This window comes from Gopherus evgoodei, chromosome 8, assembly GCF_007399415.2.
Source record: "Gopherus evgoodei ecotype Sinaloan lineage chromosome 8, rGopEvg1_v1.p, whole genome shotgun sequence".
Lineage (NCBI taxonomy): Eukaryota > Metazoa > Chordata > Testudines > Testudinidae > Gopherus > Gopherus evgoodei.
Window position 1 is genome coordinate 55,437,939 of NC_044329.1, and position 64,355 is coordinate 55,502,293.

At 47.9% G+C, this 64,355-nt stretch overlaps 1 protein-coding gene across 1 annotated transcript; it reads left to right on the plus strand.

Moving 5' to 3' along the window:
• The first annotated feature begins 21,560 nt into the window (after positions 1 to 21,560).
• Positions 21,561 to 60,703, plus strand: LHX4 (LIM homeobox 4). The gene is made up of 5 exons (XM_030573908.1): positions 21,561 to 21,796; positions 41,362 to 41,564; positions 56,719 to 56,873; positions 57,576 to 57,747; positions 59,914 to 60,703. The coding sequence occupies exons 1-5, from the start codon at positions 21,561 to 21,563 to the stop codon at positions 60,306 to 60,308; spliced, it is 1,161 nt and encodes a 386-aa protein (XP_030429768.1). The 3' UTR covers positions 60,309 to 60,703.
• The last annotated feature ends 3,652 nt before the right edge of the window (positions 60,704 to 64,355 follow it).

Below are 64,355 nucleotides of genomic sequence, written 5' to 3' on the forward strand. Positions count from 1 at the left end.
CTACTGAGTTTTAAAATCCGCCTCCAACCCAATCTCCCGAATTGAGAGAGAGAATTAATTGGACCCGGCCATTTATCCGGAGACAGACCTGACTGTCAGAAGCAGGGTCCAATTTATAGCTCGGGTCAGATAATCTGTATTTATAATGAAAAGTCAGTTGGTTTAGATCAAATACGGCTAGGTTGTATGTCACAAATCCTTAAAATCCCATTGTGTCTATCTGTCCAAATATTGATACCTAGATCTAGACCGCTATTGAATGATGTATGGATACAGATCTCTCTCGTATACATATATAAATACACACCCCGTTATTTCGGTATAGACACACCATTATCTGTATATTTATAGAGAGATCTGTATCCATGCATAATATAATACCTGTCTAGCTACATACCATTATGTATAGAGTATATAAATTGTTATCTCCATTTCTTCTCTCTGTGCTGTATGTAGATAGATACTATAAATACAGAGATACAGATGTACGTGTAGCTACATATCTTGGGCTGTTTATCTTTTTTCTCTACAAATCTCTGGCTGTAAAAGTATCTGTGTATTTAGAGACAGATCCTTCTTGTCGAATACCTTATACACGCGTCTAGTATATTCATTCCATTGATCAACTCATTCCTTTTCAGTCACGTTCCGGCGCTTTGTGTTCTGGTTGCTCACATTTCGATACCTAGGTGGTCACTGGCTGGCAGAGCTGAAATTCCTGATCCCGACAGGCAAAAGATGCTGTTTCCTTACCCGCCGCCTTCCCAGCGCTTGTGCTTGGGCACGGTGTTTGCTCCCGACTTGTAGATCGGGAAGGGCTCTGTGCTGTCTCTGCTTGGTCAGCGGCCGGTCTTTAGGCAGCTCCTGGAACCCCTCTCTCATGCTCCCGCTCGGCACTGGGGCTCAGGTGAAAGACTAGGCTGCAAAGGCTCTTGGGGGGTCATTTAGTCCAGATCCTGGTGGATTCTTTCCTGCAGGGATCTCCTCCATTTAGTCTGGAGCGCTCCATCCCTTGGGTTTCCTGAGCAGCAGCCCCCGGATTCTCCCGATTTGCAACAATACTCTTCCCCCTCTCCCCCACCCCTAAAAAACAACCCTGCCGTTGGAAACGTGCCCAGAGCAGCCCTGCCATAGCGGCTGAATGGCGAGTCTGAGTCAAACATCTCCAGAGAGAGGGGCAGGAGCGATCCGGGCAGCCGCGTTTCACCTCCGGCTCTTTTATCTCCTTCTCTCACCCTTTCCTCTGTTGGGGTGGCGGGTGTTTGTATTTTGTTTGATTAAATACTTGCAAAAGCCGCGCAGAAAGCCCCCTGTGCGGGATGAAAGATCTTTGCTTTCCCGTGACCCCTGGTTCAGAGCCCTCTCCATACCAATGGGGAGGCATGAGAAGGGGGTTGTCAGTTTCACTAGCCCCCTGTCTTTGTGTTTGCTGTGGACTTTCATCTCCCACCTTTGCTATTCTAGGTACTAGCCACGGGGGGTTGTTTTGAATTGCTCTGGGTTAGCAGTATTGTAAGAAACTGAGTCCGAGTCCGACACCACACTCCTTTTCTTTCCTTCTCTGTAGTGTGCACCCCCCCGCCTTCCGTTTATCCCAGACAACGAAATAATGATGGTTCTAGGCAACTGTCCCCGTTAACAATTGTTTTAAATTCGACTAAACAAGTAGCCGATAACGAATAGGGTGTGAGGAATGTGTGCCCCCCCCAGCCCTTACAATATCGCTTTCAGCAGGCGTGAGAGAAGGTCTAACAATTCCCTTCGATTCGGATTCGAGGAACCACCTGGCTTGAGAAGGAAACTCGCTTCTAGATCGAAAAGGGCGTTAGGAGACACTGGGGGTGAGAACAGCGGAGACCTCCGTGTGGGGTCTGATTTCCCCTTTATACTGGGAGTCCTTGACCCCCTACGTCCCAGGCAAGAGGGAAAATCACCCTGTGCTATTTTTGCCCACTTTGTCCTGGCCCATGGCCAAATCCCAGGGCTCCCGATATCCTTTCCAGGCCTGGAGCCTGAAACTCCGACCCCTCTCTAGCTACCTGGGGCCCTTTCACACTAATCCGGCGGGAAAAGCAGCAGCTCAGGGATGTCTGGAAACGCCGTGTACAGGGCTGGGATGCTGGACTCCAGAGCTGGTTGGTTGGTTGATTGACCCTTGAGGTGCCCCATATGCAGCCCAGCCAGGGCCACTCAGTGCTGGCCTGGGGTCAAGATCAGAGGAAGGGGCATTTCCCTACCTGCTTCGCAGCAGAAGTAAACTCCGCCGACCCCACCGCCGCCCGGTGCGCTTCCCTGGGGCATAATTTCCCTTCCTTCTGTTTGCGCGGAAGAACATCCCGTCCCAGCGGCAGGTGGATGGTGAGCGAGGAAGGGGAATTGGTTTGGGTGAGAAGAAAATTCAGGCATTGAGATCCCTGTTAGCTGATCGCGATGCAATAGCGACAGGAGACAGTCCTCAGCAATGCAAAGAGTCTCTATCTCCCCACATACAGATCGCTATAGAGAGAGATCGAATTCGAATTGTCTATGGATAGAACGTGGTTATCTTCTCACGCATATATAAATGTAATTGTTTTTACACCTGGATCCATGGAGATAGATTATTGGAATTAGAGATGCATGGATACATTTTGTATCTATATTCCTCTATTTGTCTGTCGATGCATCGTTTATTGGGCAAAATTAATCGATGGATATAGAATTTGTTGTCGGCATACACACCCACAGGCTATGTGTATCGGTTTATGCGAAACAAATTCTACGTCAAGAAGAAATCTACATAGGTGAAATGTGTAATTTGCAAGATGCGCGACGGAGAAAGCGTTGTTATGTGTGTCGGTTTCTAGCTTTATATTTGTGGATTAGTGTTGAAAAGGCTATACTGCTTGGGTTGGTTCGTAAAGTCTCATTTACTGTCTGTGAAAATGACCTGCCCTGGTCAAAGCTTCATCCCAAACCGAACTGGGCAATGTACAGCCCTTCTCTAGGATTAGCTTGCCCGAGGGTGAATTGTCTCTTTCCCAGCCGTCTCTTTGCACTTCGGAAATGTTCCCCTGTGTTTTGGGAAGGGGCAATTTCCACCCGCCTACCTCCTGTGTCGCCTCTTGTTAATTTCGCGATTATCCGGCATATTCCCGCCGGTTCAAACCTTTCCCCCCTTTCTAGCAAGCCATCGGCCCGGTAGGTCATCAGCGTCAAAAGCCCCTTTCCAAGTTGGAAGAAATAAACGAAATCTATAGGATTTGGGAGGGGGGAAATTATTCCGATCCGGGAATCTCTCGCCTGTTTTTTATTTTTTCTCTCTCCTCATAGCCCATATTCCTAGAGATGTGTCCGGTAGGAATTAGCTCCCTGGACTAGTGCAGGATTAAGCCGGGAAGGCGATGGGGAAGACCAACGCCGAAGCGCTTTTCTGGGGTTGTGTGTAGTTTTGCCTGGTAATTTCCTTCCTAGCCCTCCGATCTCCCACAGTCCTGGCTCTTTCGGGCTGAGAAAAGAAACCTGGTTTTATTTCCTCACCAATGGCAGGAATTGCCCCCTCCTGCCCCAGACGCGGGGATTTCCCCCCCATGTGGGCGCTGCATCACTTTCTCAGCGCGGTTCCGGATAGCTCCTGGCGTCTATCAAATTAAAGACGCAATAGATTTACGGCGCCAAACCGAACCCACCTGCCGCAGAGACACACGGGCCCAGCCTTTGTTCAGCTGCTCAGCGCCAGTGTTTGGCGCCAGCTTTTTCTATTCGAGTCCATTGCTAAGGGCTTGATCCCGTGCGCCCTGCTTCCCCGCTAACTTCACAGGGAGTTTATGGGGCTCAAGGGGTCAGGGTCCCGGCTGGGCAAGGTCTGTTCTGGGTTGCTCGCGGGGCACAACTGTGTTGTTGTCGCACACTCTGGTCCCGATTCTGTTATGCACCGCGGGGGGTGCTCGCGGGGGCGACGCGTTAATGGTGCAAACGTTTTGTAGCAGCAGGGGCTATCCTGCTCCTACGTGACTTCCCCTGGAGTAGGATGGGCCGGGACTTATCACCAGCCCTTGTGTAGCGCAGCCGCTGCAGCCGCTCTGCTTCGGTTAGGCTCCATTGAAATGTCGCTTCTGCAGCAGGGCGAGGAAACACAACTCAGGAGGCTGATCCTGAGAGAGCAGAAACTCCACAGTGCAGAAGCGAAACCTTGTGTGCGCTACCTAAGGGCTGGGATCAGACTCCCCAGTCCCCTCCACCTCACCCAGGAAAATTGCCCCTCGATTTTTCTTGCTATCTTCCCTAACTTGTTGGTCAGGGAAGGCCCAAGCGCCCGTAAAAGGGATGCCAAGCCAAAGGGCTGAGAATTAACTTCCCAGCATCAGGCCATGAGGAGAAAGCCCGGGAGTGCCTAAGGGTGTGTGTAGGAGGGGAGACAGCGGTGGAAAGCTGCGGATTTCTGCAGTGTTCCGGGTACCTCCTGGCAGCAGCAACCCCCAGAATCAGGAGCCCTCTGAGTGAAATATGTGTGGAAAGAGTGACTCTTTGAACGGAATGTCAGATCAGGCATTTTGCTGATTTCGATTAGCAGGTATTAAATAATGTTACTCCGCCTTCTCTCCTCGGGCTAAGAGAAACGTATCCATCTATCCCCATACACCACATCTATCTATCTATCTATCTGGATATTAGCTCCAAGCCAGCGAATAATCATTCCCCTCCCTGTCTGCTACCCAGACATTGTAGCGCTGTGATTCAGAAACTGAAATTGGACTAGATACTAAAGGAAAAGTGTCTTCGCTGGGTTCCATTGTCCCAATCGAATGAAGTTATACGAGCGAGCAGAAATAGTGAAAATCAGTGGGGTTTTGAGAAGTTTTTCAGTCGGTTTTTCCAGGCGGAGAAGAGTAGCTTCCGTGCGTTTGTTCTGTACAGAAGTTGGTTCACAACCTAGCACATTTGAAGTGGCGACGCGTGCCCCGCTGAGGGTGTGATCCGAACCTGAGCAAAGCTGAAGCGTTCACTGAGATCTGACAACGTCTCCTTGTCTCACCTGGTTGTACCAAGGCACAATGCAAGCGTTATGTTGTAAAATACCCACTGTGACTGTCCTGAGAGCCCGTGGTCTCAATGCACAGCAGGATGGGCTAAAAGGCGTGTCAGCCTTCACTCGGGGTTGCCTGGCTGTTGCCAGTCTGTCTCATTTACCTTTTTGTTATACAGTAGATTTTTGTTTGTTTGTTTGTTTTTGTTTTAACACTAGTGATGAGGCTGATTTTCCCGGTGTGGTGGCTACAGGGGGCTGAGTTATTGGTCAGATCCAGGGGCTAGGGATCAGGAGACGTGAATATTCCTGACTTTAAAAAGAACAGGAGTCCTGTGGCACCTCAGAGACTAACACATTTATTTGAACATAAGCTTCTGTGGGCTACAGCCCACTTCATCGGATGCCTCCATTCTATGTATCCGATGAAGTGGGCTGTAGCCCACGAGATCTTATGCTGAAATAAATGTGCTAGTCTCTAAGGTGCCACAAGTACTCCTGTTCTTTTTGCGGATACCGACTAACAGGGCTGCTACTCTGATTCCTGACTTTGCCACTCACTCCAAGGCACTGGGAAAATCACGTAAAGCCGGATTATGTCCCCTTCCTTCGGGCTGAATACCACTTTACTCTCCATTTCAACGGTCTGCCCCAGCGTGAGAGGAGCAAAATGTTGCCTTAGCCTGGGTCCTTGTTTTCTCGCTGGTAAAACAGAGCTAACACCTGCCCAGCTTTGTGAAGCCCGCCGGAATCCTTGTTGCTATTATAAATGCAAATCGCTGTTGTATTTCTCTGTCCGTGCCCCCCCCAGGCTGTGGGGAGGGTCCAGCTGCGCTGGGACTCAATGAAACTCATGCATATGACGAAGTAGGTATTCACCTACCAAAGCTCATGCTCCAAAACCTCTGTTAGTCTATAAGGTGCCACAGGATTCCTTGCTGATGAAACTCTTTGCACGTGGGAAGGGTTCACGCGGCTCTTGCCCCTGGATTGGGGCAGAGTGGTTAGCAGGCGTATCACCAGCGTGCTCTGCCACCCTGGCCTCCCCAGGTGCTGGGGCAAAGGCAAGACAAAACTAGGCAATAGGAAGAGTGTGCTGGGTGACTCACAGCACTGGGAATAAACAGGAACCAGCGAGATTTTGTGTACGGTCATTTCAATGTGAAATGCCGCATGCTTTAAAAACACGCCGTAGCAATACTGTGAGCTTGTGGCGTCCAATCCTCCAACCCCTCCTCACTCAAACAAATAATCCTCGCTCCTGCGTGTAGAGGCATTAGCTTCAGTTGGACCTACTGATGTGGGGAAGAATTTGAAGCCAGAGACAGTAACAATTTAACCTGTGTTAAAACGCTGCTGTTTCCATTCTTGTTACGTGATCAGGCTGTGAAGTGAGCGGCTTGCACAATGCTAGTCTTGAAAGGGGGTTAGGGTGGCTAGTTCCTGTACTTTTTTAAACTGCAAACGAAACCAAATATGAACTAAGCAAGCCACCATTTTCTTTTACTCTCTGTAAACTAAAATAATAATCCTGCCCAAGCTGATTTAAGCCCAATGCTTTTTTAATTGCTTTCAGCCTGTGAACTTCGAGCCTGAGATGACATTTTTAGGGTTGAATTATGAACTTCTCAGTAATGGAAATACTGACACGAGCTTAACTAGAGTGGCACCAGTGATACTGTGATGATAAATGAACGACACCACTGGGCTATCGCCTGCCGTCACTCCACAGGCAGATCTCCAGGGGGAGCTTTGCAGTCAAAGTGATGGCAGAACAGGGTCCATTCTAGCTGAGGAACCCACTGACATTGCCTCTGCTTATACCAGATCTGAATTTGTCCCTGTGTCTTCCCCCTCACACCAGTTTTTCATTCTATTTGTGTTTTAGTCTTGGGGACGATTTCTTTGGGGTCTGATCCTGGGAAGTGCTGGGTGCCCTCAACTCCCATTAGCTCTCAGGAAAGGGACTCAGAACCTTGGAAGCTGGGGCATTTTTTGGATTGATCCAAACCTCATTGAAGTCAATGGAAAAAGTCCCAGTGACTGCACTGGGGTCAGATCGGGGCCTTTACAAGGAATAATTGAATTAACTGGATATTGTTGCATGATGCAAAATATATGAAGAAGGCAAATAATAAGGAGTTAAAAATATGTTTAGGTTGGTGCCAAGGATATAGCCTGGGGTAATAGGATGACACTAACAAAGGGAAAATATGGGGTGAATATCAAGAGAAAAATCCTACGTGTAAGATCTGAAAGGCTGTGGAATAGCCTCCCCTGGGAGGTGCTAGAAGCCCCATTATTTGAAACATAGGCTAAGTAACTGCAGGCCACAGTCCTGCACTGGTTCCCAGGGAATAGATGAGGTGGTCTATTAGGGCTTTTTTAAACCCTGTTTTCTATTATTCTGTTTAAAAACTCAGCTTCCCCCAGATAACAAGAGAGTGAAAGTGAGCATGTTTGGGCAGCATGCGATCTCAAATAGTTACAGACAAAATACAATTCTTGGCTTTATTAGAATAATACAAAATTGAGAGAGAGGCCTTAAAAGCTGGAAGCATGAATTCCTATTCCAGCAGTAGGAGTGCTGAGGGATGGCAGAGAGAAGTCAATGGAAAGAAGATTCACTGTTAATTGACAGATGTTGTTGTCTACCTCTGGCACTGAGGATACCTCTCTGGGGGAGGGAACTCCAGTTATTAAGAAGAGACAGGTATTAGTAATGGGCAATTCGATCACTAGAAACAGAGATAGCTGGGTTTGCAATGACCGGGAGAACCTCATGGTGACTTGTCTGCCTAGTGCAAAGGTTGTGGATCTCTCGAGACATCTAGATAGACTTACGTGTAGTGCTGGGGAGGAGCCAGTGGTAGTGGTACATGTAGGTACCAGTAACATAGGGAGGGATAGGAGAGAGGTCCTAGAGGCCAAATTTAGGCTGCTAGGTAAGAGATTGAAGTCCAGGACCTTCATGGTAGCATTCTCTGAGATGCTCCCAGTTCCACGTGCAGGGCCAGTTAGACAGGCAGAACTGCAGGGTCTCAATGTGTGGATAAGACAATGGTGTAGAGAGGAGGGGTTTAGATTTATTGAGAACGGGAAACTTTTGGGAAAGGAGGAACCTATACAGGAAGGATGGGCTCCACCTAAACCAATATGGAACCAGACTGCTGGCACTTAAAATTAAAAAGGTCGTAGAGCAGTTTTTAAATTAAGGGTTGGAGGAAAGCCGACAGGTGCAGAGGAGCACATGGTTCGGACAAAGACATCCCTTAGGAGAGGATCTAGTAATGGAGATTATCTATGTCCTACTAAGAAGGAGAGGATGGAATATAATAAAATACAGGTAGGATCTGATGAGAAACAGTCAAATGATGAAAAGTCTCATTCAATTACATCATGCAATGGGAGACAACTAAAAAGTGACAAGCATTTAAAGTGCTTATATATCAATGTTAGAAGTCTAAATAATATGATGGGTGAACTAGAATGCCTTGTATTGAATGAGGATATTGATATAATAGTCATCACAGAAACTTGGTGGAATGAGGATCAGTAATACCAGGGTACAAAATATATGGCAAGGACAGAACAGGTCATGCTGGTGGCAGAGTGGCACTATGTATGAAAGAAGGCGTGGAATCAAATGAAGTAAAAATTTTAAATAAGCAAACTGTACCAAAGAATCTCTATGGATAGTAATTCCATGCTCTAATAATAATATAGCAGTAGGGATATATTACCGACCACCTGACCAAGATGGTGATAGTGACTGTGAAATGCTCAGGGAGATTAGAGAGGCTATCAAAACAAAAAACTCAATAATAATGGGGGATTTCAACTATCCCCATGTTGACTGGGTACATGTTACCTCAGGACGGGATGCAGAGATAAAGTTTCTTGACACCTTAAATGACTGCTTCTTGGAGAAGCTAGTCCTGGAACTCACAAGAGAAGAGGCAATTCTTGATTTAATCCTAAGTGGAGCACAGGATCGGTCCAAGAGGTGACTATACCTGGACTGTTCGGTAATAGTGACCATAATATAATTAAATTTAAATCCCTGTAGTGGGGAAAATACCACAGCAGCCCAACACTGTAGCATTTAATTTCAGAAAGGAGAACTACACAAAAATGAGGAGGTTAGTAAAACAGAAATTAAAAGGTACAGCACCAAAAGTAAAATTCCTGCACCACCATAATAGAGGCTCAACGTAAATGTATACCCCCAAATTAAAAAACATAGTAAGAGAACCCAAAAAGAATCACCATAGCTAAACAACAAAGTAAAAGAAGCAGTGGGAGGCAAAAAGGCATCCTTGGAAAAGTGGAAGTTAAATCCTAGTGAGGAAAATAGAAAGGAGCATAAACTCTGGCAAAAGAAGTGCAAAAATATAATTAGGAAGGCCAAAAAAGAATTTGAAGAACAGCTAACCAAAGACTCAAAAAGTAATAGCAAATTTTTTTTTAAGTACCATCAGAAGCAGGAAGCCTGCTAAACAACCAGTGGGGCCAATGGACTATCAAGATGCTAAAGGAGCACTCAAGGACGATAAGGCCATTGCAGAGACACTAAATGAATTCTTTGCATTGGTCTTCACAGCTGAGGATGTTAGGGAGATTCCCAAACCTGAGCCATTCTTTTTAGGTGACAAATCTGAGGAACTGTCGCAGACTGAGGTGTCATTAGAGGAGGTTTTGGAACAAATTGATAAACTAAACAGTAACAAGTCACCAGGACCAGATGGTATTCACCCAGGAGTTCTGAAGGAACTCAAATGTGAAATTACAGGACTACTAACTGTAGTCTGTAACCTATCATTTAAATCAGCTTCTGTACCAAATGACTGAAGGATTGCTAATGTGATGCCAATTTTTAAAAAGGGCTCCAGAGATGACCCCAGCAATTACAGGCCAGTAGGCCTGACTTCAGTACTGGGCAAACTGGTTGAAACTATAGTAAAGAACAAAATTGTCAGACACAAAGATGAACATAATTTGTTGGGGAATAGTCAACGTGGTTTTTGTGAAGGGAAATCATGCCTCACCAATCTACTAGAATTATCTGAGGGGGGTCAACAAGCATGTGGACAAGGGGGACCAGTGGATATAGTGTATTTAGATTTTCAGAAAGCCTTCAACAAGATTCCTCACCAAAGGCTCTTAAGCAAAGTAAGCTGTCATAGGATAAGAGGGAAGGTTCTCTCTTGCACTGGTAACTGGTTAAAAGATAGGAAACAAAGGGTAGGAATAAATGGTCAGTTTTCAGAATGGAGAGAGGTAAATAGTGGTGTCCTCCAGAGGGTCTGTGCTGGGCCCAGTCCTATTCAACATATTCATAAATGATCTGGAAAAAAGAGTAAACCGTGAGTGGCAAAATTTGCAGATGATACAAAACTACTTATGATAGTTAAGTCCCACGCAGACTGCGAAGAGCTACAAAAGGATCTCTCAAAAGTGGGTGACTGGGCAACAAAATGGCAGATGAAATTCAGAATTGATAAATGCAAAGTAATGCACATTGGAAAACATAACCCCAACTATATATATAAAATCATGGGGTCTAAATTAGCTCTTATCACTCAAGAAAGAGATTTTGGAGTCATCATGGCTAGTTCTCTGAAAACATCCACCAATGTGCAGCAGCAGTCACAAAAGCTAACAGAATGATGGGAATCATTGAGAAAAGGATAGATAATAAGGCATAAAATATCATAATGCCTCTATACAAATCCAAGGTACGCTCACATCTTGAATACTGCATGCAAATGTGGTTGTCCCATCTCAAAAAAAGATCTATTGGAATTGGAAAAGGTTCAGAAAAGGGCAACAAAAATAATTAGGGGTATGGAGCGTCTGCCATATGAGAAGAAATTAATAAGACTGGGACTTTTCAGCTTGGAAAAAAGATGACTTATGGGGGATATAATAGAGGTCTATAAAATCATGACTGGTGTGGAGAAAGTAAATAATGACATGGTATTTACTCCTCATAACACAAGAACTAGAGGTCACCAAATGAAATTAATAGACAGCAGGTTTAAAACAAACAAAAGGAAGTATTTTTTCACACAATGCATAGTCAGCCTGTGGAACTCCTTGCCAGAGGATGTTGTGAAGACCAAGACCTAAACTTTAACAAAAAAGAACTAGATTCATTTATGGAGAATAGGTCCATCAGTGTCTATTAGCCAGGATGGAGCAGAAATGGTGTCCCTAGTCTCTGTTTGCCAGAAGCTGGGAATGGGCAACAGGGGATGGATCACTTGATTACCTGTCATGTTCATTCCCTCTGAAGCACCTGGCATCGGCCATTGTCGGCAGACAGGATACTGAGCTAGATGGACCTTTGGTCTGATCCAGGGCAGTCAGTGAACTGGAGTCTGGTTGTATGGGATTCCTTCTCTTTCTCTGGGTGTAGTTTTCTCTGAATAAGATTTTCCTTTCTGTTCTCCAGTTGAAATAATGAATCTGGGACTATCTGAAGACGTGTTGCTGCAATACAGCACCTGAAAGGTTTTTACAAAAATAAAATCAGGCCAGATCCAAATCCAGATCAAGCCAAATCAGGTTTGTCTACACTTTTCGGATGATTGACGCCGCAGCGATCGATGCATTGGCGGTTGATTTAGTGGGTCTAGTGAAGACCCACTAAATCGACCGCCAATTGCTCTCCCATCGACTCCTGTACTCCATCTGATTAAGAAGAGTAAGAACAGGTCTTCACTACCTGCCAGATCGGCGGGTAGTGATCGATCTATCTGGGATCAATTTATCGTGTCTTGTGTAGACGCAGATAAATCGATCCCGAACACATTCCCCATCGACTCCGGAACTCCAGCTCGCGAGAGGTGGAAGCGAAGTTGACGGGGGGGAGTGGCAGCGGTCGACTCGCCACCGTCCTCAAGCCAGGTAAGTCGACCAAAGATACACCGACTTCAGCTACGCTGTTCACGTAGCTGAAGTTGTGTCTCTTAGGTTGACCCCACCCCAGTGTAGACCAGGGTTAAGAGGAGTTGACGGGAAAGCGGCTCCTGTAGATATCAAGTAGTGTGGACCCTGCGGTAAGTAGATCTAAGCTACATTGATTTGAGTTACGCAATTCATGTTACTCAAATTGTGTAGACAAGTGTAGTGTAAATGGGCATAGCTCCACTGAAGTTGATGGAACTACTGCTGTGGAGACAAGCTGGGGATCCAGCTCATGAGCGCTGGTTCTGACCTGATCTCATGTTATCTTGTGTAACAATATAGAGCCTAATCTTGCAGCTCTCCCATAGGCTTCATTCAGTAGTTCTGGATGTCACTAAGCGCTGCCCATACAAATGACATCACTGTTTCCATAGTAACTAATGCACTTCAAGGAGGAAATAGCAGAGCAGAATTTTATTTTTGAAGGACAAAAATTAGTGGCATAAACAAAATATGTGATGGTGGGGAATGCTATAAAGTTTTCATTGCTGCTAATCTGGAAAAAGCTACTTAATTCACTTGTAGCTCAGGCACCTGTGAGTAATGTGGTCATTGCAAACTCCTGGCAATAAGTCCTTTATTCTGCCCCCACATTATGGGCCCAATTCTCCAGTAATTACATACACAAAGTTCCCAATGACATGAGTGAGTTTGGGGTGTGCAAAGAATGCAGCATCAGATCTATCTGTCTATAGCTAGCTAAAATTTAGTTCCATGTAGTGTGTGGGGGGATGAATCTTTCCAATGAGAGATTAAAAACTGAACTTCTGGCTGCTGCACTTGGACCTTAAGGATCCTACAATGGGGTCATTGGTCAGCAAATGTCTTCTCCTCTATTGCTGTGCAGTGTGCTATGCAACAGTCAGCCAGGGCTCTCCATCCCCAGAGGTGGCTGCATGTCATTGGTACTGCACGTACATAGTCTGTGGAACTCTTTGAGCTGAAATGCCTATGTGAGTGTAATATCTTGTATATCAAACCTCTCCTTTAGACCCACCTCTGCTGTGGTGCATATATGAAACAGAGCAATTAATGAGGGTGAGACTGAGGGGCAGATGGGATTAGTTGGCTTTTACTTTATAATAATTTTAAAGCAGCAACTTTGTATGAGTGTCAAAACAGTGTATATATTGATTGCAGCTCTCTCTCCAGGGCAGGGACCTTGCTTTCATATGTGTTTGTATGGCTTCCTGCAAAACAGGGCCATGATCCTCACCCATGCTTTGGGGTGATACTGCCATACATGTGTTAAATATCCCCGCCCCATGCACTCCATAGGTTCTGATTGACAGCTCTTTGAAGTCCAGAGAAAGTCTTCAAGGGGCTCTGGATTAGATGCAGAGTGATGTCATTTATTTTTTTCCTTTAAAGCCTGATTTTGCAATTCCCACTCAAGCAGAACTTCCACTGGAGCCTACAGGGAGTGCACCTGAGCTAAGACCACAGGATCAGGTCCTCCATATAAACACTGATCGCTCCCTAGAACGGAAAAAGCAATTCTGACATTGTGCTGCAATGAAAAAATGTGGAGCTTTGTCTGCTTCAAATGGAGTTAGTTATCATGTTATAACCTCATAGAGGCATTTTATTTATTTTTAAAAGAAGTAGCTCCATTAGCTGGTACTGACATTACATCTGTATGCAGTAAAAGCAGGTTCCTCTGCGCATGTACTATGAAGTGTAGGGGCTGGATTTGGAATGCCCCAGATTTCAGGAGCATTCATAGCAGAAGGGTTTGGTTCAGCCTGTTAAAAAAAAATAGGGACCATTTGTAAAATTCCGAGTTGAATGACCTAACGCTTGGGGGCTCTGCTGTGAGGTTTGCTTTGAGACCCTGCCCATTCAGGATTCTCTTGGGTTATCACTGCATTTGATTTCTGTGGCTCCCGTCAGTGACAAATTGATTGAAGAATTTCATAGAGTATTTCACAATCCATTTTGGTACAATAATTAGCTATTTTTTCCCCTGACGGGGATAGATAATGCCATAAAGATGAAGCCAGTGTTATAAATCATTCCAACCACTGCCCTGATCTAAAACGTGCTGCTGGTGAATGGCACCCAAACAGACCACACCATGTCTGTCAATTTATCACTCCGAAACTGAGCAAGGAATAGTACCAGAATCTGAGAACTATCTACATTTATTTTAATGCTGATAATGGGGTAGTGCCAAGTTCTGCCCTGGCTGGTGCTTATAGGGAGAGCTGAGTGTATGTTCAATACATGGACCTCTACGCCTCCTAAAAGCTGCCAGCCTGGGTGGGATTCCATTGGGCAGGAAGAGCTGGGAAATGCCTGGAGCTAAGGGTAATTTATCTTTGGAACAATTTACCCAGGGTTGTGGTTGCTTCTCCATCACTGGAAATGTTAAAATCAAGATGGGATGTTTCTCTAAAAGATCTGCTCCAGATCTGCTCCAGGAATTATTTTGGAAGAATTCTCTGGTGTGTGTTATCAAGGTGATGATGATCACTATTGGTGCCTTCTGACCTTGGAATCTATGAAAAGCCACAGCATTTACCTCTGGCTCTCTCATGCTGTGCAGCACAGCTTACATGATATCTAGCTAAGGCAGCATTTCTCAAATGTGGCCACTGTGGCCTTATGCGGCCACCAGGGGCTTTTCTTGTGGCCACAGCCTCCTGGGCTGTTATTGGTGGTGGGGGAGTAGAGGCCCCACCCTGTTGCTCCTGGATGCACCGCCTTGGTGTTGGTTTCTGGGGCTGCCAGAAGTAGTTGGGCCCTACTCCTCCTGTGGAGACACCTGGGGCACAATGCTGGAGGACCAGGCAGCTGGTGAGTTCCCCACCTTCCCAGGGGTGATGGGGTTCAAGCTTTAGGCTTCAGTTCTGGGGTGGTGGGGCAGAGGGGCAGCAAGCTCTGGCCACAGGACTTTGGGCTCTAGTCCCCCACACTGCCTCCCCCTACCTGCCCCATTGCCCCTGACCCCCGCTGCCTCCCTCGACCCCCCATCCAGGGCTTAATTTGTCCCCAGGCTTGACAGGGCTGAGGTAGTCTATTGTGAAAAGCGATACTTGTATGCTTGTTAATATTACTTTTCACAACAGACTTACTAGCTAGCAATAAATACATTGCAAGATTTGGACATATATATGTGCATATTTATTTGTTTTTCCTAAAGCTAATTAAGTATTTTAGGAAAAAGTGTGAGAGTGGTCACCAGCAAGAGTCGGTGGCCGCACTCTGAAGCCACCAAAAAAATTGTCCTGAGAACCCCTGAGCTAGGGGCTCATCATACAGTACCTAGCCAGAGCTCCAAGCCTCTTTGGAGTCATGGTGCATGGGCCAGATCAGGAATCAGATGTTGCTGGATAGCCCTGGTTTGAGAGCTAGGGAAGGATCTTTTTCTGCTGTGTGTCCTGGGGGATGTCTCTCTGTGATCTCTTTCCCCTCCAATGAAGCCATATAGCAGAAGGACAGGTCCTAGCCTAGAGCATTCAGTTTTCCAACATCACTGTGATTTGGGTGGTTTGATTTGTAGTCTGGGTCACTTTAGAGCAGTCTTGTTATCAGAGGGAGGGTGCTCAGCCCTTTCTTGCTATCAGGCCCCTAGCTATCTCAGAAATGAGGCATTTTGCTTTAGAAAATCCTGGCCAGAAATCAATCAGTAACTCATTTCTGGAGTTCACCATTAAACTGTGCTATTTCCTTTTTCCCCCTTAACATCGGTTGAAGAGCATATTAAACAATTCAAGGCACAGATGAATTTTCAGATTATTTTCAATAAAATCTTGGGGGGCAGGGCCTTCCTCCCAAAGTAAATGCTCACAATTTTTTTTCTTAAAAAGCAAAATCAGTAACCAACATCTGCCTGTTGATTATAATGTTATTGCAGTATAATAAAGCCTGCTTGGGTTGCTAGTGAGGAGGTTTGAACCAAGGACTTCTAGCAATAAAAATGTGGGCTTTTTTCACTTGAGCTAAAAGAGGATTTGTCCTAGCTGCCAGAAGTAGTAGACTCTTATCCTCTTATGTTGTCCAACTACTAAAGGAAGTCAGAGGCTTGCAGTGTGCTGGTATGGGTTACAAGTGCTATTGCAGAGCGCCAGGGGCTGGCAGAATTTGGCCTGACTAGGTGTGTAGTGATGCACACAAATCAGGCAGTACAATTGTATTATATAACTCAACCTTGTCACCTGCTACTGTTTATCATTGTACTGTAAGGCTGATTTTTTTCCTCATATGATATCGGAACCATCCTGGGCAGGTTGACTCCATGCTGAAGTTTCTTTCCTGTAGGTCTCAGGTTCATGTGACCCTGTCACAGCCAATAGCTAGAGCCAGTAATGTTTGCTTCTAATAACAATTGATCATTTTCTGTGGGAGAGCTACAGTGCCAGGCTATTCTAGGTCACATAATTCTGTCTCCTCTTATTGGACAGTGTTATCTGCAGTCCACAATTATCATAAATAGCTGGTTGGGTGGACAGGTAGGTAGATACATAAGGACAAGCGGAATGAATTTGTACAGATGGATACGCAGTCAATTAAGCAGCGCCATTAATATAATTGTGTGTGGTGTGGATAACTGTCTGCCACTAAAAGACAAATGCAGAGGTAAAGTATTTATCAAAAATACTCTAAGCGCAGAGGTGAAGCTGAGACATTTGTTATTAAAGAGCTGGACAGTAATCTGGTCACAGTGTATAATTCCATTAACATTATTCTTATTATACCAAATAATTTAGTTAAAATAAATGAAATAAATGAAAGCCATTCTGCAGACATATGATGGCAATGGGAGAGCTGACCCCAAGGAAGGCAATTCCATTTAAAAAGACAAAGCAGGCACTTTGATTCTATTTAATATCTTTTTTTCTTTATTTTTTTAAATCTTTTGACTGGAAGGGAATTTTTCCCTCTCTGAGCCTCGCTGCCATGCGTCACATGGACCGTCCAGAAGGCATGGATAGGCACCCTTTGGAACCCATCAAGGCCTCTCTGGGTTTAGCCACATGGATCAGTCAAGAAGCAAGAACCTGGGATCAAGAATTAAAAAATAAGATTGTTTAATTCATATGAGAAAGGGGCCTCGAGGCCACTACCCAGATTGTGCTAGGCACTGTACATGCACATGGTAAGAGACAGTCTCTGCCGTGAATAGCTTGTAATCTCAATACATAAAACAGTATTATTAGCCTGCTATCCATGTGGGGACTGAGATTAAGAGACTTGCCCGAGTTACACCCACAGGCTGTGGCAGAGTTGGGAACTGAAGGCAGATCTTTTGAACCTATCTCAGTGCCTCATGTCTACACTGCAAGGAGAAACCCACAACACCGAGTCTCAGAGCCCTGTTGACTTAGACTCACAGTGCAGATATTCAGGCTTGGACTGTAGCCGGGGCTCTGAAACCCCCAGAGGGGACAGTCTCCACACCCATGCTCCAGCCTTAGCGAGAATGTCTGCTCCGCTATTTTCAGCCTGCAGCTTGAGTCATGCAAGCTGCAGTCAATTGACCCAGGCTCTTAAGACTTGGTGCACAGGTATTTCTTTGCAGTGTAGACAGCCTCAGCACTCCAAAGCAGCCATGAAAACAACTGAGAAAGCCCCTCGCTTCCTCCCCATGATGTGGCTGAGAAGCTGCATTTTGATTGGCTGACAAGCTGAGTGTCTACCTGTTTCCGCCAATCAACAAAGAGCTTTATCAGAAGTAGAATTCACTTTTTTTTTAATGTAATCGATTTCTCAGAGTAAACTGGCTTCAGGCTGGCCAATGTGTGTGAGCTTTAAAAAGCGTATCAATAAATAAGCCAATCAGCTTGTCTGTTTCATTTTGGTAGAATCGGGTAAGTCTTTCCTGACCCTTCTATAGATTTGTGGCAGCATACAAATGCTCAAATAGTTAGTGCTAGTCAGTCGTCCTGAAACCACAGACCTGCCCAATAGACAAGTGAAAGAAAGAGCTGATGCACAAACATCTCCTGTGATATTACACTCCTGCTACAGGGCATATTTCTTTAAAATCAATAATCTTTTATGCATGCATGGCAGCATTATGTGCATTGCTTTTACATGGCAATCTTCTCTTGAAGATTTTTACAGCACTCTCTGCTTATTCTGAACTATAGGCAGACAGAAATGGAGATAAATATCTAGCTATCCAGATCTATATAAGCTGTCTGTCTCTAGACAGACATCTTATATGAGTCTAGATAGCTAGATATATATCTTGCTTTTATACTGAGCCTCTCACCCAAAAGCATTTCAAAAGCTCTTTAGAAATCATAAATGCACAGTGGCACCATTTCAGTCAACAGTGAAATGCAGCCACCTTTGGTTTGGAATGGGGTAGCCATTTAACAGAGCCCAGGAACACCATGCAACAATTTAGGTCAGAAAGTGAAGGAGCTACACCATAGCCCATTGACACTGCAGTGAATGTGAGAATGTACAAACTACATGCAGCATGTATGCTCTGATTTGGTGTCTGCTTTTGGATTGCCAGGCAGATCTGTGTAGCACAGGAGAATTTTTGCATAGCTATAGACAATGTGTCCCTTCAAGCCAAATTAGGGTTGCCAGTTTTGGTTGGATGTATCCCTGGATGTTTCATCACACAACATCATCTTTAAAGATTAATCTTTAATTCCTGGACCTTCAGCAACCCTAAGCCAAATACCTGGACCTACCATCCAATCTTGCTTTTACTGGCAGTAATGAACCCCATGATCTTGGTGTGTTAGCTCTGTACTGGTGTCGCTCTTCTATGCTGTCACTTTTTTCTCTCTCTCTCTCTCTCTCTCTCTCTGTTTGCATACTCCATTAGATACCTTCCTGATGGGCTTGGAATCACCATCTGTTAGTGTACTCCATCCTACAAAACTGCATGTCTTTGTTACCTTCCAGTAGCTGGTCCATATAAGAGGATAAGAACCTTACATAGCTGCCAACTAGAGGAGTTACCCCTTTAATTTAAGCTATAGAGGCTCATGATTTTAGTCATGCTAAACACCAAAACCCATGTCTGAGTGGTACTAAAGTTGTTTGACATCTCCCATTAAAAAGACTCAGTTTTCAGTTGTTTTATAAATTTGCCAGACTTTGACTGGTTTTTAGGCTGAAATGTTCCATGCTGGGTGTCTGCCTCAGGCTGAATTGTTTTGGAAAATCTGAGCCAAAATGGCTCAACGGTTTCAAAGAACAAGGCTACGGGAAATAAAATACGTTGTTTTGCTCATGTTAAAAAATCCTGATGACCATTCTTGTTTGCGAAGCTCTAGTGCTCCCGTGCTTTGGATCAGGGACTTGCAGTTTGGAGGGGAGGGCAGCAATTTGTCATCTTTCTGAAAAGCCATCTAAATTTGGCCACCCAAGTTTCCAGCCTCTGAAAAATTGCAGTTTGCACATGTTCAGTAGAGACTTGTTAGAACTTCTCAGCTTAATGCCTCAAAGACTTTGTCCACAGTGGGACTTTGCCTGCAATTGCAGCTCATGGGTGCTTCAGGCCAAGCGGTGCTGGGTCTGGGCACCTGAACTGAGAGCAGGAAGCCTGTCCCTTCATGTGCTGTCCCTCCTGGGCTCAGCCATGGTGGGGAAGGAAGCTGCTTGAACTGAATGCAGAGGGGACAAGAACCAGACCTGGCAGGGGAAGTACTGTAGACTGGGAGAAGAAGCCTGATGGGGAAGACTGGGACTGGAGTCTGATGGTGGTGTGGGAGAGGGAAAGTAGGACTGGGAGTTGCTGGGGGTGATGGGGACTGGGAGTCTGAGGGGGGACCAGAGCATATTGGGACTGGTTGAGCATTGAGCCTGGAAGTCAGGTGTGTGGGGACTGGGATCCAGGGGGTGGGAGAAAGAGGTGGCAGGAGCGGGACAGAGCAGATGAGAAGCCAGAGTGTGAAGAGAGAACTGCGACTGGCTGAGCAAAGAGACTGGGAGGAGGGACACTGGAATTGGAGGAGGAGTCTGGTAGAGACACTAGAAGAGGGAGCTAGTGGGGATAGGGAACGTGGGTGTGTGGGTGACTGGAGGCCAGTGGGGGCGAGGAAGAGACAGGGGCAGGGAGACTGTGTGGGGGGCTTTACAACCTCAGTAATGTTCTCCTCAGGTAGAGTTTGTGTGTGCGCTAAGTACGTGTCACCTGACCTAGGCTTTTATGTCAAATTCAATACAGAGTGATTCACACAGAGCCCATAACTGCTAGGGAATGTAGGCGGTTGGGTGTTCTTCACCAGGCTGGAATGCAGGTGACTGCTCCTCTTGCACAACGTGCTGGGGAATTGCTAGTGGGAGTGGATGGTCGGGAGCTCGGCTTTGAGCCCCATCCAGGAGCTGGCATCTCCACAACCACTTTTTAGTAAGACCTTCTTTAGTGGAAAGAATATTTTAACGTGTCGTCCCCTCCCCCTACAGCTGAAGGTCTATGCCTGCCTACTTCTGTGAGTGGAGGGGGCTCATGCTTCACAGCCATCGTCAGAGCCTCTCCCACTCACTGCTGTGGGAGAGCTAGGTCGGGATGTCAATATGGGGGGGTGGGGGTTGGACTCTCACAATAACTGTGCCTCACGAAAAGGAGCTTGTTCCTGAGGACAGGGTTTGCAATGTCTGCCTCCACACAGCTGAGTAGACCCCCACCCCTAGGAGCAGGAACGCATTGGGGAGCCCCTGGCTCCTGCTATGGCTGTGATGCCAATGGGTGGCAGAGAGCGGCAAAGTGCCTCTGCAGAGCAGTTCTGTGCCCTGGAAAGCCATGGGATTACAGCCCAGACTCTTCCATTGGGATAGGCCTGGGAGGGGGACCCCTGATGGGACCTCTGGGAGGGGAAACTTGCAGCATGCCCACTCCCCACTGGGGAAAAGACATGTAGGGGAGCACCAGAGTGGGCGGCCTGGTTCATCTCGTGCCACAGATGTCCAAGGCACCGGGAAAAGCAATAGAGGCCCAGTCCCAAAGAAGTGAGAGCCTAGCAGTGCCTGTTCAATACGAAGCAAGCCCTGTGGTGGCTGTGCTGTCTCTGAGGGCAGCAGGGGGACGTGGTCAGTGAGGGTGATCCAGGAGGGCTGAAGGCAGGGAGTTTTAAGGGGGCCTTTGAGGAAGGGAAGGGGCTGTTGGTGCGCAGGAGGCAAGAAGCTGCCCTAAGGATGGGGGGCAGCGTGAAAGAAGGCTGGAAGCCAAGAGTGGGGGGAGGAGGTGAGGGGAGATGCTAGGGAGTGGGAGCAGGAAGACATGGGAGCTGAGGCGAGCCAGGGTGAAGCTGCTCAGAGCCTCAAGGATGGATGAGGGGGATGGCCTGGATGAGGAAGGAGAGCAGAAGCCACTGAAGGGATGTCTCCCGCTATATCTGTGCAGCGTCTAGCACAGTGGGGCCCCTGTCTCGCCGGGGTCTCCAGGCACTCCTGAGGTGTAATGCTGTTCAGCACCGGCGTGGGGTGTAGGTGGAGTGACGGGAGAGCAGGGGGCTGGTTGAGCACGCTGTGTTCTCATCCAGAAAGGAGTGGGACACCAGGTGGGCTAAGTTCCCTGAATGCTAATCTCTAGGTGACCGTCTCCCTCCGTTCCCACAGAGCAGGGAGATATAGGCCTCTGAGGCCCTCTTACGCCTTTTCCCTTCCCCAAATGCGGCCATCCTCACTGACCCTGCTCTTCTCTCTCCCTCCTCCCCCAACTGCTGCCTTGTCAGAGATTCCCCAGTGCGCCGGCTGCAACCAGCACATCTTGGATAAATTCATCCTGAAGGTCCTCGACAGGCACTGGCACAGCTCCTGCCTCAAGTGCGCAGACTGCCAGATGCAGCTGGTGGACAGGTGCTTCTCCAGAGCCGGGAGTGTCTACTGTAAGGACGACTTCTTCAAGTAAGTGCAACCATCTCCTTTGAGTTGGGAGGGCCGAGTGGCAGTGGCCTGGGTGTTTTCTAACAGCTCACACCGGGCTGTGGAGAAAGCTCCCCCTTGCACAGGAGACCTTGCTCCGGAAACTCCCTGCCAGTGCTTGCCAAGAGGTTTAGAACTAAGAGCCCCGCTCTCAGGAGCACACCAGGGTCCTAACAATCCTCCCAAGCTGTTTTTCATTAGAAATAAATCCCTTTCTAACTTAATATTTCTCCTAATCGAATCCCAACCTGCCCCTGCAGCTGCTTTGGCACAGTTTAGGGTTAGCAAAAACCAGGACATGGCTGCTTTGGCCTCCCCTCCTGGGATCAACTCTGAGTAACTCAATTGCCCAAATCACAGGAGATGCCGGCTTGAGGAGCCCTCGGTTACCACCCTCATGCCTCTCATTCTGGGTTTCATCAGAAGGGGAACCATTTGGCCTCCCAGACAGGCTGGCTGCAAGGGGGTACAGTCCATGTTGAGGCTGGTGGAAATGGAGAGAAAAAGGAAAACAGAAGGCGATCATGGAAAGACAGGCGTGATGTCCCTTAAGCAGGCACTGGTACAGAGAGACATGGAAACAACTGGACAAATTTTAAGCATAATTTCTCCAAAATCTTCTTATATATACATTTTTTTTAAGCCCAAGTGTTTAAATAAAGGGAATTTTGCTGCTTTAGAACTGCCACAGGCTGAATGCTATTTGTGGGGATTTAACCTTCTTAGAGACCCAAATCTCTCTAATACTCTTCTCTCCCCCACACCCTCCCTGCCTATTACATTTTAAAGCCCAAATTGGACTAAGGATTCGGCTTGTTAATCACCCTTCCTGCATCAAGCACATCTGTTCAGATGAGAGCTAGAGGGCAGGAGAAACCCACACAAACACAAAGACTCCAGAGCCCTGCTGCTTTTCAAGATCTCCTCTCTTTGTGGGTTGTTTTTGTTTTTTGTTTTTTGCTGCCTTCATTTCCCTGTATCCATATTTTTTCCTAGTAGGGTAAAAGCCTTATTTAATTCACACTTGGGCCATTTGCAATCTGAGTACCTGCCTCTAAACCAGTGGCTCTTAATCTTTCCAGACTACTGTACCCCTTTCAGGAGTCTGATTTGTCTTGCGTACCCCCAGGTTTCACCTCACTGAAAAACTTCTTGCTTACAAAATCTGACATAAAAATACCAACGTGTCACAGCCCAGTATTACTGAAAAATTGCTGAGTTTCTCATTTTTACCATAGAATTATAAAATAAATCAATTAGAATATAAATTTTGTACTTACATTTCAGTGTATAGAGTAATATAAACAAGTTATTGTTGCTATGAAATGTTAGTTTGTACAGACTTCGCTAGTGCTTTTTCTGTAGCCTGTTGTAAAACTAGGCAAATATCTAGATGAGTTGATGTACCCTCCAGAAGACCTCTGCATACCCTCAGGGGTACATATACCCCTGGTTGAGAACCACTGCTCTAAACTATCTGATGTACAAACCCTGGACTGTCCATGGCTCCTCTGTGAAAGAGCATTATTTTTGCAATGAAAATTGGACTTTTTGCAGTACATTTTATCCCCGATTGCAAAATGCAGTCATTTTATAAAGGACAGTTAATATCTGTATCTATAGTGGGCCAGATCCTCCGCTGATAAACTTGGTGTAACTCTAGTGATGTCAATAGTGCGATGCTGATTTACATCAGCTGAAGATCTGGCAAGATACATATGGGCCAGATCCTTGGTTAGTGGAAATTGGTGTAGCTCACTGAAGACAATGAAGTGATGCTGATTTACACCAGAAGGAGATCTGGCCCAAGATGTCTTTTGGTGGCTGAGAGGGCAAGGAATGAACAAGGTGTATTTGGAGTATGTTGGATATGATAGCAGAGCCATCAGACCTAAGAAACATGGCATGTTTATGCAAGGAGGCACAAAGACAGCGTAATGCAAATGGCTTCCTCTCAGAGAGCTCTGTGGTAATTGCTGCACATTACTGTGCTCCGTTCTACCTGGGCTCCTGATCTGAGTGTTCCCTGGCATCTGACATCAGTGGTTATTTTGATATAAATACCCTGGGCATGATGTTCATGCCCAGGGTATTTATAAAGATCCCCCTTCTAAAGTAATCCTGCATCAGATGCACACAAGGTATTGGTGAGATATCTATCCTGTACTAAAGGAGTCTTGGGAGAGAAAACAGGACACAAAGGAGACAGGAAGATTTGATTTGAAAAATGTTACAAAATTCAAGCATGGTCCCGCGCATTCCTCGCCCAACTATGTCAGGTGGGAGAATAATGAAGCCAATACTTGTCTAGCAACTCATCTCCCAAATATGGTGACATTTCTCTGATGAATTGTGAAGTTAATAGTATCCCTCCAGCTGTAATCCCAGGTCAGGATTTCCCCTGTCCCCCAACCTCTGGTAAATGGGGTGCAGAGTCGACTGTCTCGCTTTCTTTCTGGATTTCTTTCAAGATGGATTTGAGCCCATTCCCAGAGTCACCTGGCCATCACTAGACACAGGCATTCAGACACCCCAGTGATGAAGGCAATGTGAAGACCCCACTAGGTTAGACTGGGTAGTTCCTCTATCTTTGTGCACAGTTTTGCCGGTGTTGCTAGTTCCATGCCAGGCACCCCTGGCTGCTCTTCGCAGGAGGATGGCACAACAAGGGCACCTAGAAGGCTCAGTCCAGTAGGCATTGGTGGTTCTTGGCCTGGGAGGAGTCAGTCCCAAAAAGCTGGAGAGAGCAGGATGAGGCAGGCAGAGAGCTCCCTCTGCTGCACCCAGGGCTGGCTCTGGCTTTTTTGGCACCCCAAGCCGGAGCAGCAAAGCAAAAAAAAACCATGCAGGGCGTCCGGAGCCAGAGTGCAGGGGGACTCCCTGTGCTGCAGATGTGCCCCGGGCAGCAGAGTGTGCTCCCCGGCTAGCAGGGGGAGGGAGCAGGGGAGAGAGAGAAGAAGGGGTGGCCAGGGCTTCCTTCAGCCGGGGGGCTTGCCACACAGCCCCTCCCGCTGTGCCGCCTGCGGACAGAGTGTGCAGCCTGCTCCCAGCAGGGCGCGCCCCTCCTCCGCACCGCCGCCAACCTCTACAGGGCAGTCAGAGCGGCAAACCAAAAAAAAATACACTGTGCGGGGTGGCTGAAGCGGCGAAGCAAAAAAAAAAAAAAGAGAAAAAAAAGGATTGGAGGGAATGCAGTCCCTTAGAATCTGCTGCCCCAAGCACAAGCTTGCTCGGCTGGTGCCTGGAGCCGGCCCTGGCTGCACCCCTTGAGGAGATGCAGCTCATGTTCCCTTGTGCCATCTGCCCCAGTGGCTACAGTAGATCTAGCTGAGCTTGGAAGGCGGCCATTTGTAATGGCTGTTGTCATGGCGCTGGCCATTATGAAGGGATGCAGGGTGGGGACAGGATGTGGCCAGGGGACGAAAATAGGAGCAAGAGGGGAAATTGATTCAAAAGGCGATCTTGGCCCCGCAGACAGACAGACAGACCAGCATGTGCAGGGACTGGGTGGGGGTTGGCTAGGAGCTCCCCACTATTTACCAGGATGGAGACTCAATGAAAGAGGGTGAAAGTGATGCAGTTTCCTGAGTTTTAGAAGAAGTTCAGCCATCCCCATGGAGATTTAATGCAAGCTGTCAGAGGGGAGGGGGCATTAGCGACAGGGCCTCAGGGTGGCCTCTTTCTTCCCCTCCCTCCTGCAGGAGGAGTGGGAGTGGGAGTGGGAGTGGGCACAAATCTCCCTGTAGAGGAGAGGCAGGGAACAGGAGAGGAAGACTGGCTCCCTCCCCCCAACACAGCGTAGCAAGAGATGTCATCCTATTTGTATTGTGAGTTGATAGTGTAACAAGCTCAGAGCAGCTCATGGTGGCCTTGACTATTAATTAGGCTGCTCACTCTAGATCTCTCATCTTGTGGGACTAGCATGCCGGTGTCAATATGCAGGAAAGTGTGAAAGCAAACAAAGGCCGGGGTATCAGATGTCCTGAGTTCCAGTCCTGACTGTGCCCATGTGGGCAATTCACATAACTTCTCTGGATCTGCATTTACCCTACCTGTAGAATGGGGATAAAAAAACCTGCTTGTATCTTAAGGTTGAATTAAGATTACTTAGCTCTTGTAGCTTGGTGCTCTTGAATCTGTACATTTTGAGGTGGTTCACTAGCTGTATGGTATTTATTGTCACCACAGCCCTGTGCGGCAGGGCAGTGCTAATATCCCCATTGTACTGCTGGGGAGCTGAGACATAAAGAGGTTAAGTGATCTGCCCAAGGTCACTCAGGAAATCTGTGGCAGAATAGGGAATTTCTCCCCAGTCCTGGGTCAGACCCTTACCACTGGACCATCCTTCCTGTCAAGTGGTTAATATCTACAATGCACTTGGCTTTCCTTGGAAGGAAGATGCCATAGAGATGCTAAGTATAAGTAATAGTACCTTTCAGCCGGGCTCCTAAAGCACCATTGTGCTAGGATAACACAAGGACCAGATCCTCCCGGCGAGTGGTTCAGTTGTGTTCAGCGCTATCATTGTATCTGGGTGGCAGGGCTGTTTCACAGTGGCTGTCTGTTTCATACATGGGTGTGTAAACATAGCCTGTTGGACAGCTGGATTTGCTATCAGTGATCAGTCGCCATCATCATGGTTGTCTGTTTCAGTGGCAGGAACTGGAGGGACTCTGGTTTGCTACAGGTGTTGCCTGCCCCAAAGAGCTCACGCTAGAACACCCCAGGTGGACAAAACGGGTGAGGGAGGAGAAGACATGAAGGACAAGATGGCAGTAAACATACTCAGTGTGTGTGTTAGTCGTGGCTCACCACATGCCCACTGTTAGCAATGTCCTAATCTACCTTCTGCTTGTGCCTGATAACTGTCTCCTAACTTCTGATAACCCTTTGGCCAGGGGTAATAATAGCAGGCCACTGGCACTTGAGATCAGTGTCTTGGTTCTCTTACCCATCACTTTTGTACTGTTAGGCCCTGTATTTCATCCCTTGTCACATTTCTGTAGGGCAACTGGGCCAATGTGGATCTTTTGTCCTTTTCAGTCAGTTTCTCACTCCCTGCAAACACCTCTCTGCTAATCCACTGGACTGCAGATAGTGCATACTGGTTTGAGTGTGCATTAGTTATGTGTATTACAATAGTACCTGGAGGCCCCAACTAAGTTCAGGCCCCCCATTGTGCTAGGTGCTGTACAGACACATAGTGAGAGACAGTCCCTGCCCCCAAGAGTTCACATGCTAAATAGACAAGACAGACAAAGGGAGGGAGGAGAAAGAGTGATGACTTGCCCCCGATCGCTCAGCAGGTCAGTGGCAGAGGTGGGAACAGAAATCAGCTCTCCTGAATTCCAGTTCTGGGCTCTCTCCATCTTTGCCTTGGTAAGCTAATCCTTCTGCACTTTTATTCCTAGCTTTGCAACAAACTGACTGCATGCTTTGTTCCAGTCTCATAACTATTCTATGCCTCGGTTTCCCCAGGTTCATAATACCTACCTACCTTGCAGGCATGTTCGGAGAGTTAGTTCACGAACATTTTAGAGACATAGGGATGGAGTGTGATGTAGACGTATTATTATGGACAAAATTCATCGGGGATTCTGTGATGGTCAAATTGTGATTATGTACATTTCACTTCTGGCATTTTGACCAAGATTTTAAAAAGTGACTCACTATTTTCAGTCTTTATTTTTGACATGCCCAGTTTGCAACATCTTAAAAGGTGGCCTCAGTTCAGAAAACACTGAGCCCTCTGAGGTGCCTCAAGCTGGACCCCCAAAAGAGACCCTGAATGTCGTGAGTCACTTTTGAAGACCTTGGCCTTTATCAGTTTTCTTCAGACTTAGCAAACAAATTTCAATCCAATTTAAGAGCAAGTCTGCCAATTTACAGCCCCAAAGGAAGGTTCTTGCTGCAGTTATGAGGGTGGATGGGAGGTTGAGGGACAGCTGTGGATGCAGGGCCTTTGACTGGAGCTGTGGTTGCAGCCGTATCTGTGGACTAGCTACCTGGGCTAGCCAGAGCTCTTAGGTATTACTTGTTCAGGGATCAGGGCAGAGTTTTATGGATGTTTGTGTTGATTTGGTAGCTCCAGTCTGAGAGTTTAAAAGATAAGTCACAGTCATGGATTCCTTTGAACCCCTGCCCACCCCACAAATGAGCACTGTTTCCATCAGCTAAACCGCTGTCACATGCCTCATGCCCCTCACTACTTGAGTCTGCATTGTGCAGTTGGCATTGAGATGGGGGAGACAACAGAAAGATTCAGGAGGGTCCATTTTCCTGCAGAATTTTCTGTGTCCAAGCTCCCTCTGGAAATCGTGAGTAGCCGTGTGGAGAAGTGCACCGGAGCACAGGTGCCAGGGTGCAGTCAGACAAGAGCCAGCGTGGGCAGGTTTGATTTTTTTGGCATGTTCTGCTAAAGTGCTCTCTCTCAGTGCAATGGTGTCAGGGCCTAATCTTGCTGTATATGAGTGCTTGGGTTTTGTTTACTTACAATCCCTTTAGCAGTGGTCCATCAGGCTGTTTTTAGTGTCGCGTTTGGGAGAGCGGGGGCTGTTAATGAATGCATTGCTCTGGGGACTCAGCCTTCGGCACGGAGCCCGATCTATCTTCCATCCAGCCCACTCTCCCGACCAGGATATCTGACCACCTTACAAATCTCCCTGACTGCTAGGCTAGACAGAGCCTTAAAATCTCTCTTGCTGCTCCCTTAACATACAAGAAAAAGCCATATTCCCCCCCTCTTCTTTCTGCTCTTCCATCCCGCCCCATCAGGCTGATATTTAAATTGGGCACTTTGTGGTCCAGGTTAGAGACTGGCACCTTTTATCTAGTTCAGCGGTTCTCGAACTGTGGGTCGGGATCCCAAAGTGGGTCGTGACCCCTGCGATCACCAGAGCTGGCGTTAGACTTGCTGTGGCCTGGGGCCAAAGCCCGAGCCCCACCGACCGAGGCTGAGGGCTTCAGCCCTTGGTGGCAGAGCTCAGGTTACAGGCCCCCCCATCTGGGGCTGAAGCCCTTGGGCTTTGGCTTTGGCCCCTTCACCCGGGGCAGCGGGGCTCGGGCGATCTCAGGCTTCGGTCCCCTCTCTTGGGGTCATGTAGTTATTGTTGTCAGAAGGAGGTTGCAGTGCAATAAAGTTTAAGAACCCCTGGTCTAGTTGTATGAAGATTAGTGGCACTTCTGCTTGTGCATAAACTGTATGGGAGGCTGGAAAAGGCAGTGTAGGTCAGTGCTGCCTCCTACAGGTGAGAAATGCATTCTTGTACCTTACTGCAACTCCCCCACTTAACCCCCCTCCCGCCCCCCAGGTTTATGGTGTGTTGTACTGAAATGTTCTGGTCTTCAAATACTACTGGCCACACGCGAGTTGATTTAGGCTATAAAACATTGCAACAATCCAGCAACGTTTGCATTGAAATAGCAACTTCCTGTGCAAGGCTTTGGAAGAGCACAAACATTAAGAGCCTGATCCATGGCCCACTGGCCAGACTCCCGTTGATTTCAGTGTGGGGCAGGCCCAAAGTTTGAGAGCCTCTCTCCCAGCAGCATCACTGTAAGGTTGGTAAAGACTCTTAGTCCCAGATGAGGAAACAGAGAATTGAAAGGTCCTCTCACACTCCGACTACAGCCCTGATTTTGTAACTGGTTATGGGTACCACCAGCTAATTCCAAGTCACCTGGTTTGGTGTGTGTCACCTTCACAACCATGCTGTCACATCCACCTCTGGTTCTGTGCTCAGTGGTGGTGTCTAAGGCCAGGTCCACACTACAGCGTTAAATCGATTTAAACAGTGTTAAATCGATTTAACGCTGTAACCGTCCACACTACAAGGCACTTAAAATCGATTTTAAGGGGTCTTAAAATCGATTTCTGTACTCCAGCTAAACGAAAGGAGTAACCCTGAAATCGATATTACTAAATCGATTTAGGGTTAGTGTGGACGGATATCAAAGTTATTGGTCCTATTCTTTTACTGAGCTACCCAGAGTGCACCGCTCCGGAAATCGATGGTACCCTGGGACCATGGACGCACACCACCGAAGTAATGTGCCCTAGTGTGGACGCGTAAAATCGATTTTATAAAACTTGTTTTATAAAATCGATTTTACTAATATCGATTTAAAGCTGTAGTGTGGACATAGGCTATGAGTATGTGTGGGGCATTCTATGCCATAATGCCCCAGCAGCTGCCTCTGACAAGGTCTGGGGGTAGGGGGTTACTGACGAGCCCTACCTGTCACCTAGGATTATAGGCTCTCTTAAATCTTAAATCCCCTCACAGCAGTGGCATATTATCGCCTAGGCCAACAAGGGGGCAAATTTGCAGGGGCGGCAAATTTGCTCGTGACCCCTTCCCAACTCCGCCCCTTCCCCAAATCCCCGGTCTGGCTCCTCCCCCAGGTGTGCCATGCTTCCCTCCTTCCACCTCCCTCCCAGGCTTGCTGCACTGGGAGGGAGGGAAAAGCAAGTAGCAGTGCGCTTGGAGGAAGCAGAGCAGAGGTGAGCGGGGGCCCGCGGGCGCGGGAAGTGACTCTCGGGGGGGCAGAGAACCGCTCCCTGCCCCAGCTCACCTCCGCTCCACCGCTGCCATCCCCCAAGCACGCCACAACTCCCCTTTTCCCCCCTCCCTCCCAGGCTTACTGTGGGGGAGCAGAGGTGACCTGGCGGGGGGTGGGAGGCAATTTTTTGAGGGCCTAGGGGCACCAAATTTGTTAATCCGCCAGTGCCTCACAGTGGCTATTTGGTGTCATGGAGACATTCCTGCCTTTCCATGTTGCCGCACTCTCCAGCTTCTCTGTTACGCCCCCGACACAGAGCAGGGGAGACATGGCACCAGCCCGCAGAGCTCTCTCGGGCATTACCTGGAAAGGAAACCGAGGCAAAGCGCTCAATCTGTTCAGCTTAACAAAGATACTTCACAGCCTAGAAGTATGAACATGGGGAACAAATCATTAATAAAAGGCTCTTCCATGTAGCAGAAAAAGGCCTAATACGATCCAGTGGCTGGAAGCTGAAGCTAGACAAATTCGGACTGGAATAAGGTGTAAATTTTTAACGGTGAGTAATTAACCATTGGAACAATTTCCCCAGGGTTGTGGTGGACTCTTCATCACTGACCATTTTTAAACCAAGATTGGGTATTGTTCTAAAAGATCTGCTCTAGGGATTGTTTGGGGGCATTCTGGCTGGTGCTGTGCAGGAGGCCAGACTAGATGATCACAATGGTCCCTTCTGGCCTTGGACTCTGTGACTGTCTGGAGTGAAGAGGTTTGTGCCTGTCTTCCTTGCTATACTAGATGGTGAAAAGGGCAGTTGTTGAGCCAGGCTGAGCTCTGCCACTGGTGGAACAATGCTGTGGCTGTCTAGACTGGTGGCGACCAATGAGGCTGACCCAGCCAGTTGTTTTGACACAGCCTTTCTGTGTGCAGTGCTGACAGTTGTCATGGAACAGAAATCCACCCATACAGGAGGTAATGCCCCCCGTGCACAAGAGGCTTGCTATAGTACTCTAGAGACTGGCTATCAACCCAGCTGTTGCTCCCTGGCAGAGTTCTGTGGCATTGGGAAGTCCTCAGGGGCAGAAGCTGAGCTGGATAAGAAGCAAATGCTGACCCACATGGTCAAGGTTGCCTTTGCTCCTGAAACAATGAAGGACTTTGAATGATTTTGGGGGTTTCCAACTGGTGCTGGGGACGGGTGGAACTTGCTTCTCAGCCTCTCTTTTCCCAATCGGGCCCAGGAGTTCTACACCCATAAGCCATGCAGGTTTTGTTAGTCACAGAGGGGGCTTCAAGGACTGGTAAATCTGCCAAGGGTCACAATGCAACGACAAACATAGTTTGCACAGAGAGGCATCGGCAGGGATACTCTTAGACAGCAGGGACATGACTGATGATCACATCAACTGGGACTCACTTGGACCCTGCCAACCTTTGCTAGCCCGGCTGGTGGAGCCATGCCCCAGTTATGAGGATGCTGACAAATGAATAGCAGTTGAGGGTGCAGTGCCTCTGGGAGACTAGAGGGGCAGGCCAGAGGCCTGCAGAGGTGGAGTGACACTGAACTGAGATGCAAATTGTTGCTGCTGGTCAGGGCCATCCCTAGCTATACTGGGGCCCTATGCAGCCTCCCGTGTGGAGAGTGTGTGTGGGGCCCCAGGCATCCGGGGGGTGGGGCTGGCTTGGGGGGCAGGGGTAAACGCCCCCCAGCACTCACTGGTGGCGTGGCAGGGGCTGGGCCACTGCACTTTCCACCGCTGGTGAGTGCAGGCCCAGCCCTGCTGCAGTCCTCCAGGGCGGGAAGGGGCGAGGCTAGGGCAGAGCAGGGCGGGAGCTTTAGGGAAGGGGTGGAGTGGGGGCAGGGCTGGGGCAGAGCAGGGGCTGGAAGAGGTGGGGCTGGGGTGGGGCAGGGGCAGGGGGAAGAGGTAGAGCAGGGTCTGGAACAGCACACAGCTGCGCAGGGCACCTGTACAGCTGCGTACTTTGCATATGGGTAGGGATGGCCCTGTTGCTGGTTGTGTGCTCCAGAACCTCTGGGAACAGACAGGATAGAACTACAGGGGCTGCTGATGGCCTTATGGCTAAGGTGGCCCTAGTACTCAGGGTTCAGTCCCCAGCTCTGCCCAACACTTACTGTCATCTCAGCAGTCTGTGGTTCAGTTCCCCTTTTGCCCAGTGAGGGTGGTTATTAAAGCTGGGCAGGTTTTCCTGGCTTGTGAGAGTTTTCAAAATGTTTTCCTATCCTGAAGCGGAACAAAAAGTAGAAATCTTGAAAACGTTCATAACCCAAGAAGCCACAAACCATTTGGACTGTGCCTGATGAAATGCTTCCTTCTGATCATTTCAAAACATATCATTTCAGTTCTGACCTTTGAAATGTTGTAGTCTTTTTTTTTTTTTCCAACTGTAAATTGACTCCCCAACCAGCTCTATACTTAGCCTTCCTTCCTTCCATCTTAGATTGTCAGCTCATTAGGCCAGGGCTTGATTTGCTCCTGGTCTGTCCCTGTGTGCACAGCATGTAGCATAAAGGGGCCCCTGACCTTGGCTGTGGCATGTCAGTATTCAGTCTCAGCCTGTCTGGAGTTCTGCGCCCACCGCTGCTATGAGAACAAGGCCAGCAAGCCAGATAGCAGATGCTTAGTGCTGGTACTTTGCTCACACTTCTGCCTTGGGGAAGGCAGGGGAAGTGGAGTGAAAACGCCATGCTGATGTGCTTGTGTCACAGGCCCTTAATTAATTTGCCTTTTAAAAACTGATTGATCTGATGTCAGGCAATCATTGCTGTATGTAATCACAAATGAAGTATTTACTTAGCAGTGTTTCCTGGCCTTTGATATACTCTGACACAGGCTATTAAAGAACATGACTTTTTATTTGAATAGAAAAAGTGCAGAACATTTTTCATACTGTCCAAAGGGGGCAAAAAGATACATTGAAGTGCAGGTCTGCTTCGTGCTTTCGGGAGGTAGGTGGCAGCTGATGGAAGGTTTGTGTCTTTGCAATGCCCACAGGAACCAGTTCTGAGCACTGGTGCGGGGCAGCAGTGTGAGAAGAAAGGAACCAGATATTGTTGCCATTGTACATGGGCAGGCTGCAGATGCGAGCTGGGGCTTGAGACTAGAGCTTGGGAGGAGAGGTGCTAGAAACTTCAGCATCATTTGTGGCAGTGTCTCAAACTGCTGACTCCAACCTGTTTCCTGGGCCTCCATCTCCTCCTGCCTGCCTTCCTCCTTCCCCTACTCCCACCTGTATTTGGCCTCCTCTTCTGCCCTTCCCTCTGGTCCAGTGAGGCCTCCTACTGGTCTGAAAAGGTGAGCATGCAGTCATCTCCCGGCCCCATCAGGGACCACATGGAGTTAGGGATGAGTTCCACAGTGTTCTTTTCTGTCTTATGTCTCAGGGTTGTTGGTGCCTCTGAAATTTTGGTAGGTCTTTTCCTTGAGCCAACCCCTGCAGTGGATGCTCCCTGTGCCCTGCTTGGCATGGTGCCATCATCAGGTTGCCATGAATGTTGGCTTTCTGTGGGCAAAGCCCCACTGAGAGTTATTCACTGTGGATGGGATTCAGTCCTATTCAAAGGGGCAGCACAAGTCTAAGCACCACTGAGGTCGCACCGAAGTTCTTTGGGTCCTCTGCACAAGGGTGAAGTTCCACCTGGGCAGCCCTGTCTATGGGATGTTGTTCCCCTGGTCAGAGGGTCAGAGCTGCGACCTTGACTCTCTTTATGTATTTGTTTTCTATAAAGACACGTCTCTCGACTGCTGGCCATTCACTTGCTTCCCACGAAAGCCACTCATCAGAGCTATTCATGACTTCCAAGGAAGTAACCTGGGGTTAGTGCTGGGGAAGGGGTGCTTGTTTTAAGGTGCTGAAGCCTACGGCCGCCCTGACATTACCAAATGTTCCTCCAGATGCCTGTGGCCTAATCTACCATAAAGCTGCCAGATAACCAGACCACAGTGTGGTTGGACTGCTCAGGGTTATGATAACTAATGAGATAAGCAGAAAGCCTGGGTGTCCTATTCAGGTTCAGCAGGGAAACATTCACTGCCTGTGACCCTGGTACATCAGCTTGAAGAGTGGGTATCTGAAAAGTTCTGTGTGAACCCTGTTAAAGATCAGAGGCTACAAACTAAGGTCAACCTGTACATGGACTAGATCAGTGAGACTCGGGGCATCTGCACTGCAACCAGAGGTGTGACTGTAGCATGTGTAGACAGGCCCAGCTAGCTTTGATCGACATAATGCAAATAACAGTAGCAGCAACACCACAGCAGCACAAGCAGCTTGACATCTGCAGAGAGCGTGTAAGCATGCCCTGCAGCAGCTTCATTGCTATTGTTATTTGAGCTAGCTAGATCCAAACTAGCTTGGGAGTGTCTACAGGTGCTGCAATTACACTGCTGCTTGCAGTGTAGACACACCCATAGAAAGGAACAGGGCCACAAAGCAGCAATTGGTGCCCCAAGCCAGTTTTTCAGCTCAGTTGATTCCTGCTTTGTTTGTTTTTTAAAATGTGTGGCTTGAATTTCCTGGTATGGGGAACTGGAGCCAGTCGGCTTTGTAGGGCTCGATTTCTTTCTGGTCACTGGACCCTCTGCAAAGTGACCGTAAACACTGCTGAACGGGAATAGTGTAAACAGGGGCAGCTCTAGACATTTTGCTGCCCCAAGCATGGCGGCATGCCGCGGAGGGCACGCTGCCGGTCGCCGGTCCTACGGCTCCGATGGACGTCCTGCAGGCGCAGGATCAGCGGACCCTCCGCAGGCATGCTGCCGAAGGCGGCCTGCCTGCCGCCCTCCCAGCGACCGGCAGAGTGCCCCCCGCGGCATGCTGCCCCAAGCATGCACTTGGCGTGCTGGGGTCTGGAGCTGCCCCTGAGTGTAAATGAGTAAGCAAGGCGGGGAGAAGCCAGGCGGCAACATTTAAGACACTAGGATGGAATGTAGGCTTGTCTCATATGCTGCTTTTGCCACCACGAGCACTGGGGACTACAGCTGGTGTAGAGGCAATTTTCTCATTTTGTGAGCTTTGGTGATGGGCGAAGGAGCATGACACTGCACCTTAAAATGACTAGGAGTCTGGTGGCACCTTAAAGACTAACAGATTTATTTGGGCATAAGCTTTCGTGGGTAAAAAAGCTTATGCCCAAATAAATCTGTTAGTCTTTAAAGTGCCACTGGACTCCTTGTTGTTTTTGTGGATACAGACTAACACACTTACCCCTGGATACTTAAAATGACTGCTCCTTGCTTGGCTATATGGAGGTGGAAGGGCTTTCTGTGCTGCACAGATTGTAGGGTGGGGATAGTAGAGGATAGTTACTTCCAACCCCAAAAGAGGACAGGTCCACCAATAGTGTGCGTACACCAAGAGCCATGGCTATGTTACTGCTGCCCACACAGCACTGTCCATACCCTCCTGTCCCAGCCCCTCTCCCCCACCGCCCTATACACAGACTAATAAAGACCTGGTGGCACTATAACTGAGTCAGGAAGAGCCTTATTTTGTTGCCAGACCACTTCCTCCACCACCCCACTGAGTTTGACTTCCTGTTGTCCACAAGGTTAATGGCTCTGGTGGTCTGGCACCAAGTCCAGCTCACCAGAATAGGGACAACCTGTCAGCTGGTGGCAGAAGACCTTGACTGAATCCTTCAGCCAAATGTATTGCACCTTTATGGATTTTATTTTCACATAGTCTGCTGGATCCTACTGGCAGCTAGGTGATCAGAGACCTGCTGAGGCACCTTCTGATTGTATCTGGCTGGTTTCCAGATAGCCAGCAGGGTCTTAATCTCCCTCTTGGACCAGGCTTTTCCACAGTGGAAGGGTTGCTCTGCAGCTCATGGCATTGGGATGTTGGAACAATGGTATAAGTGTTACGTCCAGCAAAAATGTGCTGTAAATTTGAAATAGGTCCATGTCATGTGACTGATACAGCTAGCACCCCCTCCTTCTGGAATAGTTTATGCTCAGCAGAATAGGACCCCTAAGAGGAAAGGGGTAAGGCAAACAGGGCCCAATCCAGTGCCCATTGTGGTCAATAGAAAGACTTACACTAACTCCAGTGAGATTGGCTCAGGCCCCTGGAATGGCACTGGTGTCATGGAGAAACGTGCACTCTGGGAGGGCTAACAGAGTCAGGGGAGGAAGGATGCCTGGCCTGACCAGGTGCAGTAACTTGGGCAGCAGTGCCAGCACCTACCGCCACCCTACACCAGAGTAGGCTGCCAGCAGGAGAAAGAATCACCCTTTCTTACCTGATTGCTGGCATCGTACTGCATTTGGCACTGCGGGGATGGGGCCTAGATGATGTACCAAGGTGGCAGTCTTAGAGCAGGGAGTAGAACCAGTGTTTCAGTGACAAGCACGTCTAGCCCTCTGGAAATGATATTAGCACCAGCATTTTCGAGCCATTTGGTGGTGTGTCTTCCAGCCACACACTGGGATTCTCATTGAACATTTCAGTGCTCAGTGGGGCTAATACAGCTCCACTTTCTCCACCACAGAGCTGAGTTCAAATCTTTTCTGTGTCACTCACAAGCTAATATGAGCCTGGCATTTCACCCTCACAGCCATCTGTTGATGTCACACAAGTGTGGCACAGTTCAGCCCAGCGGCTGGCTTCTGGTGAGGGGAGAGCCGGGGCTGGGAAATAGCTGGATGCTGTTGGTCAGGACAAGCTGCACTGACAGAGCTGGGGAGAGGCCCAGGATTGGGTAAGTAATGGCTCCAGGTGGTCAGAAGTTAGATGCACTAGCAGAGATGTGTTGGGAAGTTTGCTTCTCCTCCTCTAGTCACTCCCAGCAGCTCCTTCTTGTGCCATACTCACCCTTCTTGAAAAAAGCATTTGCTATTGCTCGCACTCTCCACCCTGAGAACTAGAACTCTTGGGCCAAACACATCCCTGGTAGCTCAAGTGGCTTTGAGGGAGTCACACCAGTGCCACAGTCAGACCATCCACCCAGGTGAAGTGAAAGGCTCAGTTAGTTCCCTGACAACACAGGGCGGTATCTGTCATTGAGCTGAATGTCTCTGGGCTCTGCTGTCAGTTTAGTTCAGTGAAGCCACAATTCAGCACGTTGCATATGAAGGGCTGAGCCTTGAAACTAAAGTTTTCCTTTATTTATTTCCACATAACCCCCACCTAAGAAAGCAAAAGGCAGGGGAGCAGTGTCCCATGGAATCTGGAGTTCCCACAGCCCCCTGCGCGGGGTATTATTGCTATGCGCTCACCTGTTCTGATTTGTAATCTCCAGGGGGTTACCTTTTGCTTGTGACCCAGTCTTTCCAATCTAGCTCGACGACGTCTGCCTTGGCTTTTTGTAAGGCTCCAGTCACTGTGCTCTCTAACTACTAGATGCCCCTCGGTCACTGTTTGGCAGCTGCTGTTATGGGTTAGCATGTATATTGCAGTGGTGTGTGAAGGCCTCAGCCAGGCTGGGCCCCCTTGTGCTGGGCACTAGACAAACACATAATGACCATCCCTACCTAAAGAGCGTGTCTCGCTGGGCAGCTGTAGGCACACTGGGGTTGTGGAGATGTGGTGGGTGCTATTCATACATGCCAGGAGAGCCAGTCTCTGCCCTGAAGAGCTTACAGTCTAATCATGTCAGACAGACAAGGGCAGGAGGGGAAACAGAGGGACAGGGAGGAGAAGTGACTTGCTCATGGTCACACAGCACGGTAGTAGCACAGCTGCAAACTCAGGTCTCTCAGCGCACCTGTGGCTTTAGGTGGCTCACTTTAGACACCTAAGTTTGGATGTTTAGGCCACAAACATTGACCTCAGCATGGCCATGGTTCACTCGTAGCCTTTGCACGGGTAGGAGAACATTTAAAAAAAAATGTAAAAAGCTACATTAGTGATTGAAACTAGTCACATTCAGGTGGCAGCTGTAATGATTTGTAGGAGAGAGGAATGAAGTCCCCATGGTCCTGCATGACTAGACCCAAGCAGCCAGGGCTGGTAGGATAAGTTGTGCGCGGGCTTGTATACACAGGGAAGTTAGTGCATAGTACTCTAGGATGTGAATCGAAAGTGCATTAAGCTACTGCACACACTCTCAGTCCACATTAAGTGTGTCCACATGGGGAGTTAGTGCAGCTAAACCCTGTGTGACCACGGATAGCTACTCTGAGCTAACCACGGCAGGCTTTTCCCCCATTTTCCCACGCCTGAGTCAGACTTTAAGTGGCTAATTGAAACATACAACTAAGAAAAAAATACCCCAACAAATAAAAAACTCACACAAGGAAATTAAAGGCAAAAAAAATGCAAGTTACTGTAATGTGATGTTTGTGCACACACCGTTTTTTTCCAGTGGAAAACTTTCAACTTCAAACAACATCGTGAACTGGACAGTGCTGCCCACCTGTGTGGTTTCCCAGTCCAGCGGCTCAATAACTACCGACTGGTGCCAGGTGTATGCCACAAAATCTATGGCGCATGCACAATGTGGCTGAGTTAATGTTGCTGTTTCTGCCTTAGCATTGTAGTTCCTGACCTTTTATTTTTCAAAGTGTGCATCCTTAATGTTTCTTTATATGGCAATTATACACGCAGCAGGTATATGTGCTCAACTCATTCTGGCGGGAATGGTGGGGAAACTACATGCACCCACATGCACTCTGCACCAGTGGGGCGCTGACTCCCCACTGCATAGGGGAGGGCATTGTGACACTGCATTTAGTACTCCATAGAATTGCCTCTGGCTGAAGCTGTGTGGGGAATGCACTGAATTAGCACATCCAGCACATTGCCTGGTCCTCCCTTGCTGGCCATGCTCACTGTCTGGGCTGTGCTTACTAGTTTGCCTGGAGCCCCTATTGGTGTCCTGTGCTACTGCGCCCCCCCCCCCTTCCCTTCCCGTCTCCGGGGCTGAATAGAGCTGTGCGGGTGTTTGTGCATGAGCAAGCAGGGGCTGTTTGAATGGCTAAGGTTGCAAGGTGTCTAGTGTAGAAACAGAGCTTATAAGGGAATCAGCTGAGCGGGGATGCCTTATACTGACCGTGAATTGTGTAACTGCACGTACAGGAGCTGCAGCGCTGGGGGAGCCATAGAGTAGGACATGAAAGATGAGCTGAAGTTGCTTTCACTAGCCAGTGGTGTAAATCCAATAATCAGGGAAATTGCTTCTATTGCTAAAAATTGTGGTGGTGAAGTCCATTTATTTTTCATTTTTCTTGTGTTCTCGCGACCCCCTGGCATGAATCACAGGCTGCATGTCGATTAAATTTACACCAGACACTATCTTTCATGGCTCTAGTGCACGTATGTAAACTGTGCTTTTGGCCACTGCAATTCTGTAGCTCAGTGGTTCGTCCATTGGTTGCTGATTGGACTGCAGTCACCCCCAGGAAATCAATCCTTTGCTAAGAAAATGCTCTGCATTGGGATAATGTGTGATGTTCATGCATGCCGCACCATAGGAATGAAATCATGCTCTAGTAATACCTAGTGCTCAAGAGCAGAAAGAAGGGGAGGCATGAGCCACCCCATCAAGAGCCAGTCATTCACTGGCGCTAGTCATTGGATCAAGTGACTTTTTTTCACCCCCTTCAGGAAACATTTTGGTTTCCCCACTGGTTATTTATATGTTTGATTTTTAAAAATGGCATCATAGCTATGTGCACCTGAGGCAATGCCATCTAGAGGGTAAGGCACTGGCCTAAGCATCTGGAGACATGGCTACTAACCTGCTGTGCGACCTTAGACAAGTCACTGCTCTGTGCCTCAGTTTCCCCTTTGTCCATGTTGTCTATTTAGATTGCAAGGTCTTTGGGGCACAGACTGTCTCTTGCTATGCGTATGTACAGCACCTGGCACACCAGGCCCTGGTCTCATTTGGGGCAGTTGTAAATACTACTGCAGTACTAATATATAATACATGTGACAATAAACAAGATCAAGTTCAACCCTGCCATCAGACAAGCCATTCGGCTGTCCGCCTGCTCATGGTGGTTGTCTGTCTCAGAAGCTATAGTGCTATAACTGCAGAGCTGGCTTGTTTTGTGAGTTAGATCTGGCCTCAGAGGGCCTGGTTCCCATCGCACCTATTGTTGTATCAACTGGGTGTAACTCCACGGAAGTCGGTTGTGTTGGTGTCAGACTGGTATGTGAGGTCAGAATCAAGCCCAGGGTATTTAATGATAGATGTTGGGAAACCTACAACAGATGTGGTGTTTTTAAACATGAGTAACAGGCTGGATTTAAACAACAGTCTGTATCCATATGCTCACTCCAACCTAGACAGCCTCCCCTACCCAGGCACCCCACATATTTAGTTAAATGCACACTGTGAGCTGTACACATACATACCTTTAGAGACCCACCCCCACCCCACACAGACATATTGAGCTGCACCAGCCCAGACAGCCACAAACCCACTTGCACACAAAGGGACTCGCTCTCAGACCCAGCCACCCGGCTGCAAGCTGTCAGTTGCACACTGAGGCACACACTTGCTCTGGTGCACGCTCACAATGATACTCTCAGGCACACCCACACTGGCACAGATCCCCTTGCTCAGATGCACACACATGCAGACACTCCCCGCAGGGCACAGTCACTGGCCCAGACACACTCACGTGGCCTGATACACGTTTGTGTGGCAGATGCGCTCTGCCAGGTATCATTGCAGTGCAACAGCCCTATCATACTGAATTAATCTGGGATTCATCATGTTAGCCGTGCGCATAATGAATTTATTTGGTATTAATGTGGATGAAATATGTACTGTCCTTGCAGGGAAATCGCACTGCCTATAAGCATTAGTTAAAAGGACCATTAAAATCAAACCTTCCTCAGCTCCATTAGGCCAGTCTTTCATGTTGAAGAAGATAGAGCCTTGCTGTGTGAAATGTCATGCATAATTAGTTTGATTGCAGTTTTAAACTCTGCCCCTTCTTTCCCACCCCCTTCCCAGGCTCCCTCCAGTGAGCACTCCCCTGCTGCTGAGATCTCGCCCAAGCTAGTTGGTGCATTATTCCTCCCTGTTGCTCCATCTGTGTCAGATCTGCCACTTGTTCTCCTTTCAGGCGTTTTGGTACGAAATGCACAGCCTGTCAGCAAGGAATTCCCCCTACCCAGGTGGTCCGGAAAGCCCAGGACTTTGTCTATCACCTGCACTGCTTTGCCTGTATCATCTGCAACCGCCAGCTGGCCACAGGCGATGAGTTCTACCTCATGGAAGATGGGCGCCTGGTGTGCAAGGAGGACTATGAGACAGCCAAGCAGAATGGTAGGTGCTGAACTCACCACAGAGCAGGGAAGAGATCACACCTAACAGGTGACACTGGGAATTCTACAACTGCAGGGTGGTCTGAGCCGGGATTATGGTTCAGCTGATTTTAGAGATTGGGGACATCAGCCAAATTCAGGGTCACATGAGGGTGTGTTTGGATGAAGATTTTGACAGCTGGTTTGTCTATGATGTTTAGGATTTAAAGGGTCCCCACTAGGGTCTGTTACTGAGTTAAGGAACTGTGGAATGTAGATCCAGATTCTGAACTGTATCCAGCTACCAATGCTGTGGGGATGTTTGTTTCTGGGGCTGAACTTCAGGTTCTCATCTGGTTTTATTGTAAAATAATTATGCTTATTCCCTGGTTCAGCAATGCACTTAAGCATGGGCCTAACTTTAAGACACAAACAGTCCCTTTGACGAGAGTTGGGCCACTCACATGCATACAGGGCTGCCCAGAGGATTCGGGACCCCACTGCCGAATTGCCACCAAAGACCCAGTACTTCGGTGGCGGGTCCCGGGGCAGAAGGACCCCCCACCACGGGTCTTCGGGGCTCTTCAGCGTTGAGTCCTGGAGCAGAAGGACCCCCCCACTGCCTAATTGCTACGAAGACCCAGAGCGGAAGCAGCTCTGGGGGCCTGGGCCCCGCGAGAGTTTTCTGGATCCCCCAGAGCGAGTGAAGGAAGGACCCCGCTCCAGAGGCCTCGAAAAACTCTGTGTATCTTGAAGTTCCTGCTGTCTGTTGCCCACCTGAAATCCTAATCCTGCTGTGGCAATGACAGTCAGGTTGAAAGGATTATAAACTCCAGTGCAGAATGGACAGCTGTTGCAGCTTGACTCTTAGAAAATGAAGATCCTGTTTGCATGGGAATGCACATAGGGCCAGACTTTTAAAGGCTTTTAGAGATGCTGACTGGTGTCTAATATGGAAAGCATCATGCCATCTTGAGCTGCAGTCTGGTCACACCTCCCAAACTAAACAGACTAGGCCTGATGAGTGTTTTGAGAGGAGCCCTTCAGGGAAAATCTAAGTCTTGTAGCAAGTGGTGGTGATGGGTGAGGAGCTGGTACAACTGCCTCTGGTTTGTTAAATAGAACCAACCCCCAGCACGATGGGAGGAGGCACTGTGTGGCTGGTGGTGCTGTCTGTTGGATAAGATGGATCCAGAGTATTCACTTCATCTGGCCATTAAAGATGCAATGAGACTTTTGGAAGGGCAAAGGGTGTTAGCGCAGGGGTCCTGGCCAAAACTCCAATGTCAGTTAATCCCTTCTCACCTTAAATTCTCCTTGTCGGAGAATTGGCAAGGGAATGAAGTGGGTTCGTTTCCTGCCCCCGAGACACTTCTCTGTTGTGTATTGCTAAACAGCGCTGCATCTCTTCACTGCTTGGTGAAGTGACTCTTCCTATACAAGGCCAAACCCTGCCCGTCCGCCACTCCCAGTGAGGTTGCCTGGGTGTAACCCTGGGGAGAATTTGCCCCTTGGTTTGTAAAGCATGTTGAGGTCCTTTGGCAGGAATGGTGCTGTCATCAATGTTAGTAAAATAAGATAATCATTAAGTAAGACCCCAAATTTCCCTCCCCCTAGAAGCGAGTGACCTCTCAAGGGCACAGCTCCGGTAGGTTGGTAGAACAATGCGGAGAAGCTTAACACTGAGAGGCCAGTCCTAGGTTTGAGCTGCAGGGACAGCATTGACAGCACAAACCAAATTCAGCTGGGCTGCAGACAGGTGCAGCGCCACCCCAGGCAACGGACTTGCACCTTACACTAGAGCTGAACTTGGTCCTAAGTTTCCATTTATCCATGTGAACCAAACAGGGCTCTAAAGAGCCAGTGGAGGTAAAAAACAAGGCTAGGGGTGGGAGGGTGAGAGAGAGACTATAGATCACAAAACAGTAATGAATCCACAGAGACGTCCCAACGGGACCTGACTGAAATTAAAACTGAACTGGTCTTTAATGGATTTCATGTTGACAAGCCCTGACTTCTTATTAATTAAGGACTCTATTTTGACCTAATCAATTTGGTTAGGGTGATGCAATGCCTACTTGTGCTGAGCGGGGGGGTATGAATGTAATATTACTCAGATTCCATTACTGATTCCCTGAGCTAGCAATGGCCTCGGCGTCACAGGGTTTGACAAGCTAATAGCCAGTAGGAAAGAGAGAGAGACAGGCACAAAGTTTCCTGTCCAAGAGACAGGTGCCACTGTGCTGATTTCAGTGGGATTTCTCCTGCGAATCTGAGAGGACTTGGCTCGTGTGGGTGGAGCCAGAGCTGTACATGGTTCTGTAAGTAAAGGACATTTTAGGCAAGACCCTTGTTCTGTGCTGGTCTCAGCCAATGCGGATCCACACACTGCTGCCATATAGCTTTATGGTCAAAACCATACATGGCCCCTCCCAGCTTGCAGTATTATTTCTGAAGGCCTCCGTGGCATTTGTCTGGAAAAACAGTCTACCAGCCAGAACCTGTTTTGGGCACCAAGGGGTAACCTGTCAGCAAGGAAAATGTCATTGCTACCATGTTAGACATACATCTGGTGGGCATCAGCGGAGTGGACAGAGATGCTGGAAGTAGTGCAGTTTTTCTGTCGTGTAACGGTTAAATGTTATTGGGCGTCCAATCTGAACAAATCAGAAAATCACCGAAAGGGCCCAGGCCCATAGAAATATAGTTTAATGTTGACCAAAATTGGGGGAAAGTTTCTGAATACAACTGATCATGCAATGATGCACTCAAACAAGTACTGTTTGGGAAAGCTCGGGAACTATTTTGCCCCAGCTCATATATTTTATCCTTTTCCCTGTACTTTTTTGCTTTCGGTTAAAGCAAAAGTCCGTAGTCACAGGACAGTATGGGCTTGTTTATATCATGTTATACCACATCAAAATATTTGTCAATATGTGTAGAATGTACTGATTTGAGAAAAGGTTTTCCGGCTGCTATTTTTATGAAATTATGCAGCTAATAAGACCTCTGCCCCTAATTATAAAACATATTTTTTGATGTTCTCTGTTTGGCTAGAGACATAAATCTAACACACACGATATAACTGTAATTATCTTCTTACTATCATGGATTGCAGTGACAATACATGTAAACGACTTCTAGAACATTAATGACTTAGAAGGGCAGTTGAATGTCTTATATGAATCTCAAAGTATAAACATGTATTCTTATGTGACCCCCTACATATAACTATGACCTATGGACTGTTTAATGCAACAACCCCTCGTGCTACCTTTACTCACAGAACTAGTCACGGTGATTTGTACATAGTTGACCCATTTCTATTCCCCCTCAGAATCTGTGTCTGATGTGTCCAATACTCTGTTGCTGGACTTGGCACTGTCACCGTTGCATGCATCAGCGCACACCAGCTCTTTCCAGTGGCATTTGTGTCACCTTGTTGCATAAGTACTTTCACAACGACATGGCACAAAAGTGAGGCTGGCTTCTGGAGTAGGTAGCAGCATCATCTGAGAAACAAGGGTCCGTATTACCACCCATCCAGCATTGGCAGGGGACACTTGAAGATACCGAACTGTTGCATGATTCCCTATGTGACTGATAATTTCAGGCGCGGCCTGAAGGAAGCCAATGTTGATGACACTTTTCATAGACGTGTAGGACTGGAAGGGATCTTGAAAGGTCATTGAGTCCAGTCCCCTGCCTTCACAGCAGGCCCAAGTACTGTCCCTGACAGATTTTTGCCCCAGATCCCTAAATGGTTTTTCATAACAAACAATGCGTAGCACGTGTTCTCCAGAGATGCTCTCTGGTTGTGCCACAGTACAATAAAGAGACCAGTGAGCCATAGGCTGCTGAATCAGAAAAAGCTGCAGTTATCTGCCTTCAAATCTTGTTAGCGATCCTGAGAAAGGCCTGCTTGATTGAGCTACTGCTGGGTTCTTCATTAACACTCAGGTTATGTCGGGTCTGTCCACGCCATGAATTCAAACTTAATTTATAACACCATTTATAAGGCAGAGATGTAGCTGTCTTCTAGACTGTCATATCATTGGAAGTGGTTCTGCTCTTTGCCCTCCACGCTGGAGGTAATGGACACTAGCTTATAAAGGACGGACACACCTGAGATTTCACACCTGTTCTTAAACTGGGAAGAAACCACTTTTCTTTTGCACAAAGCTGGGGAGGGGAAGGGGTAAAAATGAGCAGTATACCCACAGAATGTGTCTGAGTCACCTTCCTCTGATCTGACCAACACACAGCTCCAACCCCAACACTCTCAGCATTATTAGACTCATCGTGGTGCTGCTGTGAGCCAGACCTGGAATGCCACCAGGTGCAAGACACACCAAGGCTGTAGTAGCACATCTATTCAAAGTGCTCCAACAGCCAGTCAGGTTGACTTGGATGATTGTAGGCTCCTAGAAGGCCTTGGGTACCAATACTGGTGCAAATTTGGGATCATGGTCAAGTAGCCCTGAGGTGCAGCTCCCCTCCTCTCCTGGCAAATGACCTGTATTTAACTTTAAAGTGCTCCAAAATGCAAATGCAGTGCCAGATTGGCTTGAGCACTGATATGCCAGCTGAAGCCCTAGAATAGGGTACAATTTGGGGAGGGGGGTGTTTCTGTTATTTTCAATGGGGAAAGTTATGGAACTCCAGCAGTGTTGAAGTTGGAGGTGCAGACGCAGCAGTGCAGAGCTGAGCAGGGGAGTGAACTGAGCCCTAAGTCCTAGTTTTAGCACCATTGCGACCCACAAAACCTCTGCTTGGCTGCCACCCAACCCTAAGTTTTTGCTCTGAACGTTCCCTCGGTGCCTATGTTTCTGCTTCTGAGCATGAGGCCTACTGCCTCATGCTAGGCACGAGCAGCTTAGCTCATGCCTAAGCCCCAGCACACGTCAAACCAGAGCTGGTAGGGCTAGAGAGAGGCCACCTAACCACACTCCTGTGGAACATTTAGTTCCATGGTTAGGGTACAGGAGAGCCTGGCCCACATGCCACCCTCTGCCTGATGAAGAGAAGGGGTTTGAACAGCATGTGTCCTGACGGGGGGGGGGCGCAGCTCCTCCACATAACCAATAGCCAGTAGTTAGGGTACCATGTTACGGGGGAGGACTGACTCTGGTTCAATTACCTCCCCCCCCCACAGAGAAGGGATTTGACTAGGGATCCGCCAGTGCTCACGCGAGTCCCTCGATCACTGAAGCAGAGGCTGTTCACGCAGGGGCTGCTTTTCAGCTCTTGTTGAAGCTGTTCACTTGACTGAACTAATAACTGGCGCACAGGCAGCCTGAACCTTCTACAGTGCCATTGTTTGGGTGCTCATCCCACGCTGTGGGAAATTGTGGTTCAAGGCCCTTGATGAGTTGGGCTTTGAAGAATGAGCTCCTACCTATGACGTGAGTGGCCTAACTACTGGACTGTGCGGTACTCTGATGTCTTTTCTGTTCCAGCTGGTCTGCTTTAGTGGCATATTAACTGGGCTGAAGCCCTCTCTGGTGGTGAGGGGCCTCTCCTTGGATGTGGGAAATCTTCACATGAGCAGAGTAAGTGCCCATGTCACGGGGCTAGTCTGAGCAGCTGCTCCACTTTTAAATGGGGGCCCAGCAAACATGCAAATCACTCTTTTCTCCACAGGGGTATCCAGGCTGTGGGCAATCCCAGGGCAAATTCCCCCTTTGCAAAGGCATTTGACCAGGCATCCCCTACGTCTTAGGGCAGTTACCTGGAGGGAGAAAATGCCTGGTCAAACTTCTTCCTAACAAGCAGAGAGGGGATTTGGCCCCAGTTCACCCACAGCCCAGCTGAGTAGCTTAATCACTAGACTATAAAGTAAGTCTCACTCTTTTGTTGGCCTAAATGCACAGGCACCAACTTACTCAGCTCCCAGGGCGTGCTTGACCCCCTGCTCTGCCCCAGGCCCTGCTCCACTCCCCCCCCTTTCCCCAAGACCCCCCCGCCCCATCCTGCCTCTTCCTGCGCCTGCTCCTCCCCATCGCCTCCTGCAGGCTGCTGAACAGCTGAGCTGCAGCGGGTGGGAGGTGCTGGGGAAGATGGGGAGATGCTGACCCACAGGGCTGACTAGTGGGTGCTCAGTCCCCTCTTTTTCCCCCCATGGGTGCTCCAGCCCCGCAGCACCCCTGGGCTTGGCACCTATGGCCAAATGACAGTTAATTAAAGTAGAACAGCTTCAACAAGCAAGACTGAGGGGGACCTCCTGCCCATCAGTATATTCCCATAGCTCAGTGATTAGTGCACACAGCTGAGAGGTGGAAGACGCCCTTCTCCTCATTGGGCAGTGAGGGAAATTGAACCAGGGTCCCCCACAAGAGAGAGGAATGCCCTAACCTCTGCCTCCTCCCCCCCACCCCTCTCAGCTGTTTGGGTGTTAGGAAGGTACCTAAGAATCTCACAGGAAACAGCTTAGTTACCTAAGTCACCCAAGACCAGGTGAGAGCCTCACTCACCAGATTGCCTAGTGATCAATGGCTCGGTGTCTAGTTGGCAGCTGGTATCAAGCAGAGTGCCCCAGCGGTTGGTCCTGGGGCTGGTTTTGTTCAACACCTTTATTAATGAGCTGGATTATGGGATAGATTGCACCCTCAGCAAGTTCGGAGACGATACTAAACTGGGGGGGAGAGATAGATATACTGGAGGGTCCAGAGTAGACAAATTGGACGATTGGGCCAAAACAAAGCTGATGAGTTTCAACAAGCACAAGTGCAGAGTCCTACGCAGAAGAATCCCATGCATTGCTACAGGTTGGGGACTGATTGGCTAAGGAGCAGTTTAGCAGAAAAGGACCTGGGGATTACAGTGGATGAGAAGCTGGATATGAGGGCTTGTCTACATCAGAAAGTTGCAGCGCTGGTGAGGGAGTTACAGCGCTGCAACTTTGAAGGTGTACACATCTGCAGGGCACCACCAGCGCTGCAACTCCCTGTTTGCAGCGCTGGCCGTACTCCCGTTTTGTCTCGGGTGTAGAGGATCCAGCGCTGGTGATCCAGCGCTGGTAATCCAATGTAGACAGTTACCAGCGCTTTTCTTGACCTCCGTGGAAGGAGGAAGCCTCTGGTAATCAAGCTGGTTTCCTTTCCCGGTTTGCTCTCTCGGTCCCGGAGCCACCCAGCAAACCGCAGGGAAGGAGACCTGCTTGCTCGGGGTTCCGGGACCGAGAGAGCAAACCGGGAAAGGAAACCAGCTTCGCCGCGGTTTGCTCTCTCGGTCCCGGAACCCCGAGCAAGCAGGTCTCCTTCCCTGCGGTTTGCTGGCTGGCTCCGGGACCGAGAGAGCAAACCGCGGCGTTCCCGGTTTGCTCTCTCGGTCCCGGAACCCCGAGCAAGCAGGTCTCCTTCCCTGCGGTTTGCTGGCTGGCTCCGGGACCGAGAGAGCAAACCGCGGGGAAGCTGGTTTCCTTTCCCGGTTTGCTCTCTCGTCCCGGAACCCCCCTTGAAGCCGCCCAACAGCGCTGCAGTGTGGCCACATCTAACACCACTTGCAGCGCTGGTTGCTGTAAGTGTGGCCACTCTGCAGCGCTGGCCCTATACAGCTGTACTAATACAGCTGTAACAACCAGCGCTGCAAAATTTTAGATGTAGACATGGCCTGAGTCAGCAATGTGCCCTTGTTGCCAAGAAGGCCAATGGCATATTGGGCTGTATTAGTAGGCGCACTGCCAGCAGATCGAGGAAAGTGATTATTCCCCTCTATTCGGCACTGGTGAGGCCACACATGGAGTATTGTGTCCAGTTTTGAGGCCCCCACTATAGAAGGGATGGGGGCAAATTGGAGAGAGTCCAGTGGAGGGCAACAAAAATTATTAGGGCTAGGGCACATGATTTACGAGGAGAGGCTGAGGAAACTGGGGTTATTTAGTCTGCAGAAGAGATGAGTGAGGGGGGATTTGATAGCAGCCTGAAGGGGGGGTTCCAAAGAGGATGGAGCTAGGCTGCTCTCAGCAGTGGCAGATGACAGAACAAGGACGACAAATTGGTCTTAAGTTGCAGTGGGGGAGGTCTAGGCTGGATATTAGGAAACACTATTTCACTAGGAGAGTGGTGAAGCACTGGAATGGGTTACCTAGGGAGGTGGTGGAATCTCCACCCTTAGAGGTTTTTAAGGCCCAGCTTGACAAAGCCCTAGCTGGGATGATTTAGTTGGGTTGGTCCTGCTTTGAGCAGGGGGCTGGACTAGATGACCTCCTGAAGTCTCTTCCAACCCTAATATTCTATGAGGGGTTCCTGGATGTGGTGCTCAAGCAGAACCAGGCACTGACCTCCCTGAAAGGGGCAGGGCTTAGCACAACCAGCATCTCCCAGGGGCTATCTTAGGCTGCTCCCTGCCTAGAATGCCGGCTTTTGTGGCTCCCCTTCTTAGGTGCCACTCTCTCGGTCTCTCCCTCTAGTCACTGAAGAGGGAGCCGAGGGGCCTAACTCAGGCTTTGGGGAATCCATTGTGATTTTTTTCCCAGGCATCTAAAAGTTAGGAGTGACAATGCTGAGTATTGCTGCACCTGAGGCTGTTTGTGGCACTGTGCTGACAGACAGGGGAGATGAGCATAGAAATGGGCCAAACCAAGACTAAGAAACCCTCATTGGAACGTAGGGCTGGAAGGGACCTCTGGAAGTCAACAAGTCCAGCCCCCCCAGTGCCAAGGCAAGCCCAGGTAAGGCTAGCCCATCCCTGACGGGTGTTTGTCCACCTTGTTTTTAAAAGCTTCAAGGAAGATTAAGCCCCTTCTTGTCCTACCTTCATTGGACATGGAGAACAAATGATCACTGTCTTCTGTATAACAAACACCCCTTAACATATTGGAAGACTATCATCAGGTTCCCCCCAGTCTTCTTTAAACATGCCCAGATTTTTCAACCTTTCCTCATAGGTCAGGTTTTCTAAATATTTTATCATTTTTGTTGCTCTCCTCTGGACTTTTTCCAATTTGTCCACATCTTTCCTAAATTATGGTACCCAGCTGGGGCCTCACCTGTGCCAGGTAGAGGAGGACAACTACTATTCTTACATCTGACACTCCTCTTAATATACCCCAGAATCATATTAGCCTTTTTTTGCAGCTGCATCACATTGATGATCCATATGCAGTTTGTGATTCACTCTAGCCCCCAGATCCTTTTCAGCAGTACTAACACCTAGCCAGTTATTCCCCACGTTGTAGTTGTGCATTCGATTTTTCCTTCTTAAGTGAAGTACTTTGCATTTGTCTTTATTGAATTTCATCTTGTTCAATTCAGACCAATTCTCCAATTTATCAAGGTCATTTTGAATTTTAAACCTGTCCTCCAAAGTGCCTGCAAACCTTCCCAGCTTGGTGCCATCTGTAAATTTTATAAGCATACTCTCCACACCATTATCCAAGTCATTAATGAAAATATTGAATAGTATTGGACCAAGGACTGATCCACTGTGTATCTCCACTAGATACGCTCTCCCAACTTGACAGCAAAGTACTGATAACTACTCTTTGAGCATGGGCTTTCAACCACTTATGCACCCATCCTATAGTAAATTTATTGACACTGCATTGTCCTAGTTTGCTTATGAGAATGTCACGCGAGACTGTGTCTAAAGCCTTTCTAAAATCAAGGTATATCTCATCTACTGCTCCCCCCCCCATTACATCAGTAACCCTGTCAAAGAAGAAAGGTAAGTTGTTTTGGCCTGATTAGTTCTTGACAAATCCATGCTGACTATTACTTACAACACTATTATCCTCCAGGTTCTTACAAACTGATTGTTTAATAATTTGCTCCAGTGTCTTTCCAGGTATTGAAGTTATGCAGACAGATCTATAATTCCCTAGGTCCTCCTTGTTCTCCTTTTTAAAGATGGGCACTGTGACGGTTCCTACTGTAAGGCTTTATGGAATATGCTTGTGAATGTATATATGACCTAACTAAAATGTTTTGTGCTACATATGCCATGTAACATATTTCTGTAAAGGTTATGATCTACTGAATCTATTCATCTTATTTGTATGCATATATCATTTTTGTATTTGAAATTAGGAGTATTGGCTCTATACTTGCTCGATTTTAACTAACCTACTAGAGCATATGGCCAGATTCTTAAGAAAAGTGCAAATTAAGTGCCCAATCAAAAACCACTTAAGCCAACAAGGAACTTGAAGATGCCAATCCACATCTGAGCCTTCTCAGGCATGTGGATTGCCTGGTAAACATGAGTCGTGCATAGACACGTGGCTTGTCCATGTGACTCCAAAATTCCATCTTAAAGCTGGACTTTGCATAGGAGAGAGAAGGAGGTCTCCAACCTCAAGAGAAAGTCTCTTTAAGCTGGTGGGAGGCCCCTCCATTTTGTCTTCAGCTGGCTAAAGAGATCTCCACCCCCAAGGGTACCTGAAAGTAACTGGAACAAAGGACAGTAACTAGAGGGGTTGTGAGTGATTACTGGACACAGACTAGCAGGAGACTAGTCCTTAAAAGGAAGTTTACTGGAACTGGTGCGGTTTTATCTGTATTCAGTTTCTTAGACATAGACTTGCGTGTTCTATTTTATTTTACTTGGTAATTCACTTTGTTCTGTCTGTCACTATTTGGAACCACTTAAATCCTATTTCTGTATTTAATAAAATCACTTTTTACTTATTAATTAACTCAGAGTATGTATTAATACCTGGGGGAGCAAACAGCTGTGCATCTTTCTCTACCAGTGTTATAGAGGGCGAATTATTTATACGTTTACCCCATATAAGCTTTATACAGGGTAAAATGGATTGGGGTTTGGACCCTGAGTGTTAGAGACAGGAACACTTCTGTAAGTTGCTTCCAGTTAAGCCTACAACTGTTAGGGAATGTGGTTCAGACCCTGGGTCTGGGTTTGCAGGAGGCTAGCGGGTCTGGCTCAAACCAGGCAGGGCAGGAAAGTAGGGGCAGTAGTAGTCTTGGCAATCAGTTGCCAGCCCCAAGGGAGTTTCTTTGATTCAAGCCGTCACAGGTACCATGTTTGCCCAGTCTTCTGGGACCTCTCCCATCCTCCAAGAATTTCAAAGATAATTGCTAATTGCTCCCAGATTGCTTCAGTTAGTTTCTTAAGAATCCTAAGATGAATTTCATCAGGCCCTGCTGACTTGAACACATCTAACTTATCTACACATTCTTTAACATACTCTTTCCCTATTTTGGCTTGGGTTCCTTCCCTCAGTTGTCAATATTGTTTTCAGATCTGGTTATCATTAACGTTAATCATCTTTCTCTTGCTCCTAATGTATTTAAAGAACCTCTTCTTGCCTTTTATTTCTCTTGCCAGGTATATGTAATATACCATATTATTGGCAAACAGCACTGTGATGGTAAGGGAACTGAGAATGTGGTATGAACCAAGCATGCCCAGACACATCACCAAGACCAAGAGAGCTGAGAAGCGGCCAGCTCTGTGAATGCCATAAGCACTGAGATCAGGGTGGGGAATGCAGAAGAGACATGATCAGTAGACCACAGCCTCGCACCCAAGAGCAGGGTGGGAAATTGAGAACAAGCAGCCTCAGTGCATGCCATAGACACAAAAGCCTGAAATTGAGGGTTGGGCGTGTGAGAGACACATTGTAGAGCATCCTTTCCCCCATGGTCCTCCTGCCTGGGGAGGGGATGGCGGGAGGGTGGGGGGAGAAGAGCTCTAAACTCCTTCACCACACAGTGCTCTGGGTGCTCAGCTGCTGCCTTCAGCCATCTCTTTTCCGCCATGCCACTGAAAGCTGAAGCAGAGTCATCACAACCACTGACAGCATGAATGTTTGGCAGCATTTGAGACACATCTACTCCCAGCTCCAGCCACTCCATTCATGGGAATGAGTCTCAACTTTTGGCTGACCCTAGTTTTGAAAAAGAATTCATCTCTCTCAAGAATAGAGCAATATTTTGGGTACATGGATGAAACATCTGAGTCCAAGCACCACATCAGCACCCCGTTTGCTCCGAGCATTTGCTTTGCATGAGCAACATGCAAGACCGTGCCTGAATCTGCTTCCTCGAGTTCTGGTATTGCAGAATGGTTGCCAGACACTGCTTTCACTGCATGTGCGATGTGGTGAAACCCACCAGTAAGGTACATGTCGCAACCAGGTGACAATCTCAGTCCACACTCCACAATCCAGTCACTGAGGAGAAAGTGTGCAATTTATTCCTTGAATTTGATATCATCCGCAAGCGTTGCTTTGGTAATGGTGTGTACACAGTGGTGGCTCCGAACGTCTTGCATCTGGACATTCCCCCTGCGGGCTCTCTCACCAGATTTGATTGATGCTTTATTTGCATAACTGTCACCCACAATGGCAGTGTATGGACATTGCAGTGCGACAGTAGAGTGCAGCAGCTGATCAGACAGCTCCCCGAGTAGTTTTGCACGTGGCAGTATCATTGCACACCCTCTGCAGAAGCATCCCGAGTTCAAGAATAGCTGACGTTGGCTTATCAGATGCTGGTAGCTCAACCATTGACTGATTTTTCTCCAGCCAAGACAGTGTGTTTCTCTTTTGGGCATTTCTTAGAGACCCACCCAAGTTGAAGTGGGACAGGTGCCAGCTAACGTGTCATCAAACATCTCTGGACTGGGCAAAAAAACTGTCAGCTTGCTGATTATCTGACGATCAATAGTTATCGCTTGTGCTGACTGCTTCTTTTGTTTGATTTTTTTGTTGAGACTACCAAGTGATTTGAGATTATGCCTTTCTATGGGCACAAAGAGGTCTCCCTCACCCCTTTGCAGCCTCCTGGTTACGAACAGCTTCATTTATCACGTGCCAGTCTCTCTTACCATGCACAAACCTTCTGCACTTTCAGTTGGAGCCACAGTACACATTGCAATGTTCACAAGTGATTGTTGTGTGGGCTTGTTCCAGGTTCATTGCTAAAAGTATTTGTCATTCTTTCAGTCACAAAACATAATATCTTGGACAGCAATTTCATCTGCAGCCATGTGCTTTGTGGTAGCTTCTTTGTGGAGATCAAAGGTGGCATTCCACACCTTTGTTTTGTCATAGCTGTTACAGCTGCCTTAAAACGTGCAGTCAGGTAATCCTTGGTCAGAGCTGTATCTTTTGTGCAAAGATGCTGATGATTCCTACAGTCCTTGTTCAGAGATTGCTCAATGGCCACGTCACAGTGTAAGTATTCCACTGAAGAGTCTGGCAGTCTGGAACACTGCTTCCTATCAGCTTGGGCACAATCTATATCTGGCTTCTCTTCCAGAGATCTGGCTTCTGCTACATTTACACAACCCATCTGGCATAAGTCATATGCTCACACTGTCATAGTGGGATCATCTCTGCAAATGTCTCAAGCTCCATGGACTTGTTATTGTCTCTCTTTGCTACTATGTAATCCATCAGTGATTAGGAGCAGTGTAGTTTTTCCAGGATGGAAATGTATCTGAACAGTTTTTGCCTTGGGTAATGGAAGTATCCATGAGCTGGTGCAATGCTTGGGCGCTGTTCATCAAGTCTGCCAGAGCACTCTGTGCTTCCATTCTGTTTTCTCTGTGAGCCTGTTCCACATCTTCAAATGCTTCAGTGCATGTTCGAACTTCCTCCAAGATGTGTCACTTCTCATCTTCTGGAAGAATCATCATTGTGCACGGAATCACCAAGTGCGGCCCACTTCAAGTGAGTCATCGCCTCATTCATACGTTTGTGGATTCCAATGCCATGGTTATATGCTTTCCCTATTACAGCATGGCTGAAGCACCATAGATGCTGGCTTCCACAAGGATGTCTTCAAACCCACTCTCCTGCATCACACTGCCTGTATCACACATTACATTTGCTACATGATACATGCCTCCCTTCTCAAGGTGCTCATCATCAAATCTGTTTTGATTCCTCCATTTAATTATTAACAGTGCTTTGCAGTAGATTGCTTCATCATACACGACACAGGTCCAGTCTTGGCCCAGAAATTGGAACACATCCTGAAAACATTTCATCCTGGTGTGCACTGTGTTAAAATCAGTTGTCAGTGGAGTCGTCATTGGACAGTAGCCAATATTCATAAAATAGCAGACAGAAAACTTTTCTACAAATAATGACAAATATTTAGATGTATTACATAGTACAAAAAAGCTTATACTGTTGTGTGACCACAGACTTTTGCTTTAATTGAACGCAAAATAAGTACAGAAAAATATATCATGTGGGACAAAATATTTCTCAAAATTTCCAAAACAGTACTAGTTTGAGGACATAGTTGCATGATCAGTTGTATTTAAAAGCTTTCTGCCAATTTTGGTCAAAATTAAACTATGTTTCTTCAAGTTATGGCCCTTTTTGTGATTTTATGATTTTTTTTGGTTTGGTTGCCCAATAACATTTAAACATTATGTGATATAGAAAAACTGCACCACATCCACCATCTATGTCCACCCTGGAGATGACCACCAGATATGTGCCTACATGTGGGAGCAATGAACTTTTTCCAGCTGAGGGGTTGCCCTAACTCATTAATGAGACCACTTTTTAAAATCTAGCTGGTAGACTATGGAACTTTTAAAATGAGGCAAGGTTGTTATATTGGAAGGAAAGGGATTAAAATGTTCTCAGGTCCATCCTTACAAGAGGAAGGATGGTCTGGTGGCTAGGATACAAGATGGGGACTCAGCAGCCCCATGTTCAGCTCTCTGCTCTGCTATAAACTTCCTGTGTGGGCAAGTCACTTAGGCCCAGATCCTCAAAGGTATTTAGGTGCCTCACCCTCAGGGAAATCCATGGGAGTGAGGCACCTAAAAACCTATGAGGATCTGGGCCTCAGTTCCCACTCTGTACAATGGGAATAATAGCACTGCCCTGCTTCCTAGGGATACGCTGAGGGTAAATACATTACAGAGTGCATGGCACTCAGCTACTGGGGTCACAGGGACCAAATAAGGACCTTAGATAGGTTTTCTGTGTTGAAAGAGGAGCATCGTCACACTGTGTCCTTGGAGACCTGGAAGGCCACGTTTTATAAAGACAAAGTCACTGAAAAACGAGGGCTGAATTTTGCAAGCCCCCTATCTCCCACCCTCACCCCTGCCGGCCACAGCTAAAGCTAATTAAAATCAACTGCACCTTGCTTTAGATTTTGACTGTCCCTCTGTGCTGGTCATTGGCCAGCTTCTGTTTTGTGCTATCTGTTCCATACTGGTAAGAAATGGTTTTGTTCCAGATGATTCAGAAGGTGGAGCCAAGAGGCCAAGAACCACCATCACAGCCAAACAGTTGGAGACGTTAAAAAATGCCTATAAAAACTCCCCCAAACCCGCCAGGCACGTGCGGGAGCAGCTGTCCTCGGAGACAGGGCTGGACATGAGGGTGGTGCAGGTGAGACTGCTGCAGTTGAAGTATTTTTCCATTCCCTCCTTGTCCCGACCAAGCTGTGCACATCACATTCCCCTGACAGCGCACGACCCCTCCACTGAATTCCATGGTAGCCAGGCCAGAAAGCCGGATAAGCAGTAAGGCCCCCATCCTGTGACTGACAGCCCGTGGCTGGACTGCTGAGCATGTGCACTGCCCCAGGGCTCCAGGGGATGCATCTATCCACCACCTTGACCATAGCACAGGATCCGAACCGCTGAGTTAAATGTCTCTGGTTATTAGCAGTAAGCAGTGAATTAAATGTGAGTTTGCAATGCCAGCAAAATATGGGTACTGCATGTTTGGATGCATATCCCCAGGAGATCTGCCATGGGGCAGGAGGCATATGACCCACTCTCCGGGCCTGAATTGCTGAATACTGGTCTGAGCCTTGGGGAAGTTTGGATACAGAACTGGATCTGGGCGTTGTGGCTTGGGCCATTTCTATATGCTGTATCCAATCTGGAACCCCTCAGACTAGGGCAAAGTTCAGCTCCGAGTTGACTGGCCGTGGCGCCCTAAGTTGCAGGGGAACTGGGCTCCTGGGTCTGAACCATCTTGAACTTCAGGGAGGTTCGGAGCCAGCCCTGAATTTTTCTGTCCAAGCCAATCTTTCTCTCCCTGTGCGTGCTCCTTTCAGTGCCTTCTGGGACTCTGTCTCTCCAGGTCTGGTTTCAAAACCGGCGGGCCAAAGAAAAACGGCTGAAGAAGGATGCTGGGCGGCACCGCTGGGGCCAGTTCTACAAGAGTGTGAAGAGGACCCGCGGAGGCAGCAAACACGAGAAGGAGAGCTCTGCGGAGGACTGTGGGGTTAGTGACAGTGAGCTGAGCTTCCGAGGTAAGCAGGGCAGGAAGGCTGGGGGGTGGTGGTGAAGGTGGGAAGAGATGGGTTGTAGCAAAGGGTGGGCCCAAGGGGGCTCCTGCAGAGTGGGATGATTTTCTGCGCTTAGGCACAGCTCGGCATCCCACATTGAGAAGAATGCCTGGATTTTTCTTGCACCAGAAACGGGAATGATCCTTGAAACCGATGTCCCATCTGAAGATGTTCGAGTTGATCTCATGGCTGGTGGCTTCTTGAGGCTTTCTGCACTAGAGGAAAATGATTAATTATTGGCCTGTATCATGCACGGCCAGAAACCTCTCTAGCAGTGGAGCTAGGAACTGACACATACTTACTAAGGATGTGTCCATTCTGAGCTCCAGCAAAGGGTCTGCAGCTCCCAGGGGAACGTCCCCAAAAAAGAACTGCCGTGCTGGCCTAGAGCAATGGTCCCTCTAGTGTGGGGATGCATCAGGGCAAGGTGGAATGAACTTAGGCTGCACCTCACCATGTAATAGGATATTATGGACGGAAATATTTTCCTCATCTCTGCTCATGATCAGTCCCTCCCCTAAAGCCTGAGGACTGATAGCCCATGAAAAGTGTATCTGAGCTAACATCCCTGGCACTGCGATTCATATCTGCATGAATGGCTAGTCCCTGCTGGAAACTCACCTGCCTCAATGAGTTAATAAACTCCCCGTCGGACCCACACCAGCAGCCACCTACAGGCTGGCACAGCTCAGTGGACTTGGACTCTCTTCCATGATGGCTGGATTTCAGCTGTTGTCAAGACTCACTGCAACAGCCTGACAGCTGATGGAAGGAGGTTCCCCAGAGACTGTAGAGGGAGACTTGGGAAAGGATGGTGTGACAGCCTCCACCTTGGCTGGTGCACTAGAAATTGAACCAGGGAACTCTAGACCTGAAACCCTAAGTCTGCAGCTCCAGCTAAGCAGGCAGGCTCTGTGGGCTGGGCACAGGCAGCTCCTGTGTCACTGGCCTTTCTTCTGGGAGTTCCCCACCCAGGTCTGAACACTCAATTAGGAGTTTGCAGTGTAAATACAACAATCACTGTGAACTGTTTTTTAGGCCATTGTTATACTGTGATCGGATGGGTCACATATAGTGAAAATAATCATGGATAGGGTGACCAAATGTCCCGATTTTATAGGGATAGTCCCAATATTTGGGGCTTTTTCTTATATAGGCTCCTATTACCCCCCACCCTGTCTCGATTTTTTACATTTGCTATCTGGTCACCCTAATCACAAATACTGTATAGGTCTGGCCAGAAGCCTATTCCCTGCTGCCCCCTGTATTTCTGATCAGTTAAACCCCATCATTTTAATGGAATCTAGTTGAAAAAATAACTTTAAAGCAATCATTTAACAATAGTTTAACTTTAAAAACTGGCCCCTTTGAATCATCGCAGCAAATATACAAGCCACCAGAAATTATTTGATTATTTATGGTCTAATGAGAGCCAGCGATGGCTCCCAAACTGGTCTGTAGTGCCTGTGTATCAAGCCTGGTCCATAATTAGTTTACGATGCCCTTTATGAGGGCGAATGCATCTGGCGAGAGAACTTCCCCAAAAGAGGCCGTTATAGAATCATAGAAGATTAGGGTTGGAAGGGACCTCAGGAGGTCATCTAGTCCAACCCCCTGCTCAAAGCAGGACCAACTCCAACTAAATCTGTGAGAATCTATGTATGTGCCACCAGCTTTCATATGACTGAAGAATAAAAGATTTACAGTAATCCTGTCTTGTGTTCAGCTGTACAAAAGGCACTACAAGAACAGAGAGAAGCGTGTGGGGTTAGCAAAAGGGTAGAAATAAGCTGTGGTACCATTCAGAATGTATTCTTAATTAGTTGCACTATTTACTCTGGCTAAGTACTAAGCAGAGTGGAGAGAGCACATGTGCAGCCGGTGTAAATTGGCATAGCTCTATTGCAACAGAGCTTCCCCCAGCTCATGTCAAGTGAGAATCTGGCTCAGGATGCCATACAACTGGCCTTCAGTGAGGGACAGTTTTCTTTGAGTACGTGCTCTGTTGGTCCAGCTCATTCCTGGTGTAACCCCACTGACTCCAGTGAAGTCACTCAAGAGATGCGTTTGGCTCTGACTGACCACAGAATGTTTTCACTCATAAATCAATCTTCCTTCTTTCATTCACAGAAGATCAGATCCTCTCTGAGCTTGGCCACACCAATAGAATTTACAGCAGTGTTGGGGATGTTGCTAATGGACAGTTAATGAACGGAAGCTTCTCCATGGATGGGACAGGACAATCTTACCAGGACTTGAGGGATGGAAGCCCCTATGGAATTCCTCAGTCTCCATCTTCCATATCGTCCCTTCCTGCCCATACTTCATTGCTCAATGGTCTGGATTACACAATGGACACTAATTTGGGAATTATAGCACATGGAGGGCAGGGGGTAAGCCAGACACTCAGAGCAATGGCTGGGGGACCAACCTCTGATATTTCTACGGGAAGCAGTGTAGGCTATCCAGACTTTCCAACAAGTCCTGCTTCTTGGCTTGATGAAATGGATCATCCTCCTTTTTAAGCATCTCCTGCTTCTCACCGCATCCCACTCGTTCTTATGGCCTGAAAGTGTGCTCAAACTAGCAAAAGAGACAATAAGCGACCTTCAAGAATCCCAGAGATCTCGTACTGGAAAATTTCCATTATTTTCAATGGGAATCCACCATTGGTTCCTGGAGGGTTGTGAAATGATAGCGTGGTGGTTTTTTTCCCTTTTCACTTGGGGAGTGGGAGGGCAGGAGAAACCCTTCTGAACACTGGCATAAAGTATCTGATTCTAGGTTTTCAGGATCATAGTAAAACACAAACTCATTGATTCTCTGCAGGTCAAAGACTCTTTGCTGTTGAGTGCTTTTGAAGCACATGTTGGCTGGCTCAGCAGATCTTGGCTATTACAAACTCCAGTTGGCGCTCTCTTATTTGAAGTTGAATGAATTATAAATGCCTCCAAAACCTTTGCTCTTATCAGGAATTGACTGGTAGGCCGTTGAACTACCTTCCCCATAGATATGGAAATGCAGCGTTTCCAAAATCAGGCCACGCTTACCAAGCACTATACCTTTACCAAGGGCAGGGGTCTGACTGAAAGGGCAGAGTAAATAATGACAACCCTGGGGGACAAACGTTATCAAGAGTTTTTCAGCATAAAAATGTGATTTTCCTCCCATCCCCACTGAATATTAACATTGGCTGTTGGGATAAAAAAGTTCAGGAATATGGTTGAATGGATATCAGGCCAAGGAGCAGTCCTACTGCAAGCATTGGGTCAAAGCACTAGACAGTTACCATGGGTGAAAGTTACCCATGTGCAATGGGCCAGCACAAGGGCTATGTGCCACTTAAGCCCTAGTATAAGGCTAAGTGGTGCAAAGACTTTGTACTGGCCCCTCTGCATAAGGGTGAGATTCTACACTGGACCATACCTTGTGTTAGAAGGTGTTAACCCCACAATAACTGCAGTGTTCAAAATCATGTCAGTGGTAATGACTAACCGCACTCTGGAAATGACTTATCAGCTGATATGAATCTAACCCCAACAGTCCTTGTCCACACTGAGTGCTAACATGTTTTACATCATTAATGTTTATATTACAATAGGGCCCAGAGGTCCCATTGTGCCAGGTACTGTACAGACAGTCCCTGTCCCAGCGAGCTCTCAGTCTAAGTAGGCAAGACAGATCATGTGTGGGAGGGGAAACGGAGGTGATGGGATGTGCCCCAGGCCATGAGGCTAATTTAAGAGCAGAGCCAGGATTAGAACGCGGGTCTCCTGACTCCCAGCCTGGTGCCCAGTCTGGTACCACACCACACTGCTGCACTATTGGAGCTAACATGTTATAACACGATACGTTTTCCCAGTGCAGACAATCCCTAAGTGATTTCATTCTACGGCCCTTGAGTAAGGTTGGCTGGAATTTGTCCATGGGGGATAATTCAAGACATCCCCTTATGGTCATTTTCCACCCAGCTGGTGCATAAACTGATACTTTCTTGCTTTTAGTAGAAGGCCATGTGCTCCCTCACAGATAAAGCCCCTCGGCCGCCGGCTGATCAGACAGCAAGTCAAATAGTGAGAAAGTGTAATGGAAAGACAATCAATAAAGCCAAATGGTGGTGAGGATGAAGATGGCTCTCAAACCAACCAAGCCACCTAGTGCGTGATTCCTTTGGATGAGCCTGCTGTGAAAAAGAGACGGCAAAGCCATCTTCTATTTTCAAGGGTTATTTTTAGCTACTGGGTTTTCAATGTGACTCCACGCTGCCAAGATGTCTGTGGTAGAGACATAAACACAGTAGAACTGTTGATTTTAGTGCAAGAGAAGAAGGGTGCCTAGTCCCATGAGATTATCATCCTGCTTCTTGGGGAATGGGACTGCTCCATTAATTTATAGCCAGTAGCTCCACCCCATTTTGTTCAGACGCCTTCAGTTCAGCTGAAGGGTGGAACTGGTTCTGCCCAGGGCACCACAGAGATTTTATCCCTTGGGTTCATGTCACCAGGAAGTGACCCCCAAGCTGCGTTTGTCTCAGTGCTGCAGGAGACTGCACGGATGTTCTACATGCAGCTAGCTCTGTGGGTGTTAGTGTGCTCTTTGTCGAGGATGGAGAAGCTGAATGTCAAATAGGAGATGCTGCAAGGGAGAAGCTAACCTGAAAGGGGCTGCACGCTTAGCTCCAAGCTCATCTGGAAATCTTCACACACTCTGGTAGGCTCTTGCAAAAACACATGCATCCGCAGAAGCCATAGGTCCCCTCTGCCCCGCAGCCTGTGGTATTAGAACAACTGGAAGGACTCGTCCTCTTTCCACTAGGCGAGCTGTGACTGAGCAGCCCAATCCCGAACACACATGTGCACCACGACAGGGTCAAAGCTGCTCAGTGATGCTTCCTCTCCTGGGATTTCTCCACACTCAGAGCTTTTATTGTGGATGAAGATGATTTTGTCCCCATTCTTCCTCAGGCATCCTGTCTGGGGCCAGCCAGGTAGGCTGGAATCATTGGAGACACTGACATAGGTCAAGAAGAAACGTCTTTATTGGCACAGCATGGTTTGGTATTAGATTGCAAGCTCTTCAAGGCAGGGGCTGTGTCTTTCTCTCCAGCTGTACAGCACCTAGCACCTATGAATGGTTAATAATAATGCTTAGAGACTCCAGGGACCAGCTGGATCTTCCCTTCTCCACCCATCATACAGCCAGTCCTCACCAGCTTTGCTGGATCTCACAGATCATCTGCCTCACACTGAGCATTCCTTCCAAGTGGCCCATCACCTGAGCTTTGAAGCATGCCCTGCAGTTTCACACACCTGCTGTGCACCTTGCAAATGCAGCACCTGGTGGCAGGACTGCCCTGGCAGGGATTTCCCAGCCTGACTGGGAGCGCTCCTGCTGGCTGATTTGGAGAGTGGACGAAATCTTCTGGTTGCACGGCTCTTGTTTGCTGCTGGGGGTTGCACCTGTGGTATGTCACCAGTGGCGCTCGCAAAGGGAGGCTTGAGTTGGTGTGCTCACCCGGCGGCAGGAATGCCAAGTCACCTGGCCCACCATGGGGTCAGCTTTCAGTCCACTCGCAGCATAGCCTCAGGTCTCAAATCAGTCCTCTTGGGTGGATCCAAAAAGGTGGCCTAGCCAAACCATGTCTAACAGCCAAGGGGGAGCCAGACTCACCTTTGGATCAAATATCTTTAGCCAAACACAGTGTTTGTGTTCCCAAGGGCCTTAGAGACAGGAAAATTATGCTAAAAATGGCAGCAGGAGGGGCCCTATCCAGTCAGATTTCTTTGTGCTGCCAGAGCAGCTGGATCTGCCTGGCTTTGAATTCCCTAGCATAGAGGGGTTTTTAGCTGATGCAGAGCTGACATTCCTGGCTCTGCGGCAGCGGGGGCATTTCAGGTGCTTGGCTGGAGCATTCTGCACTCTGCTTATCCCCAGCTGGTGTATGGTCCCTTGCGGGACTGTTGCCTGGTGCATAGGGTACAGCAGCCCACTGGCTGGGAAGATCTGTGCTAAGACTCAAAGCCCTATGACCAGCTCTCTGAGGGCCCTCTCCTATCCCACATCCCCTGCTGCAGCTATGATGATGGGACACTCACTACAGCAAAGGGCTAGGAGCCAGGCAGAGGGCAGCTAGAAAAGCAGCTGGTGGAAGCTGTATATGTGAGTATGTTACAACACCCCATCCTCTTCTTTCACATATCCCAACTAATACCTTTCTCTAGCTCCTTAGCATTTGGGTTCCTCCCAGCATTAATTTGTGTGCAAGCAGGTCTAAAGGATTCTAAGCACCCAACCCAATTTCCATTGAAGTCAACAGAAAGATGCTTATTGACTTCAGTGAAGGCTGGCTTGGGCCACACAACTGAATGGGAACCTAACTTATGCATCACCTCTAAACTAGACTCTCTCGCTCTTTCTGGGGCTTCCATATCAGATTTGCTCAGTTGGCATCAAAAGCCAGCGTTGCACATTCAACCTACCTCCCACCAGTGCGTGTCATAACAGAGCTGGGCTTTTCCTGCCTCTTCTATAACAATGATCCTGTGGGCTGAACAGAGTTGGAGTTAGGAACC

Bases quoted from the DNA above. Each gene is read 5' to 3' on its own strand.
- LHX4 (XM_030573908.1), top strand. From the start codon at position 21,561: ATGCGGCCATCCTCACTGACCCTGCTCTTCTCTCTCCCTCCTCCCCCA. The intron at 41,565-56,718 runs GTAGGTGCTGAA...GTTTTGTTCCAG, and splicing joins TGAGACAGCCAAGCAGAATG to ATGATTCAGAAGGTGGAGCC. The intron at 56,874-57,575 runs GTGAGACTGCTG...CTGTCTCTCCAG, and splicing joins TGGACATGAGGGTGGTGCAG to GTCTGGTTTCAAAACCGGCG.